The sequence below is a fragment of the Choloepus didactylus genome, chromosome 11, assembly GCF_015220235.1.
Source record: "Choloepus didactylus isolate mChoDid1 chromosome 11, mChoDid1.pri, whole genome shotgun sequence".
NCBI lineage: Eukaryota > Metazoa > Chordata > Mammalia > Pilosa > Megalonychidae > Choloepus > Choloepus didactylus.
The window spans coordinates 69,940,806-70,012,894 of NC_051317.1; the positions used below are offsets into that span (position 1 = coordinate 69,940,806).

The 72,089-nt window shown below is 38.5% G+C and overlaps 1 protein-coding gene across 2 annotated transcripts; it reads left to right on the plus strand.

The window, feature by feature from the left end:
• Positions 1-1,237: 1,237 nt before the first annotated feature.
• Positions 1,238-31,599, plus strand: FBXO4 (F-box protein 4). 2 transcript variants are annotated; one of them, XM_037798971.1, is made up of 7 exons: positions 1,238-1,454; positions 2,619-2,854; positions 5,543-5,763; positions 9,125-9,200; positions 9,312-9,487; positions 27,430-27,626; positions 28,553-31,599. In XM_037798971.1, exons 1-7 carry the CDS (start codon positions 1,266-1,268, stop codon positions 28,640-28,642), a joined length of 1,185 nt encoding a protein of 394 aa, XP_037654899.1. In that variant the 5' UTR covers positions 1,238-1,265; the 3' UTR covers positions 28,643-31,599. The 2 variants fall into 2 exon arrangements, with proteins under 2 accessions (XP_037654899.1, XP_037654900.1); XM_037798972.1 differs by having other exon boundaries at positions 27,451-27,626.
• The last annotated feature ends 40,490 nt before the right edge of the window (positions 31,600-72,089 follow it).

Consider the following 72,089-nt stretch of genomic DNA (forward strand, 5'->3'; position numbering starts at 1 on the left):
TTGACAACTGAGGTAATAAAACAATGGTGGGCAGAGGTTGTGAAATCTAGTATTTCCATATTTGACTGTCTTCACAGAAAGGATGGATGACTGCATGTCCTAGATATTGTAAGCAATTATTTGTTGAAAATGTGTTTAAATCAGGTATTGCAGAAATATATAACCATTCTTAAGAAAGGAATTTTAAAACCACTGGATTTTTTTATTAGGATGCATTTTTCCTACTGCCTGGAATAATAGATAATGCTGTCTTGCTCTTTATTGAGTCATTTTAGAGATTTTAAATTAAGATAGCATTAAATAGAAGTATTTCTTTAAGCATGCAGATTGAGTTTTGGAGGAGAGTGTTCTTTGGATTAGAATAAATGAAGTAATCTATTTGAAACTAACTGGCACATAGTACTAAATAAGTTATTTGTGTACATCCTCTTACAGAGGCCATACCTAGTTCTATATAATAAATTACCTTAATGTGACCTCTGATCTTCATAGTTTCTTGAAGCCCTTTTAAAAGTAAGTCCTAACAAAGTGAATAGAATGGACATCTGTTTTAATAGAAACTCATTGGTGGGATTTCAATAATACCATATCTGGTTTCTCTTCTTATTCTAGCTGCCTTTTGGTGCCCTTTTATGAGGTACATACGCTCAGCAATTTTTAAATATACATATGTTTTTATATAGTGGATGCAGGCTCATTTTGGCATAAGATCCTTTATGATGGGGCTCCTGACCCCTTCTCTAGTCCAGTTTTTGCTAATCCCCAAGAAAATAAATGGTAAATTGGGATTGGAAAAATTCCCCCAAAACTAGTACATACTATGGCAATGCTGAGAAGGAAGCAGGTGGTTAATTAAGCCCAAGATGGTGGAAGGGAACTATCAATAAAATGAGGAAGTGGAAAAGGGTTCCAGACAAATGGAATAACTTGAGTGAATTGAGGAAACTATAAAGCGGCAGGAAATTTTATAGCAATGGGTGAGGTTAGCGTGACTGAGGTTAAGGCCAGAAGAGAAAAGGACAGTGATTGTTGGGGTATTCAAGCTGGGTTCAGAACCACTTCAGTTGGGCCACATCCTTTCTCGCTTCTCGGCTTCGCTGGTCTAACCCCACGTCCGCGGCGAGAGGCAGATCCTCACGGAAAGCGTCGGGTGGCGAGAGGCGGAACCGCATGCCGGGCGGACCCAAGGCTGGAGGCGGACCCGAGGCAGGAAGGCGGACACGCGGCGTCACTCTGCGGTCGCGTCACGCGCGCGGCTGGCGGCCATGGCGGGAAGCGAGTTGCGCAGCGGAGGCAGCTCCCCGCCGCCGCCCCACAGTGACTGGGGCCGTCTGGAGGCGGCCATCCTCAGTGGCTGGAGGAACTTTTGGCAGTCCGTGGGCAAGGAAAGGGCGGCGCCGGCGACATCCCAGGAGGAGGTGGATGAGGAGGCCAGCACCCTAATGCGGCTGCCGGTGAGCGTCAGCCACCCGCCCGGGAGGGCCGCGGGGCGCGGCCGGGAGGGGACGGCCACCCTAAAGGCCTGGGAGCTCTGGGGACTCTCCCCGCGTCCCAGCCTGCGTCTGGCCCCGTCCCTGCTGCCATTATGGGCAATGTCATCACTTAGAAACAAGTGTTGACCAGAAACGCTGTGGCTTTGACCCCTAATGCTCCGGAGCCCGGGGCTGAAGGTTGCAGATAAACACACCTTCTGGGGCACTCTCGTGTGACTAGCCAGATCACCCTCCGGTTTTCTACCCCAAAAAAGCAGGCATATAGGACTAGAGGTTAAGGAAATAAGGGAGCCATTCCCAGACTTTCTGATCAGCTTGGGAAAGCATCCAGCATCTGTCTTCTCAGCGTCTTTCATTTTAGGCGCGGTGTATAAAAACACTGGACCAGGGGCGGGGCGTCACCCCAAACCCTCTCTGTGGATATCGTTCAGACATTCGACTATTATTGTTGTCACTTACCATATATTTGAAGTAACAAAACTGGTACTTAATTGAAAAGAAATGAATTACAAGTGCCTCAGGATTCAACAGGCCGCACGGATTATACATGTGCGAGAAGAAATTCTTATGAATTATTTGAATTCCGTATCTTATCTGGACTTACTGACACCTTTCTCTGACGTCCATGAGGAGTTGGAAATTTCAGGTTTAGAATGCATCCAAAGTCCTCCCCCTTACAGAGGTTGTTTGAAACAATTTAACTGATTATGTAGAAGAACACAGATGGCAAATTTCCACTCTTTGAATTGATATAGTGATAAAATCAGAAATTTGCCCACTTGAGACTGTTTATTCTTCCTTAAGTAATTAATTCAAATAAATGTGTGTGAAAATAAAAATTAAAGGAACTGGTTATTCTGCTTGAAAAAGTAGCAGGACAGTGGTTGAGTTTTCAGGAATGTTTGAGTGTGTCAGAAATTATGTTCCTTATCATTCTTTCCTAATGGCAGGAAAATAACTTCAGATTGATAGCTTTAATTATTTAAAAGCCCAACTGTTCGGCTGACCCTTGGTTATTTGGTGTAACAGTAATTCTTGGTAAATTTTATGATTTATCATTAAAAACAGTTTTCCAGGGTAAATTATTTATCCTGTCTCCCTACCTATTGCCTCTTTTTGTTTCAGATTGATGTACAGCTGTATATTTTGTCATTTCTTTCACCCCATGATCTTTGTCAGTTGGGAAGTACAAATCATTATTGGAATGAAACTGTACGAGATCCGATTCTGTGGAGATACTTCCTGTTGCGGGATCTTCCTTCTTGGAATTCTGTTGATTGGAAGTCTCTTCCGGATTTAGAAATCTTAAAAAAGCCTGTATCTGCGGTCACTGATGGTGCACTGTTTGACTATATGGCAGTGTAAGTATCTAGCTTTAAGAATTAAAAAGGAGACATTAAATTTTACTGTACTGTCAATAATCTAAGTTAGTCCCCATACTACTAACTTCCTGGATTTGGGGTCTGCCTGAGTCCTCTTATAAAAATAGTGAGTTGAGTTAAATGACTTCCTTTAGAGGATCCTTTCAGCTTGTAATGTATGGTAGCACAGATGGCAAGAAGTAAAAACTTCTTATAATTTTCATTATCTTTGAAACATTTGTCTTTTTATTAAACAGTAAACACTTTTTCTATATACAGAAAAGGAATGACCAGAAATCAGAGAGCAATTCTTTTGCAGGAAGAAAACAATTCTCCAGGCTCTAAGAAATGAGATTTTGTTATTACCCAAAAGCATTGACATTTTCAAACAACAAGTAGATGAGAGAGAGTTAATATTATTGAGTATCTGCAGTGTATTAGGTTTTATGAGGGATGCTTTGTATATATTTACTCATTTAATCCCTATGCAATAAGGAGGTATTCTTGTTTTATGGTGTGGAATTGAGATTCAGAGAGGGTACATGATGCTACCTCAGAGATATGTAGTATCACTGGACTTGCTTATAACCTGCTTTATTAAAAACCCCAAATTTGAGGCATTGCAAATAAAATTAAAAGAATATTTATGCTTTAGGTAAGAATTTTTTTGCTGTGCTACATTCAGTAGCTACATACAGGATTTTTTTTCCTATTTTATTTAAGTTATTCAGAACCTTTTCTTATTTTTATGTCATTCCTTATTGCCATTACATCAAGTCTTGGAACACTACTTGATTAAAATGTACACGATGTGTTTTATAAAATCTCAACAATGCCAGTGTACCCTTACTTTCTGGGTGTTACTTCTGTGACACCCCACAACCAAACATTTCATTAGGTATATCTGATGCTTTAGAAACAGATTTCCCCCAAGGAATAGTGATAATTATAAATACTACTATTTATAATCATATAAGCTATTTCTAATCCTTACAAGTCTGAATTGGTTGATATTGCTCTACTATTGCAGATGAAGAAACTAAAGTTCAGACTATATGTGACTTACACAACTAATTAAGGTGGTAAAGCTGGGCCAGGTCTACCTAGCTCCAAAGATGTTTTTTTCTCTTTCTAAATTACAAGTTTCCTAAATAAAAATGATTTTTTGTTAGGTTAGCCATTGTATTAACCAGCTTGGATTTAGCAAAAGGACTTTAGATTCTGTTTATTTATTTTTTAACAGTTTTATTCACATACCATGCAATCTATCCAAAGTGTGCAATCAGTGACTCTTGGTATAATCAGAGTTTTGCATTCATCACCACAATCAATTTGAAAACATTCTCATTGCTATGAAAAAAAAGAAAATCCCATACCCTTTATACCCTCCTATTACTGATGCTTAGCTTTGGTATAGTACCTTTGTTACAATTGATGAAAGAATATTGCAGTGTTACTGTTAAAATAGTCCTTAGTTCACATTAATTGTATTTTTTCCCATATACCATCCTATTATTAACAGCTTGTAATAGTGATGTACATTTGTTGTAGTTCATATAAAAACTTTCTTATATTTCTTACAATTAACCACAGTCATCGTCCACAACAGGTTTTGCTATTTTATACAGTCCCATGTTTTATCCTCTAGCTTTCCTTCTAATGACATACACAACCCTAGACTTACCCTTTCAGTCAGCACTGTTAGTTACATTTGCAGCTTGTGCTACCATCACCTCTATCCATTTCCTAACATTTACAATCAACTTTATTAAAAATTCTGTATACATTAAGCATCATCGGCCCATTCTCTAACCTCTTTCTGTCTCCTGGTAATTTACGTTTATTTTGATTTGAGTAACTTCCTTTTAACTTTTGATAAAACATAGACATAGCTAGTTTAAAGAGTTAGAGCTCTTTCACATGATTCTTAGTTTGTTAGGTTATTCTTAAGGAACATTAGAGTCTCCCTATATATTAAACAATCTCTGAACTTTTAAATTTTAGGCCATCAATAGGAGTACCTAAGAAATTTGATTATATTGATGGTCTTGGTAATTTTATATTTTTGTTTTTTATAGGGACTTGTATAATAACTCTCTGTACAGTTTATCTTTAATGTAGGGTTTCTCAATCTTGGCATTCCTGACATTTTGGACTGGCTAATTCTTTGTTGGGGAAGGCTTTCCTGTGCATTGTAAGATGTTTAGCAGCATCCCTGGCCTCTACCTACTAGATCAGTAGTACCACACCTCCTCCCCGATACAAAAACTAAAACTGTCTCCATACATTGCCACACATTTCCTGGGGAGCAAAATCACCCTAGGTTGAGAACCAGTGTTCTATGTAGGGAATTTTAACCATTGAAACAAGTGTTAGACCAAGTGTTCCATGAGAGAATCTAAATTTAAACGAAAGATGAGAAAGTAAGTTACCACTTTCTGGGGAAGACTTCTTTACCTTCTGGACCACTCCCACAGCACCTTGGGCTTTTTACTCTCTTGGCACTCAGTAAACAATTTATAGTGGTTTCTTTCTGTCCTCCACTGTGCTTCTTGAAGATTGGAGCTATATAATCATTGTATCTCTTGTGTCTAGCAGGTACTCAATTAATTATATATTGTTGAATGAATAACTGGATAAATGAGTTTTTTTCTATGTTAATTTTCTAATTATGACAATTTTGTACAGCTATAAAATGTGTTGTCCACATAGAAGAAGATCCTCAAAATCCAGCCGTCCTGTGTATGGCGCTGTCACCTCTTTTTTGCACTCACTGATCATTCAGAATGAACCACGATTTGCTATGTTTGGACCAGGTTTGGAAGAATTGAATACATCTTTGGTGTTGAGCTTGATGTCTTCTGAGGAACTTTGCCCAACAGCTGGTTTGCCTCAGAGGCAAATTGACGGTAATTTTCATGTTAGTCTACAGTACATGATAATTCAAACACTTTGAGCTTGTCACTAATGTTGAATAGAGAATAATTCATTTGTAAATTGATTAATTGATGTAATGAAATATAGTAATTTGGTGGATGGGAACCCCTAAGTCCCAATGGACTGAAAGAATTAATTTACTTATAGTTAATAAGCAAATAAGGTAATCTTATTCATTATTCCTCAAATTTGTATAATCTAGAATTTAAGATTACGTGAAAGTAAATTATGTTTTATTCGTACAGTGGATATCATATGTATTTTACAATATTTTCAAAAGAATGTTATCAGCAAAAATCATTCAGCATCTATTATGTGTAAAGTACTTTGATATATATTGGAATATCAATAAAGAGCTATATCATCACCCTCTTTCTTTGAAGAAAACCATATAGTTTGCAAGGCAGGATGTATAATAGAATGTAAATAACAATATAATCCAGTTTATTCTTTATTCACTTATTGAGAATAGCTAATAGATGCTAGGTGATTTAAAACAATAACAAAAAAACATCTGTGAGCCATAAAGATCCTTGGTTAAGGTGAGGAGATAGACAAGTATACAAGTAATTAGAAAATGATGTACTTAGTTACTGGGTAGAAAAGTAGAGGTGAAGAGGTGAAGAAGGCTCCAGAGTGAAGATGATGTCTCACAAGCCATTAGGATAAGTAGGAATAAGCCTTTAAAAAAGTATCCTAGGCAATGAGAACTATATTTGCAAAAGCACAAGGGTCAAGGTGTGCCTGACACATTTGGGGTAGTTCTCTGTGACAAGAAAGACAACTTATATGCCATGCTTAAGCATTTGAGAAGTGCTGAAGGATTTTAAGCAGGGAAATGGAATGATCAGGAGTACATTTTAGAAAGATTACTCTGGCTACCGAGTAAAGAATGAATTAGAAGGGATTAAAGGCACAGAGAAGCTACTATGATATCATGATAAAAATATGAGTAGAGCATCCAGGTTAGTGGTAAAGGAGAGGAGAGAATGAGTGCTATGGATATAGAATTGACTGAATGTGTATTAGTAATGAGGATGACTCTTGGTTTCTGGTTTGGGTTTCCTGTTGGATGATAGTGCCATCTATTGGGATAAGGAATCACATGAGGAGGAAGTGAACCTTTTTTTGAGGAGGGGAGGGATGTGGAGAAAAGGAAGAGAGTTGTGATCTGTATAGGGAGAGTGAAAACTGTTTGGAATTATGTTCTCTTTTATAAATCTGTGGGATATCAAAGAAGGGATGCCTACTAAAAAAAAAAAATCCACTTGAATGGAAGCTCCAGCAGGGCAGGAATCTTGTCAGCTTTATTCTTAGTTGTATTTGTGGTGCCAGGTACATATTAAACTCCCAATATATATTTGTGGAGTTAGTGAATGACTTTATATATTACTTTATGGATCCAGATGTCAAGAGCAAGATCTGGGTAAGAAATAGAGTCATATGGAGTCCACATGGACTTAGTGGTTCCCTAGGGTGGAGAGTAAGACTGTAGCCAGGTGCTGAAGTCTTCAAGTAATGTTTAGGGAAGAGATGGTCAAAAGGAGATTCATAAATAATGTCAAGGAAGGAGAGATGGTGTTATAGGTCAATGTTGTGTTTTTCAAAGAAATGGAGTTTTTAAAGAAGGTTGGGGAGTAAAGAAAACACTAACCCCACCTCATTAATCTGAAGTGTAAGAGAATAAGCAACTTTACTACTTGCAAGTTTGCTGCAAGAGAAGCAACATCCTAGGGGCAGGTCATTTTTTCAGGTAAGGTCATAGGAAAGAAGGAACACTTCATGAAGCGGTTGAGGATATGGGGAGATTTGCTGATTGTGAAATGGAAATTCCATCTCTAGACAGTAGCTGGAGTGACTGTTAAAAAATGTCCATCTAATTATGCCCCAGATCCTTCAGTGTCAGGGAAGAATGAAATGTTGGAGCAAGGAAGTGCCTGATAGTATGGGGACCTTGTTGGGCTGAGGATAGATATGTTAAGGGGGCAATCTCTGGGAATTAAGCTCATGAAAATAAGGATCAGAGACATAGTATATTTTGTTTTTATGATCTTTTGGGGGTGTTTGTGCACAAAATGTGGTGACCAGAGGACTAGGGTCACTTGGCCTGTGATGGTGACATTCCGAGCAACCAAGATCTCTATATGTTTGTTTCCTGAGCTGGTGATATGGGATGACATGTATGATGTATTTAAACAACTAGATTTTTTATAATGCAGGGCTTAGGGTGTGAAAGTCTGGAGTTGTTTCTAATGAGCTAATTAGGGACCAGATAATATTAAGTTTTTGTTTCTTTATATCAACAGCAGTGGGTTTGAAGGATTTTAAGAAGAGAAGAGACTTAAGTAGATAGGCATTTTTAAACATTCTCTCTAGCTACTGTCAGAAGAATGTATAATAGGGAGTGAGAGTGGATATAGGAGCCTTATTAGAAGTGGTTGCAGAAGTCTAGGTGAGAGGTGATGGTAATTTGGACTAAGAATGGAGAGAAGTAGACAGATATAAGAGGATATTTATGCAGCAAGAAGAAGAAATAGAACCATGAATGTCTGGAAGGGTCTTTCTAGGAGGCAAGAGGAGAACTACATCCCCCAAGTGTTAACAGAGCCAAAGGAGGGAAGAGATTAAGAAAGGACAAATAGTGTTGAAAGATTCAAATTTAAGTAGTAAGATGCTAATATTTAGCCCCTGTTATTTACCAGTCTTTGTACTAGGAGTTTTACATATATTATCTCATTTAATCCTTGCAGTAACCCTAAGAAGTATGCATTATTTCTTTTTTGGATGTTGAAACTGAGGCTTACAAATTCATGGCTAGTTAAGTAGCAAAGTCAAGATTCTAGTCCAAGTCTGTCTAATTCTAAATTTCCGTATCTGCTCTATTTCTTCAACTTTCTAAGGTACTATTGGTGACTATCAATTTAAAAACATCTTTTCAGAGGGAAAAAAGCTATTTTATTGAATGTATATTCATGATTGTAAGACTAATAAGAAACATAAAAATAAGAAAGTAAGCCTTAGTTTTGAGGATAAATACTAGTAGCTATTAGAATACAGTTGCTGCTGATACAGTGTTAGTGATGATGATATAAAAAATCTTAAAACTAGCAGTTCTTTGTTCTCTATTCATATTTTTAATTGCTATGTGAATTAAAATTGCATACAACATTTTTTCTTTATCACACACATTGCATTCTTTTCCAAAGCTATATATAATTTGTAATAGAAGGATTTTTTTTTCTTTGCTCTTTTTATTTTCACTGGGTTTTTGCAATCTGATCTTTTGTTGTCTGTATTAAGGACTTGTTTTGATATTGTACTTTTCTCCTTTAGGTATTGGATCAGGAGTCAGTTTTCAGTTCAGCAACCAACATAAATTCAACATCCTGATATTATATTCAACTACCAGGTAAGGCTACCTGCTTAGGGGCCTGCCTGAGACCATCAGAACTTGGAAATATTAAGGGGAATAGCGCCTGTTTAGTGTCTGTTATGTTTTATATTTACACTTTTCTTATAGAAAAGAAAGAGATAGAGCAAGGGAAGAGCATACAAGTGCAGTTAACAAGATATTCAGTCTACAGAATGAAGGGGATGATCAACAAGGAAGCCGGTATAGTGTGATTCCACAAATTCAGAAAGTATGTGAAGTTGTGGATGGATTCATCTACGTTGCAAATGGTGAAGCCCATAAAAGTAAGTATTCTCTTATTTTCTTTTTAAAAGCACTATTATGTCTTTGTTTTCAAAGCAAATGAGAAAATACAATTTTAATCTTTACTATGGTTTTGTTACTGATACAGAGAACAGATGGAACAAGGGTATATGGTGGGTTTAAACCCACCATGTTAATAATTACATTAAATGTTTATTAATTTTATAGTGATAAATTACACATTTACTATGTTCATGGATTGAGAGAATATTTTTAAATGTCAATTTTTAACAAATGTATCTATAGTTTCAACATCATTTCAGTCAAAATCACATCAGGCCTTTTTTGTAGAGTTTGGCAAGGTGATTCTAAAATTTAAATGGAAATCCAGGTTACAAAATAGCTAAAACCATTTTGGAAAAGGAAAAACAAAGTTGGAGGCACTCGTGCTGATTACAGAACTAACTACAAAGCTACACTAATGCAGTCAGTGTAGTGTTGGCATAATATGGATAGATATAAATATCAATCAAACAGAATGGTAAATCCAGAAACAGACACACACATATATGGTCAATTGATTTTCAACAAATGGTTCTAGAACAATTGGTAATATATACGCAAAAAAATGAACCTCAACCCTGATGTTACACCATATACAAAGTTAACTCAAAATTCATCATAGAAGTAATTGAGAGAGCTATAACATATAAAACTTCTAGAAGAAAACATCGGAAAAAGTCTCTTTTACTTTGGATTTTGCCAAGATTTCTTGGAATACAAAAACCTGAAGTCATAAAAGAATTGACAAATTGTACATCAAAATTAAAATCTGTTCAAGAAAACTGTTAAAATCACAAGATTGGCAACCTATTGGGAGCAAGTACTCACAAAACATAAATCTGATAAAGGACTTGTATTTAGAATACGTAAAGAACTATTACAATTCAATATTAAGAAGACAAAAGATTTGAACACTTCACTAAAGAAGATATATAGGTGGCAAATAATTATGTGAACATTTAATCACCATCATTAAATAGTAGGGAAATGCAAATTAAAGCCACTTATCTCAATTATTGTTATGTCGTTCAGACAAAACAAAACAAAACAAAATGAAAAAGATTTCAACTTCAGAATTAACAATTATGGTCTAAAAGATAAATACAGAGTTCTGGATCTTATAAACAGGACACAGTTCAAAATTGTTCATGTACAAAACCATAAGGCAATCTCAAAAATTTCAAATGGTATTATGTAGACTTTGATTTCTAACCTCCAAGCAAGTAAATTAGACATTAATACCAAAGAGAAAAATGAAAAGTATATTGGAAATTTAAAACATTCTTCAAAATGGCCAATGGATAAACATGGATATCATGAGTAACTAAAGAAAAAATTGTGGTAGTTCTAGAAGATGGTTCAGCATAATGGTTAAGACAATAAAAATAGTAATAGCTGATATTGATAACCCTTTCTATGTTAAGAACTGTTCCAGGTGATTTATGTATCATTTTGATTTCTCAGAACAACCTATGATATATTAAATATCCCTCATTTGTATGAAACTGGGACTTAGATTGTGTAACAAGTTTACCAAGAAAGGATGCTGAATTTTTTCAGATGCCTTTTCTGAGTTAATTAAGTTGATCATGTGGGTTTTTTTTCCCTTCATTTTGTTGATGTTGTGTATTATGTTAATTGATTTTCTTATTTGAACTACTCTTACATACCTAGGATAAAAGCCACTTGATCATGGTGTATAATTCTTTTGATGTGTTCTGGATTCAGTCTGCAAGTATTTTTGAGGATTTTTGCATCTTATATTTGTAAGAGAAATTGGTCCGTAATTTTCTTATATTATCTTTATCTGGCTTTGGTATTAGGGTGATGTGGGCCTCATAGAATGCAGGTGGTGTTTCCTCTTCAATTTTTTGGAAGAGTTTGAGCAGGATTGTATTAATTCTTCTTGGAATGATTGGTAGAATTAACCTGTAAAGCCATCTGGTCTTGGGTTTTTCTTTGTTGGGAGAGTTTGATGACTGATTCAATCTCTTCTAATTGGTCTGTTGAGATCTTCTGTTTCTTCTAGAGTCAGTGTAGGCTGTGTATTTCTAGGAATTGGTCCATTTCATCTAGGTTGTCTAATATGTTGGCATAAAGTTGTTCATAGTATCCTCTGATGAATCTTTTTATTTCTGTGGGGTCAATAGCAGTGTCCTCCTTCTCATTTCTGATTTTATTTATTTGCATCTTCTCTCTTTTTATCTTTGTAAGTCTAGCTAAGGGTTGGTCAATTGTATTGTTCTTTTCGAAACAAACTTTTGGTTTTGTTTAGTGTCTCTATTGCTTTTTTATTCTCAATTTCACTTATTTCTGCTCTAATCTTTGTTATTTCTTTCCTTCTGCTTTCTTTGGGGGTTAGTTGACTGTTCTTTTTCTACTTCTTCCACGTGTGCAGTTAGGTCTTAGATTTTAGCTCTTTCTCTTTTTTTTTAATGTAAGTGTTTAGGGCTACAAATTTCCCTTTCAACACTGCCTTCACTGCATCCTGTAAGTTTTGATATGTTGGGTTCTCATTTTCATTCATCTCAAGATATTTACTGTTTTCCCTTTCAATTTCTTCCTTGACCCACTGATTGTTTAAGAGAGTGAACTTCCATTTATTTGTGGATTTTCCAGTTCTCTGCTTATTATTGATTTCCAGCTTCATTCCATTATGGTCAAAGAATATGTTTTATATGATTTCAAACTTTCTAAGTTTACTGAGACTTGTGTTATGACCCAACATGTGGTCTATCCTGGAGAATGATCTACCTGCACTTGAGAAGAATGTATATGCTGCTGTTTTAGAGTGCAAGGTTCTTTATAAGTCTTTTAGCTCTGGTTCATTTATCTTACTATTCAAGGTCTTTGTTTCCTTATTGATCTTCTATCTAGATGTTCTGTCTATTGATGTGAGTTATATATTGAAGTCTCCACCTATTATTGTAGAGGTGTTTATTTCCCCCTTCAGTTTTGCCAGCGTTTGCCTCATGTATTTTGGAACACCATGGTTAGGTGTATAAATATTTATGGTGGTTATTTCTTCTTGGTAGATCACCCCTTTTATTAAAATATAGTGTCCTTCTTTGTCTCTTATAACTGCTTTGACTCATAATCTACTTTGTCCAATATTAGTATAGCTACCTCAGCTCTTTTTTGGTTACTATTTGCATGGAATCTTTTTTAATCCTTTCACTTTTAACCTATTTGTGTCTTTGGGTCTAAGGTAAGTCTCCTGTAAATAACATATAGTTGGATCATTTTTTTTTAATTTAATAAATTTTATTTTGAAATGAATTCAATCTTACAGGAAGAGTTGCAAAAACAGTACAAACCCCATACATAGAACTCTATCATATCCCGACCCCCCTCCCCCAATATCCTGATCCACCACCTTTAACATTCTGTCACACCACCATTTCTTTCTTTCCCTACCTCTCTCCCTCCCTCCCTCCCTCCCTATGAGCCATCATCTATTGCTCTGTTCTCTGAACATGTGAGAGCAAGCTACACATATCTTTGAACAAACAATATAATTCACATATACCTTTCCCATGGACAAGAACATTCTTTTATGCAATCTCATTAAGTGTAGTTAAGAAGTTCGAGAAATTCAACATTGATACAAAGCTTACATTCTGTATTTCCTTTTTTTTGTGTGTGTGTGTGTCCCATCTGTGTCCCTTTGAGCCTCCTCTCCTCCATCCTCAGATCCCATCCAGGATCATCTTTGGCATTTAATTGTCATCTATTTAGACTTTTTTTTTTTTTCAATTTTGGAAACATATATATAGCCTAAATCTTCCCATTCCACCCCCTCCCTAGCATTCCATTAGTGGGATTAATCACATTTAGAATGGTGCAATGCTATCACCTTCCCACCATCCATTTCTAGAATTTTCCCTTCACCCCAAACAGAAACCCTACTCTCATTTCTTAACTCCGCATTGCCCTTTCCCCCACTTCTCAGAACCCCTACTCTACTTTTCATCTCTATGGTCATATTCTCTGATACTTTCTTTGTGTTTACCGTGGGGCTTAAATTTAGCATCTTAAATCTATAGCAATCTTGTTTTTCTTTGATACTAACTTAACTTCCATATGACACATAAACTGTGTTCCTATACTCCATCATTCCCCCACCTTTATGTAGTTCTTGTCAAAAATTACGTATTTTACATTGAGTCCAAAACCACTGATTTGTCATTAGAGTTTATGTATTTTAGATCCTGTAGGAAGTAACTAGTGGAGTTATAAATCAAAAATACAGTAGTATTGGTATTTATATTTACCATGTGATCTTTACTGGAAATCTTTATTTCTTCATGTAGTTTCAGTCAATTGTTTAGTGTTCCTTCCTTTCAGCCTGCTCAACTCCCTTTAGCATTTCTTATAGGACTGATTACTGATGATGAAGTCCCTCAGCTTTTAATTATCCAGGAATGTTTTTATCTCCCCCTCATGTTTATCCTCCAGGTGTTTGTGAATTCTCCAAGTCTCTGATGGTTATTGACTTCTATTTGTATTCCATTGTGGTCAGAGAATGTGCTTTGAACAAATTCATTTTTTTTTTTAAATTTATTGCGGCTTGTTTTTATGTCCCAGCATATGGTCCATTCTGGAGAAGGATCTGTGATCACTAGAGAAGAATGTGTGTCCCAGTGACTTGGGATGTAATATTCTATATATGTCTGTTAAAATTTTCTATATCTCTCTCTCCTTTCTTTGTTTCTCTGTCGGTAGGGCTTCCTTTAGTATCTAAAGTAGGGCAGGTCTTTTATTAGCAAAATCTCTCAGCATTTGTTTGTCTGTGAAAAATTTAAGCCCTCCCTCAAATTTGAAGGAGAGTTTTGCTGGATAAAGTATTTTTGGTTGGAAATTTTTCTCTCATCATGGCCACTGAGTAGTCACTACTTAGTGTTATGTTGTTTCCTTTGTGTGTGGTGAATTGCTTTTCTCTTTCTGCTTTCAGAACTTGCTCCTTCTCTTCAGTACTTGACAGTCTGATCAGAATGTCTTGGAGTAGGTTTATTTGGATTTATTCTATTTGGAGTTCTCTGGGGATTTATGCTTTGTGTATTTATATTGTGTAGAAGGTTTCGGAAGTTTTCCCCAACAATTTCTTTGAATACTCTTTCTAGACCTTTACCCTTCTCTTCCCCTTCTGGGACACCAATGAGTCTTAAATTTGGACATTTTATTTTATCTATCATATCCCTAAGATCCATTTCAATTTTTTCGATTTTTTTCCCCATTCTTTCTTTTGTTCTTTCATTTTCTGTTCTGTGGTCCTCGAGGAGACTGAGTTGTTCAGCTTTCTCTAATCTTGTATTATGAGTATCCAGAGTCTTTTTAATTTGGCCTACAGTTCCTTTAATTTCCATAAGCTCTTCAATTTTTTTATTTACTCTTGCAATTTCTTCTTTATGCTCTTCTAGCTTCTTCTTTATGTCTTTTATATCCTGTGCCATGCTCTTCTTCATGTCCTTTATATCCTGTGCCATGCTCTCATTTGCCTGTCTGTAGTTCTTTGATTAATTGTGCCAAGTACTGTGTGTCTTCTGATCTTTTTATTTGGGTGTTTGGGTTTGGGTTCTCCATATCATCTGGTTTTATCATATGCTTTAAGATTTTCTGTTGTTTTTGGCCTCTTGGCATTTGCTTTATTTGATCTCTAATATGTCAGAACTGCAGCTTGGTGACGTACACTTTATCTAACCAGCAGATGGTGTCCATGAGTCACCTATTCCCCTCAAGTCAGTTCTCCCCAACTTTGTCTTTGTGGTGTGTGGGGATCTGACTCTGTGGGGTCCAACTGGTGCACTTAATTTGGGTGTGTTGTCAGTGCTGTCCACCCTGAATGAGGGGCATGTGTCTGAGAAGTTAGAGAGGAAGGGCAGCTTTAATAATCAAACCTCCCAGGTGTTCCTGGAAATTTAAGGCTGTTCTCTGCCACTGACCCACAAGTCCTTGGCATTGGCGTAGGTTCCCTGGGATTTCCTATTGGTTCCCCCTTCTCTGCTGTTCTCTTCCAGGACTTCTGCTGAGGGAGGGCCGTGTCACGTCACAAGTGTGCGCCGGCCTCCAGGGAAGCCCTGGGATGCCCGGCCATGCAGGGGCGTTCCCAGCCGGCTTCAAAGACGGTTGACTGGGGAGCGTTAATTTCCCCCTTTCCACACAGCACCACACTCCCAGCTCCAGGACAGTCAGCCATGGGTGTATTAAAGGCTACTGTCCACAGCCGACACTGTGGCGTGTGTGCGGTGCTGTGGGAAAGACTCCGCGTCACACTGGGCTTCCCAGCGCAACTCTGGGCTGCGGGCTGGGCCCCAGGCAGGAGCATCTTCCACCTGCGGGGAAGATGGCTGCAAGTCCTGCGGTCCTTTCTCCCTTTGGCTCCCCTTTGCTCCCCTGGGCCTGAGACAGTCAGCATCAGGTGTGGGAAGGGGTATCCTCTATGCCAGACACCTAGGTGTTAGCCCAACCCACTTCCACCATGCTTCACTGCGAGGCTCTCCCCGTCATATCTGCAGCTGCTCCCAGGCTTTTTTTTTTTTTTTTTTTTTTTTTTAAAGAACTAGTCTGTCTCCAAACACCAACCCACTGTTTCCCCACACCACAGCATGGCCGAGGGACTTTCAGCCGACTCACTCACTCGTTTCAGAATGCAGACTCCTGATTTCACCAAATGCACAGTCCCTATAGATTTAGCAGACCTTGTCTGGCTGGTGCTACTCTGGAACTGGTGTTCTGGGTCACTGTTTGGTTTTTATCTAGTATTTTTCACAGAGGTGTTTTTTTTGCCCTGTCTCACCTAGCTGCCATCTTAGGTTCTCCAGTTGGATCATTTTTAACCATTCTTCAAACCTGTGTCTTTTGCTTGGGGAGTTTAATCCATTAATATTCAGTGTTATTGCTGTAAAGGCAATACTTACTTCAGCCATTTTTCCTTTGTTTTAATATGTCTTGTCTTTTTTTTTTTTAATCTCTCTTTTCCTTTATTGTAACTTCCTTTTCTGTATATTTGCTCTTTTGTGATGTATCTTACTAATCCCTTTCTCATTTCTGTTTCTGTATATTTTGTAAATACTTTCATTGTGTTACCCTGGGGTTTATGTTACTACATCTATAACCTACTCATTTTATAAGATAACCAACTCAGCTTCAATAGCATATACATTCTCTGCTTCCATATTCCTCAGTTTCCCCTCTTTGTGTTATTTTTATCCCACTTTACCACTTTGTATTTTGCATGTCTTCTCTTAGGAAATATCCCGTTTTCTTGTTCAATTGTATTCTGATTCTTATATGAATTAAAGAGTAGAGTTGTATATTGAGTATACAGTACTATTGAGTTTTATATTTACTCTTTAGTTACCCTTACTGACAGTCTTTATTTCTTCACACTACTCTCCAAGTCATTCTCTCCTGTGTTTCCCTTTCAACCCGTAGAACTCCCTTTAGTAATTCTTATAGGGAAGGTCTTTTGTTGAAGAACTTTCTCAGTTTCTGTTTATCTGTGAATATTTTAAACTCTCCCTCATTTTTGAAGGACAGTTTTGCCAGATAAAGAATTTGGGCCTGGCTGTTTTTCTCTTTCAGTACCTTAAATATATCATACCACTGCCTTCTCCCCTCCATGGTTTCCAATGAGAAATTGGCACTTAGTCTCATTGAAATTCCCTTGAATGTGATGAATCGCTTTTCTCTTGCTGCATTCAGAGTTCTCTCTTTATCTTTGATATTTGACATTCTGTTTAGTATGTTTCTTGGAGTAGGTCTAAGTGATGGTTAGTTTCATGTGTCATTTTGGCCAGGTGACTGGCCAAGCAAGCACTGGCCTAACCATTACTGCAAGGACATTTGTGGCTGGTTATTAAACCAGAAGGATGGTTTATTAAGTCATCAGTCAATTGGCTGCAGCTGTAACTGAATACATCAACAAAGGGCATGTCTTCCACAATGAGAGAATTCAGTCAGGTGGATTTAATCCAATAAGTTGAAGACTTTTAAGCGAGACAGATAAAGGACCTTCACTTCTTCTTCAGCTAACCAGTGAAGCATTTCCTGAGGAGTTCATTGAACATCTTCACTGGAGTTGCCAGTTTGCTGCCTGCCCTATGGAATTTGGACTCGTGCATACTCACAGTTGTGTGAGACACTTTTATATAAAATCTTATATTTATAGATATCTCTGTTGATTCTGTTTCCTTAGAGAACCCTAACTAATATAACTTGGTACTGGGAGTGGTTCTTGAGAAACAGAATCTTAAAATGGACTTTTACAATTGATTTTCTACTCTGATTAGATTCAGAGGCACTAATGACTCCATTTCCAATAATCAACAGGGCACTGACAGTCTATGGTGTGAATTGGCAATGGAGATAGGCAAAATATCATCATTTGATTCTCCTAATCATACTCTTGTACGAAGCAAGGCTTTGGGTGACAGTGTTTTTGACACCTTAACAGAGTTTTGCAGAGTTAAGAGGTATAATGATGTTGGCTGGATAACCTTAGATATGCTGGATAAAGTTATAAGAGGAAAGGACGAGCTAAAGTCTTCAAATTTGAAACTGAAGTGCCATATGGGATGTAAAGGTTTCTTTGTGTGCCCTGAAAGAAAATCTTATTTCCAATGGCCACAGACTTGAGATTTCTGAAAACCAGACCCAGAGTTTCATTCTGTGAGTAGTAGATTTACAAGGTAAACTGAAATCTCAACCTCGCAGGGTATCTGCTTTTAAAGTAAAGGCATTGATTAGAAAAGAATGGGCTCCTGAAACTTGTGATGGTTACATATGGATTAGCAGTAATGGCAGTGAGGGCATTGGAACCCTGGATTCTGCTGAGTCTCTGTTAGATATACCTGTAGTGGTCTCCTGTCCTGAGGAAACAGCCCCCCACCTTCAGTCTGCCCTGAGGAGACAGCTACCCAACCTCCAGCCTGCTTTGAGGAAACAGCTTCCCAACCTCCATTCTGCCCTGAGGGACCTGCCATCCTGCCTCCACCTAAAGAAATTAACCCTTCAGTACCTGCTAAACCTGTATTCACGTACCCTGAGGAAGCAGCCCTCACTCCTCTGTCTGGAGAGATTAATCCTGTTTCATGAGACAAAACTGCAACAGAATGTCCTGAGGTTTACCTCAGGCTTGAGGGATACTTCTAATTCTTTTCATGACCCACCCCCACTACCAGTCTTTGCTTCAATACCTATAACTAGACTAAAGTCTCAACAGGTCCAGAAGGGTGAGGTGCAAAGTGTGACCCAGAGGAAGTACACTATACTCCAAAAGAACTGTATGAGTTTTCCAACTTATACAGACAGAAATCAGGGGAATAGCGGGAATGGATATTAAGGGTATGGGATAATGGTGGAAGGAATATAAAGTTGGATCAGGCTGAATTTACTGATATGGGCCCAGGAAGCAGAGATTCTGAATTCAGTGTTATAGCTCGAGGGGTTAGAAAGGGCGTTAACAGTTTGTTTGGGTGGTTGGCTGAAACATGGATCAAAAGGTGGCCGACATTACCTAAGGTCAAAATGCCAGAACTGCCCTGGTATAATGTAGAGGCGGGGATTCAAAGGATTAGAGAGAGTGGAATGTTAGAGTGGATTTATCATGGAAGACCTGCTCACACAACCCTGGAATGTCCAGAGGACACACCTTTTACCAGGACTGAGAGGAATAAATTTGTGAGACTGGCTCCATCATCCCTGAAGAGCTCTGTAGTCTCCCTTTTCTGTAGATCGGATATTACTGTGGGAACTGCTGTCACTGAGCTGGGATCCTTAAACACAATGGGGATAATCAGATCCCGAATCAGCAGAAGCCACGTGGCAGCAATTAATCGCCAAAGACAAGGTGGGTGTGGCTACCATAATGGAAAACAGGCTCAAAGCAGCAGTCAAAATAATCTGACCCACAGAGACTTATGGCATTGGTTAGTAGATCATGGAGTACCTATAAGTAAAATAGATGGGCAGTCTACCAAATTCTTGTTTGAACTGTATAAGCAGAAGAATTCTAGGTCAAGTGAACAAAAGTCTACCTTGAATAACAAAAACAGAGAGTCATACCCCTTAGTCAATTTCCAGACTTGAGAGTTTACAGATCTAGAGCCCACTGAATGAGGGAAAGGCCAGGTACCCTTGGGGAAAGACCCTGTTACACTGCCAAAAATTTATACTGTTAATCTTCCTCCAAGCCTTCCCCAAGAGAACCTACAGCCTTTTACCAGGTAACTGTGCATTGGGGAAAAGGAAATGATCAGATATTTTGGGGATTGTTAGACACTGGTTCAGAAGTGGCATTAATTCCAGGACATCCAAAGTGTCACTCTGGTCCACCAGTCAGAGTTGGGGCTTAAGGAGGTCAGGAGATTGATGGAGTTTTAGCTCAGGTCTGTCCCACAGTGGGTCCAGTGGGCCTCTGGACTTATTCTGTGGTAATTTCCCCAGTTCCCAAATGCGTCTTTGGAATAGACATACTCAGCAACTGCCAGAATTTTCTCATTGGTTCCCTGGCTCATGGAGTGAGGGCTATTATGGTGGGAAAGGCCAAGTGGAAGCCGCTAGAACTGCCCCTGCCTAGCAAAATAGTAAATCAGAAGCAATACCGGATTTCTGGAGGGATTGCAGAGATTAATGCCACTCGTAAGGACTTGAAGGATGCAGGGGTGGTGATTCTTACCACTTCTCCATTCAACTCTTCAGTTTTGCCTGTGCCGAAAACAGATGGGTCTTGGAAGATGACAGTGGATTATCATAAGCTTAACCAGGTGGTGACTCCAATTGCAGCTGCTGTTCCAGATGTGGTATCATTGCTTGAGCAAATCAACACCTGGTATGTAACTATTGATCTGGCAAATGCTTTTTTCTCAATAGCTGCAAGGCCAGCAGTATACATTCACTGTGCTACCTTAGGGGTGTATCAACTCTCCAGCCCTGTGTCATAATACTGTCCACAGTGATCTTGATCATTTTTCCCTCTCACAAGACATCACACTGGTCCATTATATTGATGGTATCATATTGATTGGACCTAGTGGGCAAGGAATAGCAACTACTCTAGACTTATTGGTATGGCATTTGCATGTCAGAGAATGGGAGACAATTCCAAAAAAAAAAAACAATACAGGGGTCTTCCACCTCAGTAAAATTTCTAGGTGTCCAGTGGTGTGGGTCCTGTCGAGATATCCCTTCTAAGGTGAAGGATAAGCTGTTGCATCTGCCCCCCCACCCATGACCAAAAAAGAGGCACAATGCTTAGTTGGTCTCTTTGGATTTTGGAGGCAACATGTTCCTCATTTGGGTGTGCTTCTCCAGCCCATTTACTGAGTGACCAGAAAAGCCAGTTTTGAGAGGGAACTGGAACAAAATGAAGCTCTGCGACAGGTCCAGGTTGCTGTGCAAGCTGCTCTGCCACTTGGACCATATGATCCAGCTGATCCAATGATGCTAGAAGTGTCAGTGGCAAATAGAGATGCTGTTTGGAGCCTTTGGCAGGCTCCTATAGGAGAATCACAACACAAGCCCTTAGGATTTTGGAGTAAAGCCTTAGCATACTCTGCAGATAACTACTTTTCACTTGAGAAATGGCTTTTGGCCTGCTATTGGGCCTTAGTAGAGACAGGACGCTTAACCATGGCCACCATGTTACCATGAGACCTGAGTTACCTATCATGAGCTGGGTGTTTTCTGACCCACCAAGCCATAAAGTTGGGTGTGAACAGAGCACTCCATCATAAAATGGAAATGGTGTATATGAGATAGAGCTCGAGTGGGTCCTGAAGGCACAAGTAAGTTACATGAGGAAGTGGCCCAAATGCCCATGGCTCCCACTCCTTCCACCTTACCTTCTCTTTCCCAGCCCACAGCTATAGCGTCTTGGGGAGTTCCTTAGAATCAGTTGACTGAGGAAGAGAAAACTTGGGTCTGGTTTACAGATGGTTCTGCATGATATACAGGCAACACCTGAAAGTGGACAGCTGTAGCACTGAAGCCCCTTTATGGGATGTCCTTGAAGGACAGTGGTTAGGGGAAATCCTCCCAGTGGGCAGAACTTTGAGCAATGCACCTGGTTATTCATTTTGCTTGGAAGGAGAGCTGGCCAGAGGTGCATTTGTATACTGATTCATGGGCAGTTGCTAATGGTTTGGCTGGATGGTCACAGACTTGGAATGAACATGATAGGAAAATTGGTGACAAAGAAGTCTGGGGAAGGGGCATGTGGATAGACATTTGTGAGTGGGCCGAGAACATGAAGATATTTGTGTCCCTTGTGAATGCTCACCAGAGGGTGACTTCAGCAGAGGAAGATTCTACTAATCAAGTGGGTAAGATGACCCGTTTGGTGGATACCAGTCAGCCTCTTTCCCCAGCCACTTCTGTTGCTGCCCAGTGGGCTCATGAACAAAGTGGTCATGGTGGTAGGGATGGAGGTTATGTATGGGCTCAGCAATATGGACTTCCATTCACCAAGGCTGACCTGGCCACAGCCACTGCTGAGTGCCCAATCTGCCAGCAGCAGAGACCCACACTCAGTCCCCTATATGGCACCATTCCCCAAGGTGGTCAGCCTGCTACCTGGTGGCAAGTTGATTACATTGGACCACTTCCATCCTGGAAGGGGCAGCAATTTGTTCTCACTGGAATAGACACATACTCTGGATATGGGTTTGCCTTCCCTGCACATAATGCTTCTGCCAAAACTACCATCTGTGGACTTAAGGAATGCCTTATGCACTGTCATGGTATTCCATACAGCATTGCTTCTGCCAAAGGAACCCACTTCACAGCAAAGGAAGTGAGGTAATGAGCACATGCTCATGGAATTCTCTGGTCTTACCATGTTCCCCATCATCCAGAGGCAGCTGTGTTGATAGAATGCTGGAATGGCCTGTTGAAGACTCAGCTAGGTGGCAATACCTTACAGGGCTGGGGCAGTGTTCTCCAGGAGGCTGTGTATGCTCTGAATCAGCATCCACTCTATGGTGCTGTTTCTCCCATACCCAGGATTCACGGGTCCAGGAATTAAGGGTTGGAAACAGGAGTGGCACCACTCACTAACACTCCTAGTGATCCACTAGGAAAATTTTTGCTTCCTGTCCCTGCAACCTTTAGCTCTGCTGGTCTACAAGTCTTAGTTCCAAAAGGAGGAGTGCTTCCACCAGGAAAACAACAATAATTCCATTGAACTGGAAGTTAAGACTGCTACCTGGCCACTTTGGGCTTCTTATACCTCTGAGTCAACAGGCAAAGAAGGGGATTACTGTACTGGCTGGGGTAATTGATTCTGATTATCAAGGGGAAATACCACTGCAACTACACAGTGGAGGTAAAGAAGAGTTTTCCTGGAATACAGGAGACCCCCTAGGGCTCTTAGTACTACCATGCCCTGTGATTAAAGTCAATGGAGAACTGCAACAACCCAATCCAGGCAGGACTATCAATGGCCAAGAAACTTCAGGAATGAAGGTTTGGGTCAACCCACCAGCCAAAGAACCATGGCCAGCTGAAGCACTTGCTGATGGTAAAGGGAGCATGGAATGGGTAGTAGAAGAAGGTAGTGATAAATATGAACTACAACCATATGATCAGTTACAGAAATGAGGACTATGACGGCATGAATATTTCCTCCTAGTTCTGTTATGAGTATGTTTGTATTTGTTTGTAAAGCAAATATCTTTGTTTTCTTCTCTGTCTTATCCCGTTATATGACCTAACAGTATTTAAGTTAAAGGAAATCAATTTTAAGAGAGTTAATGTCACCCAAGGACTTGCACCCTATTCTGGAGAGATTTCGTGCATTTCCAGTTGTATTCAGGACAGCAGAGTATTGTTAGGCAAAATATATGTCTGTTATTATTCTCTACTTAGAGATAAAGTATGGTTTAAGGTGACATGTCTGACTACCAGGTTGACAAGGGTTGGACTGTGATGGTTAGGTTTATGTGTCAACTTGGCCAGGTGACTGATCAAGCAAGCACTGGCCTAACCATTACTTCAAGGACATTTATGGCTGTTATTAAACCAGAAGGATGGTTTATTAAATCATTAGTCAGTTGGCTGCAGCTGTGACTGAATACATCAACAAAGGGCGTGTCTTCCACAATGAAAGAATTCAGTCAGCTGGATTTAATCCAATCAGTTGAATACTTTTAAGCAAGACAGATAGAAGACCTTCACTTCTTCAGCTAAACAGCAAAGCATTTCTTGAGGAGTTCATTGAACATCTTCATTGGAGTTGCCAGTTTGCTGCCTGCCCTACAGAATTTGGACTTGTGCATACTCACAGTTGTGTGAGACACTTTCATATAAAATCTTATATTTATAGATACCTCTTGTTGATTCTGTTTCCCTAGAGAGATCTAACTAATACAGTCTATTAGGATTTATTCTGTTTGTAGTAGTTGAACATCTTGGGCATGCATATTTATGTCTTTCATAAGAGTTGGGAAATTTGGGGCCATTATTTCCTTAAATATTCCTTCTGTCCCTTTTCCCTTCTCTTCTTCTTCTGGGATACCAGTGAAGCTTATGTCTTTGGATTTCATACAGTCACTCAAATCCCTGAGACACTGCTCAATTTTTTCTATTCTTTTATCTTCTGAGTGTATGATTTTGATTTTACTGCCTTCCAGTTTGCTGATTCTTTCTTCTGCCTGTTCAAATCTGCCATTGTATGCCTCTAGTATATTTTTAATCCCTACTTTTGTGCCTTTCATTCCCATAATTTCTCTGTTACTTTTTATACTTTCAAATTCTTCTTTATGCTCACACATTGTCTTCTTAATATCCTTTATATTTTTATGCATATTTTCCTTCATCTCCTTGAATTGATTTAGGAGATTTGTTTGGACATCTTTGATTAGTTGTTCCAACTTCTGAGTTTCCCCTGAAGTTTTAATTTGTTCCCTTAACTGAGCCATATCTTCCTGTTTCTTACATGGCTTGTAAATTTTTGTTGATGTCCAGGCATCTGATTATCTTGATGAGTTAACTCTGAAGATCCATTTCTTCCTCTTATCTAGAGTTTTATTGTTGATGGCCTTTTGTTGAGGTTCTTCTTTGACACTTGGTCCAACTTATTATAGACCTTTAGAATAGTCCATCTTTGTTGATTTTCTCAACTCTTCTTCATCTTATTCTTGCTCTGGATTGCAGTGCAGTTGTTAAGATTGCACTTCAGTGTTTCATCTCCAGGAGAGCACTTCCTTTTCTCTGTTCCTTTTCCAGGAATCTTGATCTGTTTTGTTTGTTTTTGTGCAGATTTTTCTCCCCAGTTCTTATGATTTGTTTAAATTCTCTCCCCTCACTCAGTGCCCCCCTCCCCCCTTTTTCTTATACTTTTCAGTCCTGGAACCCTTCCTGCCTTACAGCAGTTCAGTTTACCACCACCCCCCTCTTTTTTTCTGTGAGGCTTTTCCACCTCCAGTTCTTTCCCATTAGTGTATCCCACTCTAGAGAACCAGATAGGGTCAATCCAGAAAGATGGATCGCTTCAGAAAAGTCTGTTTTGCCTTTAGGTTGTCCAGCCAACTGAAACTGGATTGAGTGAGGACATAGCAGTTCTTGCCAGCATTTCTATCAAGGTCTCTCCCCCTGTCGCCAGGGAGTCCTTTTGTATGCAATACTCCTCAGTGGCTTGTATTCCTCCCTAGGTCTCTGCAGTCTTAGGTCCCTGTGTTTGGATGTGTGTGGAGTTCTAACTCACTGCTGTGAGTTGCTCTATAGTCTCTATCCATGGTGGGAGGGACCCAGGCCTTGCTGCCTCTGCATGACTCCCAAGCTGCATGGGACTGAGTTAGGGGGGAGGGGAACCAGAACAGACCTACAGGTCTGGGATGGAATTTTCCTATCTGATATTTTTCAGTTTCTTCAATTCAGTATTTGTGGAGTCCTTCTCCAGTCTCTACCCTCCTCCAGAGTCTTAAGCCAGTGATGTTTGTCCTTTTATTCTAAGGAGGCTTTTTTTGGGGGGGGTTCTTATGTAACCATGTTGATGACGTCACAGACAGTGTCTTTGAGGTGTCAAGATGACAATGAGAATATGCTTCAAAGTTCAACTCAAAATTCAATTCCCTGTGAAGTCTTCCCAAATATTCCTACCTCCAATTGGAATTCATTTTTCTTCAATAATAATATGCAAACAGTGAGTTTATCTATACTGATTAAAAGCATTAATTTTGAAGTCAAAAGACTTGGTTGCGGAGGCAAAGGAGTGGGTTTAGAAATCTGTCACTTTCAGGCTGAAAGATTTTAGGTAATGTTAACTTGTTAATATCTCAGTTTCTTCAAGTGACTGTGGTGATTAGCAAGTCTGAATTCCTTAGGGCAGGCCACAAGTTGGGAACTCCAATGAAAGTTTTGATGAATTCCCCAGGAGAAGCTGGTTGGCATGAGAAGATCTTGGAGGGAGGAAAGAAGGAGAAACACCCCAGAATCCTGGTAAAAAATCCTCTGGCCTCGAAGATGGGGGTTAACAAGAGAGGGGGCAATTCTGTGTGTGGTAACCCTTGTTGTGAACACACACTGTGACAGCTTGGCTCTTGTCGAGGCTTTAGGGAAATTAACTCTGGGGGCATTGCATGGTCCAGTTGCATAGTAGCCTTCCTTCACACCTCTGCTGGCTTCAGGTGCCCTCTGTTTTGTATAACTTACATGGTATGGTCACCATGTCTGTGTGACTCCAATGCCTATGAGTTTTGACCATACCATCTATTCTAGGCATATCAAAAGCACTTAATATATGCTTGTTTAATGAATCATGGAATTGGGCTTGTTACCTATAAGGTCAATGAAAAACTTCTTTTTGTATTGTTACTCATCATTAAGGATATGGAACGTAATACTGAAGAGAGAAAAGAAGAAAGTGAGAAAGTACAAAGGGAGAAAGAAAATTGGAGATTATAAATGGAAACAAATGTATGCTACATAACCCCAGTGCTGTCAAACTTTGTGGTGCTGAGATTTGTTACGTTTCTGAAAGGAAGGCCTTTGAAATAAGGGGTAGTAACAACTACATATTTGTAAGAGGAAAATAACTATGTCAAAGCAATTTTGCTTTTGAACTATAGAGACATCTGAATGGTACTGTGTTTTGTTGTTTTGTTGTTGTTTTTTTTTTCACTTTAGTTCCATTTAAAATACTAAGCACAAGTCAACAGTAGTCCTGAGAACCGTAAAGAATACCCGGATCCCTATCTGGGATTCTATAAAAAGTTTCACTCACTAAGTTTATTCTTCAGAAACTTAAATCCTCTGAGAGTTCCTACGCCAGCTAAGTCCCAAAACCCAGAGGCAATAGCCACTTCAAGAACATCAATCAGGTGTGCCCCCTTTTCCCATAATGTCAACACCCCTTTTCCCCATGAACAAGTTAGAGTGGTCACTCCCTAGACATCCCTGAAGATTGGGAAAGTAATTAAACTAGAGAAAGGGGTAGCAACAGACAAGATGGAATTTAACAAAGGATTATGGATACTGAATCTCTATATAATTTTCTTTTCCTTAGTTGCTGGTGTACTGGAATAGCTAGAAGGAAAGAATTGAAATGGTGGAACTGTAACCCATAGCATTCTTTGAAATTTGCTCTAGAGCTACTTGTTAAATTGTAATTTGAAAGTTATCACCTGTTTGTATATATGTTATATCTCACAATAAGGAAATAACGAACTATGGTACTGTTAACTCATAACATTTTTGGAAATTTCCTATATAACTACTTGTTAAGTTGTACTTTGAAAGTTTAAAAAAAAATTACCTAATCTGGTTTTAGGACAGATCAGTAATTGAACACAGCAATATAGGCAGTTTGATATGTGTGGATCCTGGTAATTTTTTTGTTTTCTTGTTTTCACAATTGTTTTATTTTTGTTGTTATTTTGTTTTGTTTTTATTTTTTAATCATTATAACTAATGCAAATCAAAGGTTTTGACTTACATTCCTTAGGACATGAATGGCAAGATGAATTTTCTCATATAATGGCAATGACAGATCCAGCTTTTGGCTCTTCAGGAAGACCAATGCTGGTTTTATCTTGTATTTCTCAAGCGGATGTAAAAAGAATGCCCTGTTTTTATTTGGCCCATGAACTGCGCTTGAATCTTCTAAACCACCCATGGATGGTAAGGTTCTGTCATCTCTGATGAGAAAAATCATACTTCATTCTATTTTCACTCTATTTTATATTTTTAAAATTCTTTCCTATTCATCCTTTTTAATGGAATAGCATTCTAAAGTCAGTTTTAATAGCTTAATTGGTGGGAGATATTTGATTGGTAATAGTAAATCTCAGGTGATCACTTGCTCCTACTTGCCCTCTTTCCATGGAAAAAGTGAGATAGCATTTATGGATTTTTTTTAGATGCCACTATCATGGATTTTCCACACTAATGTACTATGCTTTAAGGGCCATCAAAAATATAGATCCCATCTTATTTTTATTGCTTTTCAAACTTTGTTTATTCATGGAATCCTTTCTTCAAATGAAACCTTACATGAAAGTCCCTGGGTAAAAGAGATAAAGAAAAATTAAAATAGAAAATACCTTGGCTGAAAAAGTTAGAGGATATTCTGCCTTCTTTCCCCATCCTTCCCATGGCGCCCTAGAGGCTCTTTGGAATACAGTTTGAAAGCTTCATGAGTGGTGGGAAATTTTAGCTTTACTATTAGGAGTGGCAGACTACACATTTTTGCAACATGATGACTAGCTGGGTTCATTCAAAGATACTTTAGTTTTCAAAGTGTATCTTTGGAAGAATTTTTTCCCCTAATATATTTTAAGTAACTCATGGAATGGTAGCTTCTCCCATTTCCAAAGCTGAGCTCCATGATAAGTAACAAGCCTCATATTGGTAATAATCATAAGATATAAGAGAAGATCATATTTTTAATCTAATCTCTATGGAAGATAAAACTTCAGTGACTTGTCCAAAGTTTATTGAGGTTTTTTTTAGTTCTATTCTTGTTGTCTAGAAAAATCTCTCTCCTAATCTCATAAAGACTTGGACTCAGTTTCTTACTGACAACATTCTCTCTTATCTGTTCATAGGTCCAGGATACAGAAGCTGAAAGTCTAACTGGTTTTTTGAATGGCATTGAGTGGATTCTTGAAGAAGTAGAATTTAAGCATGCAAGATGATCCTTCTTTTGGGCCTTGAGAACGGAAACCATTTGAAATTTGTTACTAATGTCATGATGTGGTTATTTTCTCAGGTCAGCTTGCTTTGTCCTGCCTTTTTGTAGGTGGGCTGTACATTGGACAACTGTAGCTAATGCATTTTCCATATTATTTTTAATTTTTACCTTAAATCAATTATAAGAGTTTCAGCACTATCAATTAGCCTCTAAATGAAACTTAAAATTTTTTTTGATAACTTTTATATTTTCTGTCTTTTTTAAAATATTAAATTCTAGAAAAATCAAGTTTGTGCCTTTCTCATTCCTTGTGGCTGTTATTCTTTTTGGTTCAAAGATTGTCCTGGTAGAGAAGAGCAAATTTGCTAAGCTTTCCATAGCATCTTTCCAAAGGTCTAGAGCTGGTTATCAGGAAAGAAGTTTTTATCTATTTATAACAAATACACTGTTTAAAGACTGGAATAGTAACTGGAATTGCATTTAATATGACAATGCAACCTCTTTTTTTTCTGAAACAGTAGAAAGCAAGCTTATATCATATTGAATATTACTTAAGTAATATCATACATTTTCGACAGAAAGTTTGTAACATTATACATATATTTGTATGTAATCTCTTTTAGGTGAATGCCATTACCATCATTGCCTTTTTATCAGTGAGCTTGATTTTGCATGATGAGCTATTTGATTAGGAAGTCTTTGACGAACACCTAAGAGCATGCAGCTTCACATACGTTAGAATATTCACTTAGATACTTGTGATTTTACTATGGTAAGGCATTATTTCCAATAATGATTAATCCCAAGTTATGATGGAACAGTGGTTTTATTTATTGAGTACCTCATGAGAAAGGCATAATGCTTTCACATTAGCTCTTTCAACCTTCCAATGTTACAATTAATGTATTATCTCTGATACATGGAGAAAATGAAAAAAATCACATATTTTAATATTAAGTCCTAAATCACTTACCAGATTAGAATTAGTTCCTTGTGTCCTCTCTTACAGTACATTCCAGTATTTATAATCTAAATTTTTGCTAAATTATTTTCAGTTTTTAGTTAAATTTTCTACAGTGTCTCAAATCTTTTTTTCTTCCACTATATCCTATAAAACCTGGATCTCTTTTCTGTTAAGTGGTCTTTTTCTAGTCCTAATTACATTTGGATAGGAGGACTTGCTGCATGTCTTGGTTTCCCCCCATGACTCTTTGTAGTATGTTATATGATTTAATGGTTTCTGTACTTTCTTGCTGTCTTTGACAAGTCCATGGGCCCTTTCCATTTTAGGTTTTTTAAGCTGTAAAAAACAGGGAGTAAGAGGGCATTTTAAAAAATACAAATTATGGGGATGCTGCAAAATTTTTAAAATCTTTCATTATTGGAGCTTGGACTAAATTCAGGCAAAGGGCATGGTACTTTGTATTGCATAAATTTTAAATCTTAGAAAAACCCTGTAAGATTGGTGGTATTATCCCCATTTTGTACATGAAGAAAATAGGGCACGAGAAAATAAGTAATATTCTATAATAATCCAGGTCCATTTCATGGTGTGACTAGCGAAAGGACATTAGATATGGAGTCAGAAAACCCCACACCTAAGCCTACAAGCCCCTACAAGTTATTTCAGTGGCTAATTAAGAAATAAATATTCCTGACCTCTGTTGTGATTCACTAAATTCTCCTTGGTGCTGTATCAGCATTTACTAGGGAAGAAGTAAAGCAGTGGTTATGTGTGCAATGTCTGTAGCTGTGAATAACCTAATTCAAATTCTGACTGCCAACTTCTTAGCTGTATGACAGGGCAAGTCCCTTAACTTTTGAGTCTCAGTTTCTTTATGTAGAGAATGAGGATAATAATATCTACCTTGGATTTCAGTCTTGGCTTTATCAAGAACTGGATGTAAGTATCTGGGCAAGTAACTACTTCTGTGGGTAGGGCTCACCTTCAGCACTAACAGTGTAAGTTTTATGAGTTTTTCAGTGTCACTCTCTTCTTTGATTATTCTGACATCTGACAGCTATTTTACAGTTATGTTTAGCTGGTTTCATGAAAATTAAGGGTCAGGGTTCAGTCAGATTCTATCTCCACTATTGAAAAATAAATGTGCTTTTTTATGGTATGTGAAGAGCTACATGTGCTTATTAGTATAATGAATGCTATTCTGTAATGGTCTTAGGCTATCTGTAACTTTATAGAAATCATGGAAGCCCTTGTTTAATATATTGAGGCATTCAGTACTACAATTGCAATTAAAATAAGCATATGCTAAAGGAATATTTGTTTTACTTATGCTCAGAAAAAATATAATTCTCTATTTTACTGTCAGACTCATTTTCCTAAACCATGAGATTGATGCCATTCCTCTGTTGAGAAACCTTCGATTGCTTGTCATTATCCCTAGGATAAGGATTGAAATTTCTAGCCCCACACTTCCAGCATGGCCAATCTTTCATCTACTTTTCTGGTTATATTTCCACTTCTCTCTCACTTGAAGTTTCTATTCCAACAAGCCGCCCTTTAATTTACTAAGGTACATTTACACAGCATAAAATGATAAAATGTACAGACTTTATGTGAACAACTTGATGAATCTTGGCCAAAGTATGACAGAAATCATGATAAAAAAATTTTCATCACCCTCAGAAACCTTTTCCAATCCCTTTCTAATCAATCCCTGAGCCTCTCTCACCCTAGAACCACCATTCTCATTTTTTTCATTATAAATAAGTTTAGCCCGTTCTTAAATTTCATATAAATGAAATCATAAAGGATGTGTTATTTGGTGTGTCTGAGATTTACAGTGCCTATATTATAAGTTCATTTTTATTGCTGAATAGTATTCATTGTATGACTGACTATATCAGAATATGTTCATCATTCACCTCCCAATGGACATTTGAGTTGTTTCCATTTTTTGGTTGTGATGAATAAAGCTGCTATGAGCATTCTTGTACAAATCTTTTTGTGGACCTCTGCTTTCATTTATATTGGGTAAATACCTAAGAGCAGAATTGCTGGGTCAAGAAACCCTATACCCATTATGCATTAGTTCCCCGTTGCCCCTGCTTGATGCCCCTGGCAAACGGTACTCTAATTTCTATCTCTATGAGCTTCCATGTGGAAAGCCGCCTCCCGAATCGGGCCTAGCGTATGCGCTGCAGCCTGCTCTAGAGTTACCCCCGCCCATCGAGTGAGCCAAGATGGCGCCTGCATCCTGTTTCCGCATAGTGACGCATGTATCCGCCACCCGCTCCTACCAATCGAAATCCTGTATGCGCGATACTAGCCTAGAAGCTTATTGGTTGTTAATTGTGTATAAAAGGTCTTACCCGGACGGGGTAGGGTGAGACAGCCCACAAGGAGCCGTGCCTGACGGCCACATCGAGGCTGCTCTCCCACGAGGCGCCGTGCCCCGTGTGGGAACCAGTAACACAGAATGTTCATCTAGCTGTAGTAAAGGGCTTGCTTTCACAACTGCTGTGTGGTTCGAGTCGTGATTCATGACCAGGTTAGTTCGCGCAGTCTGCATCTCTCTCTCTCCTTCCCTGTTTCCCCTCGCCGGCCGGGAACCGGGGACCGAGCGGGGCAGCGCCGGACAAGTGGTGGCCCGTACGGGGAAGCTCCTCCTCCTGCCTCGCTCTCGACGGTCCCTCTGTGAGGAGAGCAGCGCTGCGCGTCGAGCTTACGGCGGACTTCCCGCGCCTGATCAACGCGAGAAGGTGAGTGCGTCTTATTACATGATAGTTAGGGCCCGTGGGTTTTCAGGTGACCCCGGGGGACTCGGAAGAGCTCTCCGAGTGATGAAGTATAGTGCCGACTGCAATCATGGGGCAGTCCGGAAGTTCACCTCTCTTAGCTCCCTTAAAGAACCTTTTGAAACAACGGGGTATCTCGGTCAGGAAAAGCTCCCTTCAGCGTTTTCTTGATGATGTTGATACTTTTGCCCCTTGGTTTGCCTGCACCGGCAGCCTTAGCCTACCCTCTTGGATGAAGCTCGGTCGCGACATAGACCGAGCGCGCCAGACGGGCGTGTGTATGGACGCGATTCTAGTACCCATATGGGAGACCGTCCGTGCGGTCCTTGAACTAGAATCGGCTACCGGCCTAAGCCCGTCCTCTGTCTTGCAAGAAGCACGGTGCGCGCTCCAAGAAACCCAGTCAGTTTCGTCAGCGGACGGCTCCTGTAAGGGCAAACCGCCGGAGTCCAGTGACTCTGACTCAGAGTCAGATAGCGATACTGACGAGAAGGCGGAAGCATCCCCGCTAATTGAGTGGGAGGAGCCTCCCGCCACACCCGTGCGGCCTTCCGCCCCGCCAATGTCTACCGCTGCACCCCCAGGGACACCCCAGCTCCCAACTGACGCCTTGGGCGGTCCCACCAAAGGACCTTGCCGAGAGCTCCCTCTAGTGGCCATACCCAGTAAATGTAATTATCCTTTGCTGCCAGACCCGGAAACCCCGATGGGTCGGTCAGGGGAGGGGCAACCTTTGCCGTACCCCCCGCCCGAGTATACAGGCCCTCAGGACCCTTTGCCATTAGGTAGTGGTGGGAGACATTTCTGGAGATGGAACCCTTTCACAACATTTAGACCTTTTGGCATGCTGGGTGGCTACCAGCCACTTGAGCCGCAGCCAGTCTCAGAAATGTACCCGGTTATTATCAATCCCCAAGGTGGCAATCGGCACGAATCATATGATTACAAACTATTGAGGGAATTGAGGCAGGCCGTCCATCAGTATGGCCCCAATGCCCCTTATACCTTGAACATGATCGAGAACCTCTCTGCTCTAAATCATACACCCGCAGATATTTTTCAGCTAGCCCGTGCTTGCTTGCCGTCAGGCCAATTCATAGATTGGAAAGCATGGTTTGAGGAGTTAGCTGAAGAGCAGGCCGCAAGGAATGCGGCGGGGAGACGTGGCGGGTGGAATGCTGACATGCTGTTGGGGAGAGGCGCCCATGCCCAGAACCAAACGGGTTTCCCACAAGAGGTCTATGCCCAGATCTTCCGCTGTTTTGTGGGTGCCTGGAAAAAGCTAACAGGTGAGGGAGAGGCTCAGGCCTCACTCAGCAATATACACCAAGGCCCCACAGAACCATTTGCGGATTTTGTAGCCAGGATGCAAACCGCAGCTGAGAGAATCTTCTCAGATCCAGGAGTAGCAGAGACTGTGGTTAAGCAAATGATTTTTGAGCAGTGCAACAAGGAGTGCAAAGTTATCCTGGCACAAAACAGAGCAAAAAATTTGACAGAGTGGGTCAGGCTCTGTAGAGATGCTGGCAGCCCTTTAACTAATGCAGGTCTAGCTGCCATGCTAGCCAGCTCCCTACAGGTGGCTACAAAAAGCCCGAGAACCTTAGGGGCAAAGTCTAACGGGTGCTATGGCTGTGGCCAATCAGGGCACTTTAAGAGAGATTGTCCCAATAGACGTCAACCCCCTGCCACTCAACGGTTTGGCGAACCAGGTGCAGCAACCAGGCCGTGTGGCCGTTGCCACAAAGGCCCCCACCGCGCAGAAGACTGTAAATCGGTTTTCGATGCACAGGGTAGACGCCTCTCTGGCCGCCCCGAGCAGATTCCAAAAAACGGGAAGAGGGGGTCCGCCCTTTCGACGGACCCCCTTGCATGCCATTCGACAACACAGGATCCGATCAAATTCGTGCGTCCCCCGGCTCAGCAGGACTGGACCTCTGTGCCACCTCCAGACTCGTACTAACCCCCTCCATGGGTGTCCAGTTAGTAGGGACCTCCTTCAAGGGGCCCTTACCGGCTGGTACTGTAGGGCTCATATTGGGAAGAGCATCCACGGCCCTGAAAGGATTAACAGTTATACCAGGACTTGTAGATTCAGATTTCACAGGCCGTGCCCAAGTTATGGTTCAATCTCAGCGGGGCACCTTAGTCATTGCAGAAGGTGATAAGCTGGCGCAGCTCCTGCTCTTACCCAGCTTACATGCAGTCTTTCCAAGCAGAATCAGACAGAGAGGGGAAAAAGGGTTCGGATCCAGTGGAGCGATTTTTGAGGGACTCCATATGTCCCTGGAGTCTCGACCTATGCTAACCATTAAGGTGCAAGGCAGATCTTTCTTGGGCCTGCTCGATACAGGGGCCGATCGGTCTATCATAAGACAACAAGAATGGCCCCCCACCTGGCCAACGAGCAGGGCGGAAGAGCCCATTAGAGGAATAGGCCAAATTTCAGCGCCCATGCTCAGTGCAGCTGCCCTTCATTGGGCCGATGAAGAAGGACACCAAGGCAGTTTCCAGCCTTATGTATTAGCCCTGCCTGTGTCTTTGTGGGGAAGAGACATTCTGACCCAAATGGATGTTACTTTAATTAGCGGCTACTCCCCAACCTCTAAGCGACTGCTAAAAGAAATGGGGTATACCCCCGGCAAGGGTTTAGGAGCTTCACTGCACGGACGTGCGGAGCCTATACAAGCTGCCCCCAAGTCTGACAGACGAGGCTTGGGTTTTTCATAGGGGCCACTGAGGAGAGATTCCCACCCACACCTATAAAACTAAAATGGAAAACCGAGGCTCCGGTGTGGGTGCCTCAGTGGCCCTTGCCACAGGAAAAACTTGCAGCGTTGCACGCCCTAGTATCAGAACAACTAGAAAAGGGCCATATCGCCCCTTCCACGTCACCGTGGAACACCCCTATATTCGTAATAAAAAAGAAATCTGGTAAATGGAGACTGCTACATGATCTAAGAGCTATTAACGATTGCATGGAGCCTTTAGGGCCCGTTCAGATGGGACTGCCCCTCCTCTCGGCATTACCGGAGCACTGGTCGATTTTCATCATAGATCTGAAAGATTGCTTCTTTTCTATTCCGCTCCACCCTGAAGACACCCCTAAGTTTGCCTTTACTGTGCCCTCTAGTAATCAAGAGGAGCCCTGTCAACGCTTTGAATGGACAGTCCTGCCCCAAGGCATGGCTAATAGTCCTACCATGTGCCAGCTGTATGTCGCTGCGAAGCTAGCTAGCACTCGGCAGCAGTTCCCTCAAGTGAAAATCATCCATTATATGGATGACATTCTCTTAGCCCATAGAGACACAGATCTTCTTAAAACAGTTTTGTCACATTTAGTCCTTAGTCTTAGAGAAGCTAACCTAGAGATTGCCCCTGAAAAAATCCAAATGACTAACATTACCACTTTCCTGGGGGCGAAAGTCGCACCCACTCATGTTTCCCCCCAAAAGGTGTCTCTCAGGCTAGACAATATACACACTCTCAATGATCTACAAAAACTCATGGGAGATATCAATTGGATCCGTCCATACCTAAAAATACCCAATGTCAAACTAACACCTTTGTTCGACCTGTTGAAGGGGGATTCTAATATAAACTCACCTCGAAGCTTCACTCCAGAAGCAAGGCGAGCACTATGCCAGGTGGAACAGGCGCTCAGTGGCGCTGCATTGAAGAGAATAGACCCTGATGAGCCTTTTGAAGCCTGCGTGCTGCCGACAGAATTACAGCCCACTGCGGTACTGTGGCAGCGGGGGCCGCTGCTCTGGGTCCACCCTGGAGTTTCCCCCAAAAAAGTCCTAGAGCACTATCCTACAGCGGTTGCAGACTTGGCCCTAGAATGCATTAAAAGGGCTGTGCAGCATTTCGGTCAGCAGCCCAAAAATCTCAGGGTGCCTTATTCTTCCCAGCAGCTTGAGATACTCACCGGATGCATAGATCAATGGGCCATTCTCCGGTGTACATTTCTTGGTCCCATTAACAATCAGTTCCCTAAGGCTCCTCTCTTGCAGTTTGTCACCCGGCACCCAGTGATTTTTCCCAAAGTAACCTCTCCTAGGCCACTAGCAGGCGCCCCCACCGTATACACGGACGGCTCCAGCTCTGGAACAGGGGCGTATTGTGTGGAGGGGGACACTCCTAAAACAGTGCTCTTCCAACCACAAAAGCCTCAATGGGTAGAACTGCAGGTTATCATTGCAGTCCTGGAAAGCCTTTCCGAGCCCTTAAATGTCGTCTCGGATTCTGCTTATGTTGTGAACTCTGTACAAATTTTAGAAACGGTGGGCATTGTTAAACATTCCTCTACAGTAAGGACGTTCTTTGCCAAACTACAGGAGGTTATATGGACCAGGCAACACCCTTTTTACATAACCCATATTAGAGCCCACACAGGTTTGCCTGGCCCTATGGCCCAGGGGAACCATAGCGCAGATGTAGCCACTCGACAGCTGCACATCTTTCCGACGCTGGTACCGTATCAACAAGCCCGAGAATTCCATGCCAAGTTTCACATCAACGCAGGTACCCTAGCTAAGTGGTTCAGCATACCACGTGCAGCTGCTCGAGATATTGTCCGAGCCTGCAACAATTGTGCAGAGCAGAGAGCAGTCCCCTCGGTTGGGGTCAACCCTAGGGGTCTCACCCCAGGGGATACTTGGCAGATGGATGTCACTCATCATTCAGAGTATGGTAAGATCAAGTACTTACATGTGTCGGTGGACACATGCTCCCAAGTTTTATTTGCCTCTACTGAACCAGGAGAAAGAGTCTCCCACGTCATTGCACACTGCCTTGCTGCATGGGCAGCTTGGGGTAAGCCAAAGACGTTAAAGACGGATAACGGGCCTGCCTACACTAGTAAATCCTTCCAAAAATTTTGTGACAACATGGATGTCCAATTAAAACATGGCATCCCCTATAACCCTCAGGGGCAAGGAATCATTGAAAGAGCGCACAGATCTCTCAAAGACTTGCTTAAAAAACAGAAAGAGGGTATAGGCCACGGCCTGTCCCCAAAAGCTCGACTGTCTGTAGCCTTGCTCACATATAATTTTTTAAACGAAAATTCACAAGGAATGACACCTGCCCTGCAACACACCACCCCGAGTCCTCCGCATAGAGGTCTAGTCCGTTGGAAGGATGTCCTGTCGGGGCAGTGGAAAGGCCCTGACCCGGTGCTCAGCTGGGCCAGAGGCTCTGTTTGTGTTTTTCCCCAGGAACCAGGACGTCAACCAGTGTGGGTTCCGGAAAGACTGGTGAGAACCGTGACATCACCTGAAGAAGCCAAGGAACAGCTGTCAGAAACGCCAACGAATATACAACCTGAACCATTAGACCAAGCCTCCGACCCTGCTGATGATGGCGACGACCGACAAGACGATAATAGTAGGACTGACCACCCCGCGGTTGCCCAAAAAGAGGATCGGTAACTCTGTTCTTTGCTCTCCTATAGCAATCCTTCTAATCTGCCTTTTTCTTTTTAGTGGAACTGTGGTAGCGCAGGAGAGTGGTCTTTGGGGCCTGTGGCATCATCCCCCGACCCTGGCCCCATTCTCTGCTGGGTCTCCCGCCTCTCCTGTGTTTTTCACTCGTACCCTGTCTCTAGGTCTCCACCACCTGCCTTCTGACCCTCCACAAGCTTCAACGAGTCCTTCCCCCTCACCAATGACACACTGATCCTCTCTTTTGCTAACCTCTCTGTCAAGGTTGTCAACACCACAGTTGCGGCGAATGCTACTTGTGAAACTGGTAATGGCGAGTTAAGTAAGGGAGTCTTGCTTGAATTTCTTAACGTTACAGGGAAGAGCTGCCAGTCTTGTGAAGGGATCTTGAGTAAAAAGGAGACTCAAAGGTGCCTTTTCCTTCCAGGGCTTGCTCCTACAGTCTGCAACCGTTCCAAAGACCCGGATGCCTCGCCGCCCCGCTATCCTAGTGTATCGCCCAAGTTATGTCTGGCTCCCCGTCAAGGCAACCGACTGGGTTGGCCCTGTTTCTCAAGTTGTTTCACTTAACAATATCCCCTTCTCTAAGTCTAGGCGTCCAAGAGGCATAAAAGAATGGCTATCGAATGCTGCCAGTGTAGCTTCCTCTTTGTTTGTCCCAACGATCGGGCAGGCTGTGCTACAAGCATGGACAGATCGGCGGCTCGCCATAACGATGGAAACGGTAAATGGCTTGGTCAACCTTACCCGAGACGTGCTACGCCGCCACAATCAGATGCTGAACTTAAATTTCCAGGCCATTCAGAAACTCCAAGCGGAGATAGATGAACTTGGACTGGAAACAGATGGACTCTGGAGAGTGCTTCAGCAAACATGTGACACCCGGTGGCTTACGGTTAAACTCTGTGTCACTCCTGTCAGGGCCAACGTGACCGGAAGCATTTCCAGAGTCTCTGATTGGCTGAAAAGGTCATATTTTCCTGAATTTGTTAATCTCTCCCAACAGGTGGAATCTAGTTTAGACACAATTGGGGGGATCAAGTTAAAACCCGTTAAAGTCGATCTCTCCGGGTTAGGCGAGGTTCTACAGAAACTATTGCACAGTGTTTCTTCCTGGTTCTCTTGGCCCAATTTAACTAATTGGATCCTCATTGCAGTGGGATTATTGGTGGGATTAGTCGTTGTTAAATGTTTGCTAGAACGCCTGTTTCAAGCGCAGCAGCAATTGCGTGTTACCACTATGATGGCTATGACTCCCACCTCTGTTACCCCCGATAGTGACCGATTTATTAACCATACCCCTTCCTGGTCGCCTCAGGTGGGGCGCTTTGGAGCAAAATTTGTAGCGAATCGCATGGCTGTTTCTCGGGTGTAAAAGGCGACACCAGTAGTCATAATTTTGTCTCAGGTGGGTCTCTAGGGCAGAGTCCTAGTTGTGGCCAGACTGGACCCTAGCCATTGCACAGAGACACCTAGTGACACCCCCGACTCTGGTTACTGCTGTTCCTGCCCCCGTCGTTGTTCCCCAGTTGCCAGGCAAAGCACTGCAGGGAGAGTCACGTTGCTTCCAGCTTACGGACTCTCCGGTCTCCATATGACGTGAGCATTCTGGTTGGTGCTAGAGGCTCCGCCGCTGGATGGCTGAGGCCTAGTCCAGACTCCCCAAAGCACCAAAGAGGTTGTGAACCATTTGGGTTCACGGGAGCACGCTCATCACTGGAGACACTGGGTCAAAAATAAATAAGAAAGGGGGAGATGTGGAAAGCCGCCTCCCGAATCGGGCCTAGCGTATGCGCTGCAGCCTGCTCTAGAGTTACCCCCGCCCATCGAGTGAGCCAAGATGGCGCCTGCATCCTGTTTCCGCATAGTGACGCATGTATCCGCCACCCGCTCCTACCAATCGAAATCCTGTATGCGCGATACTAGCCTAGAAGCTTATTGGTTGTTAATTGTGTATAAAAGGTCTTACCCGGACGGGGTAGGGTGAGACAGCCCACAAGGAGCCGTGCCTGACGGCCACATCGAGGCTGCTCTCCCACGAGGCGCCGTGCCCCGTGTGGGAACCAGTAACACAGAATGTTCATCTAGCTGTAGTAAAGGGCTTGCTTTCACAACTGCCGTGTGGTTCGAGTCGTGATTCATGACCAGGTTAGTTCGCGCAGTCTGCATCTCTCTCTCTCCTTCCCTGTTTCCCCTCGCCGGCCGGGAACCGGGGACCGAGCGGGGCAGCGCCGGACACTTCCATATTCTCTATTTTTTTTGTGGTTACCATGGCTTTATATTTAATATCCTGTTTTAGTTTCCTGCCTGCCAAAACAAATACCATGCAATGGGTTGGCTTAAACAATGGGAACTTTTGACTTACGGTTTTCAGGCTATGAGAAGTCCAAAATCAAGGTGTTATTAAGGTAATGCTTTCTATCATAAGACTGTTTTATTCTGAGGCTGGCTGATAGTGATCCCTTGTCCTTGGCTTTTCTGTCAAATGGCAATGCATAGGGCAGCCTTTCCTGGCTTCACCTTTCTTTTCCATGTCCCATTGATCTCCAGCTTCTGGCTTCTCCATGTGTCCTTCTCTCTCTCTCTCTCTCTCTCTCTCTCTGTGGCTTCCCTAAAAGCCTTCAGTAATAGGAATAAGATCCATCCTGATTCAGTTGGCCCAGTTACTTAACTGGGGTAACCATCAAAATGTCCTACTTAAAATGGGTTCACATCTACAGGAATGTGTTAAGTTTAAGAACATATTTTCAGGGGTACCTGGCTCTAAGCCAACACACATCCTAAATCTATAACAATTCCTTTGCTTCGATACTGACTTAACTTCAATATTATACTACTATTTTCCTATGCCCTCCATATTTATGTAGTGATTGTCACAAAATCCATAATTATGCATTATGACTCCCAAACCACTTATTTCTCATTACATTTTACTCATTTTCCTTATAGATCCTGTAGGGAATAAAAAGTGGATTTACAAATCAAAAATAAACACCACTGACATTTTTATGTATCCTTGTTGTTACCCTCACCAGAGATCTTTATTTCTTCATGCAGCTTTGATCTATTGTCTATTATCCTTTCCTTTCAACATGCAGAACTCTCATTAGTATCTCCTGTAGGGCCAGTCTAGAGTTGATGAACTCCCTCAGTTTGTTTATCTGGGAATGTCTTAGGCTCTCTCATTTCTGAAAGATAGTTTTGGTGGATATAGAATTCATAGTTTGCAGTTTTTGTTTTCATCCTTTAAATATGTCATCTCATTGCCTTCTTGCCTCCATGTTTTCTGATGATAAATTGACACACTCTTATTGAGGGTCACTTGTACATGACATAACATGTTGCCTCTCTCTTGTGACTTTCAGAATTCTCCCTTATCTTTGGCATTTGATAGTTTCATTATGATATGCTGCATTGTGGGTTTATTTAGGCTTATCCTGTTTGGAGTTTGTTGATCATCTTGAATGTGTATTCATGTCTTTCTTTAAATTTGGGAAGTTTTCAGCCATTATTTCTTTGAATATTCCCTGACCCTTTCTCTCTTTCTTCTCCTGGGACCCCCACAACACATATATTGGTTTCCTTGCTGGTATCCCACAGGTTCCTCGGGCTCTGTTCACTTTTATTCATTCTTTATGCCTCTGCTTCTCAGACTGGATGATTTTAATTTTTATCTTCAAGTTCACTGATTCTTCTGCTTTCTCCAAACTGTGGGTGAACTTTCTCCAAACTTTAGGGAATTTTTAATTTCTGATACTGTGGACGTTAGCTCTGTTTTGTTCTATTTCATGATTTCCAATTCTTTTGATATTCTCTGTGTTCATCTGTCATTTCCCTGATTTCCTTTAGTTCTTTGTCCATGTTTTCCTTGACCTCTTAGGGCATATATTGGACCATTTTTTATAAGTTGTTCTGTAGTATGTCCGCAATCTGGTCCTCCTCATTGATGGTTTCTAACGCCTGGGGCATCCATTCCTGTTTCTTAGTAAGTTTTGTTACTTTCTGTTGAAACCTGAACATTTGATATTTTAGTGTGTTATTGATGGAATTTAATCTCTGAAGCATCTGTTTCTTAGACTTGTATGTTATGCTTATAGTAGAGCTTTCCTTGAATGCCAGGAGCTAAAAATAAAAAGAAACAAAAAAGAAAACTCCCTTTCCAGTCTTTTCAGACTGGGCTCTCCTTCAGGGCTTATCCATACATTGAATTTAGGAAATAGTTTGAGGCCTCCCTGGTCCTTTCTGCACTTGCATCTTGCACATGCACATGTGGCATGTGGAGTTATTCTGTTTGCACAGTTCCAAATGTCCCCTCTTCCCTAGGAACACTTTCCTCATGGTCCTGGGTACTTCACTCTATATCTTACAGCCTGTTATCCTTTGATCCAGACAGCACAATTTGACTGCTCTCCCATAGCATTCTATAGGAGAGTTCTGTGTGCTGCCTTCTACATACAGGTTAAGTTCTGGGATGGCAAGTCCCTCAGGCCACAACCAGACAGATTGGACTAGACATGAATGAGAGTTATTCTGCTCCCTCCAGAATAGAGATTAGAGATCTGCAGTAGAAGCATGGGCTGGCTCTGCACCAAAACAGTGAATGGTAGTGGAGAGGCCAGTCCAGGGCTGCAGGAGATCCTACCACTTTTAAGTAGGTTTTTTTTTTTTTTTAATTGATTCAGCATTCATCCTTTTACTACAGTCCTTTAATTATTTTCTGGAGCTTTGAGAAAGGTGTTTCTTCCAGTTCTTGTTCATTGTTCAAAGTTCCTGTGGGAGACCAGAGCTCTGAAGTGTCTTAGTCCACCATCCTGAACACATATCTTTCTTTTTCAATTTAGCCATTGGTAGCTATAAATTTCCCTCTGAGCACTTCCTTTGCTGCATTCCATAAAGTTTGGAATTTTCTGTTTTTATTTTAATTCATCTCTTAAGAATTTTCTGATTTCCCTTAAGATTTCCTCTTTGGCCCATTGATTGTTTAAGAGTGTGTTGTTGAATTTCCAAATATCTGTGGAATTTTCAGTTTTCCTTCTGTTATATGGTCAGAGAAGATGCTTTATGTGATTTCTACCTTTTTAACTTTATTAAGACTTGTTTTGTGACCTAACATATAGTCTATCCTGGAGAATGATCTCTGTACACTTGAGAAGAATGTGTATTCTGCTTTTGTTGGATGGAGTGTTCTGTATATGTCTGCTAGGTCTAGTTGGTTCATCATATTGTTCAAGTCTCTGTTCCCTTATTGATTTTATGTCTAGATGTCCTAACCATTATTGCAAGTGGTATATTAAAATGTCCAACTATTGTAGACTTTCTATTTCTCCCTTTAATTCAATCAGTTTGTTTCATGTATCATAGGGCTCTGTTATTAGAAGCATAAATATTTATAACTGTTGATGGATTGACATTTTTACTAATATATAGTATCCTTGTTTGTCTCTTGTAACAGTTTTGAACTTAAAGTTTATTTTGTCTGATATCAATATAGACACTCAGGCTTTCTTTTGGTTAATATTTGTATGGAATATCTTATACATCCATTCACTTTCAGCCTGTTTTGTCTTTGGGTCTAAGGTGAGTCTTTTGTAAACAGTGTATAGCTGGGTCATGCTTTTTTACTCATTTTGCTCATTTCTGCCTTTTGTTTTAAGAGCTTAATTCATTTACATTCAAAGTAATTACTGATAAGGTAGGACTTACCTCAGCCATTTTGCCATTGGTTTTTTGTAAGTTATATACAATTTTGTCCCTCATTTCTTCCATTGCTGCCTTCTTTTGTGTGTATTGATATTATGTAGTGAAACGGTTTGATTCCCTTCTCATTTCCTTTTCTATGTATTTTAAAATATATTTCTTTGTGGTTACCATAGAGATTACATTTAATGTCCTAAATCTATTACAATCTAGTTTGAATTGATACCGACCTAACCTCATGTTCAGGCCCAGACCAAGCTCGTGCATAGCCTGGGACGGTGTGACTGCTAGACTAAAAACATACCAGGGACAGAAGCAGACATGGGTTTATTGGGATTTAGAAATAGAAGTTTCCTGGTGATGGCTGGCCAGATGTTAGCACGCTGCAAATGGAACAAAAATGCACGAGGCAATATATGATTTCAGAACAAAGACATTCCATATAGTATGAGGACATCAGGTCTCAAGTATAATCATTAAAGGGGCTTAAGACCTGATGTTTTACTAAGATTAATGTTGTTTTTACATCCTTCTGTCTCTGGGGAGATTGCCTACTTTCTTGACCTTTGTCCTTGGCTAAAGCAGGTCTGTTACGGGCTTTTAGGAGGGGGCCCAGGCATTGGGCCACTACACCTCCATAGCATGCACAATCTCTGCCTGCATACCCCTCCATCTTCTGCCTTTATGTTTTTCTTGTCACAAATTGCAGTTTTATACTTTGTGTGCCCATTATCATAGAATTATGATTTTTTTTGCATTTGTAGTTTACATCATGTAAAATAAAAATCAGTTACAAAACAAGAATACAATAATATTGACATTTACATTTATACATTAGTTACCTTTAACATGGATATTTAGTCTTCATATGTCTCAAGTTACTGTCTAGTGTCCTTTCCTTTCCTCCTGTAGGACTCCCTTTACTATTTTTTGTAGGGCATGTCTAATGGTAACAAACTCCCTCAGCTTTTGTTTATCTGTTAATGCCTTGATTTCTCCTTCATTTTTTAAGGTCAGTTTTGCTGGCTATAGTTTTCTTGGTTGACAATTTTTTTTTCTTTCAGCACTTTAAATATGTCAATCCACTGCTTTTTGTTTCTAAGGTTTCTGATGAGAAATCAGTAATTAATCTTAATGTTGATCCATTGAAAATGATGAATTGCTTCTCTCTTTCTGCTTTTAGGATTCTCTTTGTCTTTGGCCTTCAACAATCTGACTATCATGTGTTTTAGTTTGGAGGTCTTGGAGTTTATCCTATTTGGACTTTGTTGAACTTCTTGCTTGTGTATATCATGCCTTTTATTGAATTTGGGAAATTTCAGCCCTTATATATTTAAATATTTTTTTTGTCCCTTTTCCTTTCTCTTGACTCCCAGAATGTACACATTGGTATGCTTGATGGTAGCCTACAGGTTCTTTAGGCTCTGTTCACTCTTTTTTATTCTTTTTCTTTCTGCTCTTCACATTGAATTATTCAGATATCCTAACTTCAAGTTCACTGATTCTTTCTTTTGCCTTTTCATGTTCCTGTTGAACTTCTCCAGTGATTTTTTTTATTTCAGTTACTGTATTCTTCTTCTCTAGAATTTCTGTTTTGTTTCTTTTTAACATTTTAAATTCCTCTTTATTTTCACATATCATTTTTCTGATCTCTTTTAATTCTTTGTTCATGTTTTCCTTTAGTGCCTTGAATTTATTTAGGATAATTGACTTAATATCTTTCATTAGTAATTCCATTATCTGAGCTTCCACATGGATAATTTCTGTCACTTTATTTTGTTCTTTTGAATGAGCCATCACTTGGTATTTCTTTGTTTGCCTTGTGATTTTCTTTGAGGTCTGAATATTTGATTATTTTAATGTAATAACTCTGGATGTCAGATATTACCCACTTCCCCAGGGTTTTCTGGGTTTTAAAAAATTACAATTTTAAGCTATAGTATAGATTTGCTCTGTGTTGAGTTTCTTCTTCAATGCTTAGATTAATTTATACTGAGCCCATAGAACAGTCTGCAGTGAACAGTTAGGTTCTTCTGTTTTATTTTCTGAGCATGCATCTTGCTCTGGGCATGCATGGAAACTTTCATAAATTTCCTGGTAGACACATATTCTCTTTAGTGTTCTAATTTCCCCTTCAGAAAATAATCTCTCTCCTAAGCTTCTATTCTTGGGTCCTTGGTATTTTATTTTTTGTGTCAGCTATAATGTTTTTGTTCCCACTGGCTTTGATTTGCTCTGATTCATGTCACTTGTCGGCCCTGCTTCTCCACCCTGCTTAATTTCTGGGTTAGACAACATTAATGATCACCTTGAGTCAGTCTTTTAGTGAGTGTATTTGGGCAGACATATGAGTGCGTTAAGGGCACCCATACTAGGAATGCAAAGTACTGTACTGGGATAATGGGCTGCTACACTGGGACCACAGACCACTATTAATGCCATGACTTGCTGGAAGAAGGGGAGAGACCAGGACAAGGGAAAGCATCCTGCAGTGTTCCTACTACTTTTAGGTTTTCTTTATCCTGATTCTGCATTTGCTTGGCTGCTGTTTATTCTTGAGTGCCTTAGGAAGTTCTTACATAATTCCACTGTCCTTTGTATAGCCAGAAATGTGCTAATGTTTTCCCCAGAAGAGGATGCAATTCCTTGGGTTATATTCATTCTTAAACTTGATATCCTGTAACTTAAATATTAGTGTATAAAGTTAATGCAACTTATGTTATAAGAGGATAAGATAGGGAAAAGACAAAAATATTTGCTTTATGTATATATAAAAACATATTCATAATTTTTCTATACATATTGTGGATATACATATATGAATATAATTCATATATATACAAATATATTAAAATATATACGTAATATGTTGGGTCTAAAAATTGTAATAGACATCTGGAAATAGAATTTTGGATGGACTTTTTTTATTCAGCATTTTAAAGATATGATTTCATTACCTTTGGTTTCTATTGGTTCTGATAAGAAGTCAGCCTTAATTTTTAATGCTGTTACCCTGGATTTTATGTGTCCTTTTTCTCTGGGCTGTTTTAAATTTTTTCCTTTTTCTTTAATTTTCTGCAATTTTACTTTGGTGTTTCTAGGTAAGATTTTCTTCATTTTAAAATTAACTGCACTTGGTTTTGAGGGTAACTATCCTTCATTATTTTTTGGTAAATATTTAGCAAATACCTTCAAATATGTATTCTTTCCTATTCTCTCCCCTCAGCTTCTGAAACACCAATTGTTCTATGTTAAATCATTTGATATTGTCCTACAGGTCTCTGATGCTCTGTAATTTTGAATTCAATTTTCCCTTCCTGTTTCTGTTTAGATATCTTCTATTGACCTAATTTTTAGCTTACTGTTCTTTCTTCTCCTTCTAGTCTCCTATTATAGTCATCAATTGTTTCAAAATTTTAGTTCTAGAATTTTTATGTTTTTTTTTTAAATTTCTTTTATCTGCTAAATTCCCCATCTCTTCAGCCATTCTATCTTTCTTTTCCCCTAAATTATTTAACATATTTAAAGTAGTTATTTTAAAATTCTTATCTACTTATTCCAACATCTATGTCATCTGTGAGTATACCTCTATTGACTCTTTTTTCTCTTGATTTGGGGCTATATTTTTCCTGCTCCTTTATATGTCCTCTTTTTTTCCAAGTGCAGAGTTTTTACATAAAGAATAGTATATTTTGAACTAGATACTACTTGGTTTTTGTTTTGTTTTTTTAGGCAGGGTAATCTCCCATTCCTATTTTATCAGTCAGCTCAGATAAATGGCTCATCACTCAAATCTATCATGCATCCATCTCACTTGGAATTGGGTCACAGCTCTACATTTATCTCCAGTTCATATAAGATTATGTTTATTTTTCCCTTTATACCAATCTCAATATCCTATGCCACTACCAAGTAGCTGATTTCTTCGATCTTATTAGCTAGAAAGGGGTTTGGTTGCCTATACAGTCAGTTTCAGTTCACCTCAAGTTTAATTCCAGTTGGGCCCAGAAAGCTTAGAAAATTTTCTGCTCTCCAGGTTCACTCTTTCTTTTTCTTACCAAATTTCCTCTGATGAAGAATTATTGGGCTGAGGAATTTACTTGGCATTTGGAGTTCTTCAATTTGCAACCCTTTATGCCAGATACATTGTTATTAAAATGTAGGAGATATTTTTTTCTTCCCAGAAAATCTGCCAATGATAGGTCTGCTATTCCACACACCAGAACTCAAAGTAGTCATTTGGCCCCATGAAAGCAGCATAAAACTTTGTTCACCTATGAAGAACTTGTTCCTCTTTGGAATTTAGTTAATTTAATCTCCTTTGCATCTACTGTTCAATGGTGGCTTAAAGTCAAGTATGAATTTAAGTTTATTGTATGTTTTATCTACTGTTCTTGGTGGCATAAAGAAAAATGTAGTTTTTAGTTTATCCTGTATCTTTTTGTTGCAGCAATAATCTTTTGTGACCTATAACCTATATGAAAACAAATCTCTTGGTGGTTTTAACCCGTGTGTCTTAAATACATTATGCTATCCTAGGTTCATTTAATTATTAAATCATTTCCTAGTATTATGTCAGTATACAGTAGCTGTATAATACTTACTAACTGTTGTATCTTCATTAAGTATTGTGAAAAGTTCTACTGTAATCTCTTTTTTTTCCATGTGCAGAAAGTTTTTACATAAAGAATAGTAGATTGTGAACTAGATACAACTTGGTTTTTGTTTTGTTTTTCAGGCAGGGTAATCTCCCATTCCTATTTTATCAGTCAGCTCAGTTGAATGGCTCATCACTCAGCTCTACCATGTATCCAGCTCCCTTGGAATTGGGTCACAGCTCTAAGTTCATCTCCAGTTCATACAAGATTATGTTTATTTTTCCCTTTTTAACAATCCCAATATCATTTAATTTAATAATTTAGTATCATTAAGTTCATTTAATTTTTATCATATAGTATGATGATTTTTTCCTTTTGTGAATTGAATTCATGGTTGCCTTCGTATTCTTTGACACTTGGAAAAAGTCCTTACAAATTTGCATTACACATAATGTTTGAACCTTGCTACAGTCTCAATAAAATCAATTTCTTGTATTTTAGTTTTCACACTATAGTAGTCACTTTTTTTCAAAACCTCTGTATTAGGAAATTGTCAGATGCAGTATAGCTTAGTCACTAAGTTCATGGACCCTGAAACCAGGCTGTTCCATGTTTGTATCTTAACTTTATCACTGGGTGATGTTGGGAAAGTTTCTTATACCCTATGTGCCTGCGTTTCCTGAATTGTAAAATTAATATAAGCAAGAATAATACCTGCCACATAGGGTTTTTATGGGTTTTAAATCAATTAATATTTTAAAGGACTTAGGATAGTGATTGACACAAAAATGTTCTCTCAAATTTTGTTCTATTAATAAGTTTTTGATGCTTAGAATGATACCATTGTCAAAATCAGTTTTTATTTTTAGTCTGATAAGAAAAATCTGATGTGAAAGCCCTACAAAAGCAAATAAAAACTTATGAATAGGTAGGTTTAATAAACCATTTGTGCCAGTTTGGATGTCTTGTGTCCCCCAAAACGCCATGTTCTTTGATGCAATTTTGTGGGGGCAGATGTATTAGTGTTGATTAGATTGGAATTCTTTGATTTAGTGTTTCTGTGGAGATGTGACTCAATGAACTCTGAGTGAAACATTTGATTGGATATTTCCATGGAGGTGTTACCCTGCCCATTCAGGGTGGGTGTTAATTGTATCAGTGGAGCTGTATAAAGGAGTTCACAGACAGAGGGACATCAGAACAACTGAGAGTGACATTTTGAAGAGGAGCTGCAGCTAACAGAGGACAAAATGCCCCAAGAGCAACATTTTGGAGAATGCCATTTTGAAACGCAACCTGGAAGCAAGCGGACACCAGCCATGTGCCTTCTGAGCTAACAGAGGTTTTCCAGACACCAATGGCCATCCTCCAGTGAAGGTACCCTTCCCTTGGGCACTTCACGGCCTTAAGACTGTAACTTTGTAACCAAATAAACCCCATTTATCAAAGCCAGTCCATTTCTGGTGTTTTGCAAAACAGCAGCATTAGCAAACAAACACCATTCAAAGGGACTAAAGGGGCTCTGTTTTGTTTTTTTTCAAAATAGAAATAAAGGAAATTTTAGTTAAAACAGAAATTTGATGAGAGAATAATTTTTTTCTTTTTGCCATCAACACAATAGCAATTATATACACCAGGATGTGTTGCAGATCATCTTCTATTGTCTACCTTCTTTGGTCTTTGACGCTATACTTACTGTTTTTCTGCATTCTATTTAGGAAAATGCAAGAGTCATAGATTAAAAATTTGTCTCTTACTGACTCACTTATCAAAGGCAATCCCATAATTTCAGTCTCTGAAATATTTTCAAGAATACAAAAAATTCTCATAACAATAATTTTAGTAGTTATTTCGTTCCTATTTGATTATAGGAAATACATATCAATTATATCATAAGGTCAAAGTTTTTCTTTATTCATTTGTTTGTTTTGTTTTGTTTTGATGTAAGGGATTGTAAAAGAACCAAGTCTTGTCTCAATTGCCAAATGAACTCATAATTAAGATAAAATTTTTCTTAAATTTTGAAAATCATGGCAGGGTTATCCTTTGTTTCCAGAAGGTGGCTTTATTGCTATATTCAGAAAGAAGAAATTTATGACCAAAAAACAGCTATTTCAGATTATCTTAACTTTTACACTTTTGATCAGATTGGATTTTCAGTAGGATTTCTGAAGTGACTTATAAAGATATATTGATTTCCTTGCTATCTGAGTCAACAGAACATTAGTGCTTAGTGGAGTAAACAAAGTTAAGCAGGTTACTTCAGGACTTCTCAGAACCTTTAAGTACTGACATAAAATTAGAATCAAAGGAGACTTCTGGGGAGGATGGCAGAGTAGGAAGCTCCAGGACTCATCCTTCCATCAAAACAACTATTAAACAGACAGGAACTCTCTGAAACATTGTTTTGAAACCACAGAGGCCAGAAGAACAGTGTATAGTATCCAGGGAAGAGGGGGAGGAAGAGACTGATAAATTAGGGTAAAAAGCTGTAAATTTCTCTCTCCACATGGTGCCTATTTACACCCACCCCCACCCTCATGACAGGCCACCATGGGGTCCTGTCTCTGGCTAGCTCCTGGTGTCACAAAAGGATGGAAAATTCCTTTTCCCCAATAGCAAGGGTGGACACAGCAAATTTCTGATCTTTTTTGATTACTAAATTTGGATCACTGGGACCCAGTTCTGATGGTAGGTATTGTTTCAACCTGCCCCAACAAAGGTGGTGGGAGTTATTGTTTCAATACGCCCTGGCAGGGGAAGAGGGTGGGGAGATTGAAAGATGCAACACTTCCTCAGGGCTGCGGGACACAGTTAGATGAAGGACTGCATTTGCCAGACAGGCCAGGAAAGCTCAGATTTGGGGAAGCATTGAAGAAGATTTTGATGCCCATCCTAATCCCATCCATTGGGCACTTTGGAGCCAGTCTGCATCCCCTTCATGGGTCCCTGGCCTGTATTGTCCAGGAAAGATTGACTTGGGAAGTCTTCTCTGTGGTGACCCTCCTCCCAGAATTGCCCTCCAGGCAAAAGCAGCATGAGATATAAAAAGGAGTATAAAGTTTATAAAAGCAGACAGTCCAGCACAGGGGCCTCCAGCTTCAAATACCTGGGAGAGGGAGGTCTGTCCCCTGGGAAGCAGGGGGAACAACCAAACTCCTGTAAATGGGGGAACTCCAAAATAATTATGAAGCAAAAACCCAAGATAAGACAAAAAAAAAAGCCCAGAAAGACAGGGAAAACCCTGCATACTGCATTTGCTTGGGCAGCCCTTCCTGATAGGAGGGCTGAAGCTCAAGAGAATCTCTGTCTTATCATCAGCTGGTTATAAAACTAGGAAACAGTCATCCCAGGGAGTAAATACTGGAGTTAACATATAAAAATATTAAAATGAACAGCATGCAACAGAGTACAAGACAAAGAAACAGGAAATGATGGCTCATCCAAAGGAAGAGGGTAAAAATACAGAAAGCACCAATTAAGAAGATGAGAGTGTGGACAAACCAAACAAAGGCTTTAAAACAAAAATGATTTTAAAAATGCTCAAGGAGGTGAAGGAAAATATTAAGAAATAACTGATGGATATCAGGAAAACAATGAATAAATAGTGTGAGAAGCTTAGCAAAGTGATAGAAATTTTAAAAAGGAAATCAGACAGAACCATTGGACTTGAAAACCACAATAACTGAAATTTAAAAAATGCCTAGGAGGGATTCAAAAGCAGATTGGAGCTGAAACTATCAGTGAACTTGAAGACAAGACACTAGAAATCAGTCAGGCTGAGAAGCAGAAAGAAAAAAGAAATATTAAAAATGCAAATAGTTGGATATAGAATTCTTGGCTGGCAGTTTTTCTCCTTCAGTATCTTAAATATATCATACCACTGCCTTCTAGCCTCCATGGTTTTTACTGAGAAATCCACACAGTTTTATCAAGCATCCCTTGTATGTGATGGATCGCTTTTCTCTTGCTGCTTTCAGAATTCTCTCTTTGCCTTTAACATTTGATAATCTGATTATTAAGTGTCTTGGCACAGGTGTATTTGGATCCATTCTGTTTGGGGTATGTTGTACTTCTTGGATCTGTAATTTTATGTCTTTCATAAGAGATGGGAAATTTTCAGTGATTATTTCCTCCATTATTTTTTCCACCCCTTTTCCCTTCCCTTCTCCTTCTGGGACACCTATGACATGTATATTCACGTGTTGCCATTTGCACAGTGGGGTTATGGTTTCAGTATTCATGATTTGCAGTGGATGAAGGTGGCCTAAGGGTACACTGACTGATGAATGGAATGGCAAACTGTAGTCTATACATACAATGGAATATTGAGCTGCTACAAGGAATGAAGTTGTGAGGTGAATGGACATTGAGGACAGTATGTTGAGTGAAATAAACCAGAAATGAAAAGAAAAACATTATAATGCCTCATTAATATGGACTAACTATAATGTGTAAGCTCTGAAAATTGAGTCTGAGAGCACAGGTTATCAGGGGAAGGCTTATTGTAAAGGTTACTAGATTGTAAGCTCTTACAGCGGTTATATCTATTTCTGAGCTCTAATGATTATTTCTAAATTCTGAGATGTTGAGCTCTTTGTATATAATCTGGTCAGTCCCTGGAAATTTGGGTACCTGTGATTCAAAGCCAGAGTCCAGAAGCCATGAATGTCAGCATTACCCCACACAGTAAATGTTAAGGCATCTGAAAAAAGAGATATGAATGAAATGGACTTGGTTAGGACTAAGGTAAATAAGACTAAAGGGTAAAAGATGATATTGACTGTGTTTTAAAACTTCAACTTCTGTGTGAGACCAAAGGAAGAGGTTTTATTAGGTGCAAAATCTATATTTTTTTTATAAAACACTATATGATTTAACTTGTATGGTCAGTTTATTCAAACAACATAATTACATGGAACGTTTAATAGGGAGTGAAATCTGGTTGGTTTGTACAGGTTAGCATGAAGCCCCAATACATCCCAGAGTAATTTGGACAGAGAATAAAGATGTATTTGCAGAGCCCCCTTGAGAGGGACTGGGGGAATATGTGGGAATACTAAATTTCTCCACCTGAGGAATTAATGATACTCTCACAAGCATTGGAGACAAGCAATTTGGAAAGCCAAGCCCTTGATCTTGGGGCTTGTCCTTATGAAGCTTGTTACTGCAAAGGAGAAGCTAAACCTACCTAAAATTGTGCCTAAGAGTCACCCCCAGAGAACCTCTTTTGTTGCTAAGATATGGCCACTCTCTATGAGCCAACTCTGTAGGTAAACTCACTGCCTTACCCCCCTACATGGGACATGACTTCAAGGGGTGTAAATCTCCCTGGCAATGCAGAATTTGACTCCTGAGGATGAGCGTGGCCCTGGCATCATGGGATTGAGAAAGCCTTCTGGACCAAAAGGGGAAAGAGAAACTAAACAAAATAAAGTTTTAGTTGCTGAGAGATTTCAAAGAGAGTCAAGAGGTCTTTCTAGTGGTTATTCTTATACATTATATAGATATACCTTTTTAGTTTTTAATGTATTGGAATAGCTAGAAGGAAATACCTGAAACTGTCAAACTGCAACCCAGTAGCCTTTGTTCTTGAAGATGATTGTATAACTATATATCTTACACTGTGTGACCATGTGATTGTTAAAAATTTGTGGCTCCCACTCCCTTTACACAGTGTATGTACAGACGAATAGAAAAATGAGGACAAAAAATAAATGGATAATAGGGAGAAATGGGGGTTATGGGATGTTTTGGGTGTTCTTTTTTACTTCAACTTTTATTATTCTTTTTTGTGTGTGGTAATGAAATTGTTCAAAAATTGTGATGAATGCAAAACTATATAATGATATGTGAACAATGATTGTACACTGTTTTTTACATCATGAATGATTGTATGGTATGTGAATGTATCTCAATAAAATTGAACTTTGAAAAAATGGAAATAGCTTAAGAGAGCTATAGGACACTCTCAAGTGAAAAAAATATACGTATTATGGTAGTCCAGGAGAAGAAGAAAGAAAGGGGCAGAGGGAATAGTCAAAGTACTAATGACATGCAATTTCCAAAACTTAGCAAAAAATGTGAATATGTATGTCCTACTTTGCTAATGCTGCTGGAGTGCAAAACACCAGAGACGGATTGGCTTTTATAAAAGGGGGTATATTTGGTTACACAGTTACAGTCTTAAGGCCATAAAGTGTCCAAGGTAACACATCAGCAATCAGGTACCTTCACTGGAGGATGGTCAATGGTGTCCGGAAAACCTCTGTTAGCTGGGAAGGCATGTGGCTGGTGTCTGCTCCAAAGTTCTGGTTTCAAAATGACTTTCTCCCAGGATGTTCCTCTCTAGGCTGCAGTTCCTCAAAAATGTCATTCTTAGTTGCTATTGGGATGTTTGTCCTCTCTTAGCTTCTCCAGAGCAAAAGTCTGCTTTCAATGGCCATCTTCAAACTGTCTCTCATCTGCAGCCACTCTCTCAGCTTCTGTGCATTCTTCAGAGTGTCCCTCTTGGCTGTAGCTCCTCTTCAAAATGTCACTCTCAGCTGCACTGAGTTCCTTCTGTTAGCTTATTTCTATGTCTCCAGTGATTTAATTTAGACCCACCCTGAATGGGTGGGGTAACACCTCCATGGAAATTATCCAGTCAGAGTCATCATTCACAGTTGGGTGGGGTGCATCTCCATGGAAACACTCAAAGAATTACAATCTAATCAACACTGATACATCTTCCCACACAAGATTACATCGAAGATAATGGCATTTGGGGACATAATATATTCAAACTGGCACAGTGTACATCCAAGAAGCTCAGAGAACAAATCAAGATAAACATGGAGAAAATATACACCACATCATATATTATAGCACTATCAATTGTGAAGGACAAGGAGAAAGTTCTGAAAAATATGAGAGGAAAGCAGTGTGTTACATAAAAGAGAGTCCTAATTAGATTGAGTCTGATTTCCCATCAGAAACCATGGAGGCAAGAAGAAAGTGGGTCAAAATACTTAAAGTGCAGAAGAGAATCAACTGCCAGCCAAGAATTTTCTATCTGGTGAGCCACTTTTTCAAAAATGAGGGAGAGATTAAGACATTCTCATATAAACAAAAGTTGAGGGAGTTCATCACCACTAGATCTGCCCAACAAGCAATGCTAAAAGAAGTTCTTCAGACTAAAAGGAAAAGACACTAAAGAGTGTTTCAAAGTAGCATAAAGAAATAAAGACCTGTGGTAAAGGTAACTAGTTATTTGGGTAATGATAAATGCCAGTATTGTTATATTGTAGTATGTAACTCCACTTCTTATTTCCTACAGGTACTAAAATGCAAATACATCAAAAGTAATGATAAATCTATGATTTTAGATATAAAATGTAGTAATAAAAATGGTGGGGGGACAGAGGCATACAGGAAAAGTATATTTGTGTGCTGTGGAAGTTAAGTTGGTATTAAACCAAATATGATTGTTATATATTTAATATGTTAAATTTTAGCCCCATGGTAACCACAAAGAAAACACATGAAAAATATATCCAGATAGAAATAAGAAGGCACTCAATATGGTACTCTCTGACCACAATGAAATGAAGCTAGAAATCACAGAGGGAGAAATGGAAAATTCACAAATGTGTGGAAATTAACATACTGTTAAACCACCAATGAGTTGAAGAGGAAATCAGAAGCAAAATTATGAAATATCTTGAGACAGGTGAAAATGAAAATACAGCATATCAAAACTTCTGGGATTTAGTGAAGGCAGTACTGAAAGGGAAATTTATAGCTCTAAATGCTTACATTAAAAAGGAAGAAAGACTTCATATCAGAGACCCAACCTCAAAACTGGAAGAACTAGGAAAAAAGAGTAAACTATAACCAAAGGGAGCAGAAGGAAGGAAATAACAATGATAAGAGCAGAGAAAAACAAAATAGAAAACAAAAAACCAATAGAAACAATAAAACCAAAATTTAGTTCTTTGAAAAGATCAAAAAAATTGACAAACCTTTAGCTAGACTGACATAGAAAAAAATAGAGAGAATACAAATGATGAAAACCAGAAAAAAAGGGGGCCATTTCTACTGATATCACCAAAATACAAAGGACTATAAGAGGATACTATGAACAGCTGTATGCCAATAAATTAGATGACCTAGATAAAATGGACAAATTCTACCTACATTGACTCAAGAAGAAATAGATCTCATCAAATGAATTTCTAGTAAAAAGACTGAATGAGTAATCAAAAGCTTCCCACCCACCCCCCCAAAAGTTCAGGACCAGATGGCTTCACAGAGGAATTCTACTAAACATTCCAAGAAGATTCAACCCCAATTTGGCTCAAACTCTTCCAAAAAATTGTAGAGGAGTGTGCTGGTTTGGATGTATTGTGTCCCCCAAAATGACATGTTTTTTTTTGTTTTTTGTTTTTTTTTTAATCTTCATTTTATTGAGATATATTCACATACCACGCAGTCATACAAAACAAATCGTACTTTCGATTGTTTACAGTACCATTACATAGTTGTACATTCATCACCTAAATCAATCCCTGACACCTTCATTAGCACACACACAAAAATAACAAGAATAATAATTAAAGTGAAAAAGAGCAATTGAAGTAAAAAAAGAACACTGGGTACCTTTGTCTGTTTGTTTCCTTCCCCTATTTTTCTACTCATCCATCCATAAACTAGACAAAGTGGAGTGTGGTCCTTATGGCTTTCCCAATCCCATTGTCACCCCTCATAAGCTACATTTTTATACAACTGTCTTCGAGATTCATGGGTTCTGGGTTGTAGTTTGATAGTTTCAGGTATCCACCACCAGCTACCCCAATTCTTTAGAACCTAAAAAGGGTTGAAAATGACATGTTTTTTAATGTAAGCTCATGGGGGTAGAGGTATTAGTGTTGATTAGCTTGGAATCCTTTGAGGTTTGAGCTATAACTCAAACAACTATGGGTGAAACCCTTGATCAGATTATTTCCACGGAGGTGTGGCCCTACCCATTCAGTGTGGGTCTTGATTTAATCACTGAAGTGATTTAAAAGAGAACCCCACAGGCCCAGATGTTTGCTGATGATGATGCTTAGACATGCTTGGAGTCACGGACCCCTGATGTTAGCTGCAGCCAAGAGAGACACTTTGAAGAACACACAGGAGCTGAGAGTTGAGCTGGAACACAACTTGGGATCAGCAGATGCCAGCCACATACCTTTGCAGCCAACAGAGGTTTTCTGGATGCCATTGGCCTTCCTTCGGTGAAAGTATACTTGTGTTGATGCCCTCATTTGGACACTTGCCTGGCCTCAGACTGTAACCTTGTACCCTAATAAATCCCCTTTATAAAAGCCAGTCCATTTCTGGTATTTTGCATAATGGCAACATTAGCAAACTGGAACAAGGAGGGAGCACTCTCTAACTCATTCTTAGAAGCCAACATCACCCTCATTCCAAAGCCAGATAAAGATACCACAAGAAAATTAAACTACAGATCAATATCTCCTATGAATCTAGGTGCAAAAATCCTCAACACAATACTAGCAAGTCAAATCCAACAGCATATTCAAATAATTATACACCACAATCAAGTAGGATTTATTCCTGGTATGCAAGGTTGATTCAACATAAGAAAATAAATTAATTTAATACACCACATTAACAGAATGAAGGGAAAAAAAAACTACATAATCAACTCAATTGATGCATAAAATGCACTTGGCAAAATACAGCAACATTTCTTGATAAAAACATTTACAACACTAGGAATAGAAGGAAACTTCCTCAACATGATTAAGGGCATGTAGGAAAACTCCACTGCTAATATCCTACTTAATGGTGAAATGCCCACTGTCACCACTGTTATTCAACATTGTACTGGAAGTTCTTGCTAGAGCAATTAGGCAATAAAAAGAAATAAAAGGCCTCCAAGTCAGAAAGGAAGAAGTAAAACTGTCCCTATTTGCAGATGATATGATTCTATACAGAAAAAAACCCTGAAAATCCACAGCAAAGCTCCTAGAACTAATAAATGTATTGAGCAAAGTGGTGGGGTACAAGATCAACATCCATAAATAATTATTGTTTCTATACACAAGCAATTAACAGTCAGAGTAGAAATCAAGAAAAAAATTCCATTCACAATAGCAACTAAATGAATCAAATATCTAGGATTAAATCTAACCAAGAATGTAAAGGATCTGTACACAGAAAATGAGAAAGCATTGCTCAAAGAAATCAAAGAAGACCTAAATTAATGGAAGGATATTCTGTGTTCATGGATTGGAAGAATATCGTTAAAATGCCAATAATACCCAAAGCAATTTATAGATTAAATGTAATCCCAAACAAAATTCCAACACTTTTCTTTGAAGAAATGGAAAAGCCAGTCATCAAATCTATTTGGAAGGTTAAAGGGCACCAAGTAGTTAAAGCCATCTTGGAAAACAGAATGAAGTTGGAGAACACAACCTTAAAACCTATTAGCAAGCCATGGCAATCAAAACAGCATGGTACTTGTATAAGGGCAGTCATATAGACCAATAAAATAGAATTGAGAGCTTAGAAATCAACCCTCACATTTACAGCCAACTGATTTTTCACAAAGTGGCAAAGACCACTCAACTAAGAAAGAATAGTCTCTTCAACATAGTGTTGAGAAAACTGGATCACCATTCCTCCCCAATCAAAAAAAAAGAGGACCCCTACCTCACACCATTTACAAAAGTCAACTCGAAATGGATCAAAGACCTTAATATAAGAGCTAGAACTAGAAAACTCCTATAAGAATACATAGGGACTCTTCTTCAAGACCTGTGTTAGGCAATGCTTTCTTAGACTTTACAAATAAAGCATAAGCAACAAAAGAAAAAAAAAGATAAATGAGTCCTCATTGAAATTAAAAAACTTTTTTATCTCAAAGGAGTTTATCATGAAAGTAAAATGTCTATACAATGGGAGAAAATATTTGGAAACTACATATCCAAAAAAGGATTAATATCCAGAATACATACAGAAATCCTTCAACTTAACCTAAAGACAAACAACCCAATTAAAAAATGGGCAAAAGACTTGTACAGACATCTCTCCAAAGAAGATATACAAATAGCCAAATGCACATAAGAAGCTGCTGAACATCATTAGTCATCAGGGAAATGCAAGTCAAAACCACAATGAGGTGCTATTTCATACCCATTAGAGTGACTGCTATTTAAAAAAATGGAAAATAAATGCTGGAGAGGATTTGGAGAAATAAGTACACTCATTTGTTGTCAAACTGCAGTTTGGCAGTTCCTCAGAAATCTAAGTGTAGAACTACCTATGACCTGACAATGTTAATAGCTGCATTATTCACAGTTCCCAAAAGACGGAAGCAACCTGAGTGGCCAGCAACCAATGAATGGATAAATAAGATGTGGTATATACAAACAATGGAATATTATTTAGCTGAAGCATGTGACAGCATGGATGAACCTTGAAGACATCAAATTGAGTTAAAAAAAGCCAGACACAAAAGGACAAATATTGTATGATCTCACTGATTCAAAACAATTAGAATAAGCAAATTCATACAGTCAGAATCTAGAATATAGTTTATCAGGGGATGGGGTGGGGATGGGGAATGGGGAATTAAAGTTTAAATTGTATAGGGTTCCTATTTGGAATGATAGAAATGTTTTGGTAATGGATGGTGGTGATAGTAGGACAACATTGTGTATGCAATTAAAAGCCCTAAAATATATGTCTGAATGTGATTAAAAGGGGAGATGTTAGATTGTATATATGGAAACAGAATGAAAAATTTTGAAAAATCCATGGAACTACCTACATAAACATTGAACCCTAAGTTAAACCATGGACTTTAGTTAGTGTTACAATTGTAAAAATGTGCTATCATCAATTGTAATAATGATAGCACATTCCACACTAATGGCAGAGTGTTGGTGGTGGGTTGGTGTATGGGAGGTCTGTATTTTATCCATGATTGTTCTCTAAATTCACAAATTCTCCGATAAAAAATGTGAATCAAAGAATATGAAATAGTATGAAGCATTTCCCAAACATATTTCATTACAAAATTCCCTTTTGAGTTATGTATGCATATGTGTATGTATATATGTGTGTGTGTGTGTGTGTGTGTGTGTGTGTGTGTGTGTGTATTGCATGGAACAAACTTAGGGAAAACAGTTTTAGAGGAATTCAAATTCAATAGAATGGTTTTGAAAAATGTTGTCATAACAACCCACAGTATGGGAGAAAATTGTTGGTAGTCGTATATATGATAAAGAACTTGTATTCAAATATATAATGAACTATTACAAACCAATAATTAAAAAGACAAATACCCAATTAAAAATGACCAAAGGATCTGACTAGGCATTTCTCCATGGACAATATGTAAGTGGCCAACAAGCACATGATAAAATGCTCAATATCATTAGCCATCAAAGAAATCCAAATCAAAACCACGTGATATTACTGCACACACACTAGGATGGTTATAATACAAGATATATAATGTGTTAGTGAAGACTGTGGCAGTTCCTTAAATGATTATACACTGACTTACCATATGCTTCATCAATTCCACTCTAGATACATTACCCAAGAAAAATAAAAATGTGTCCACACAAAACTTGTACACATATATTCATAACAGAATTATTCTTAGTAGCTCAAAACTGGACACAATCCAAATATTCATCACCTGATAAATGGATAAAGAAAACAGAGTCTATCCATACAATGGATTAATATAAGAAAATGAAAAGAAGTACTGATACATGCTACAATATGGATGAACATTTAAAACATTGTGCAAAGTGAAAGAATCCAGACAAAAAAATCACATATTGTATGACTTCATTTAGCTGTAATGTCCAGAATAGGCAAGCTTACAGAGACAGAAAGTAGATTAGTGATTACTTAGGGTGGGGAAGATGGGCTGTATATGGGGTTGGGGGGATGTCAGTTAAGTCAAGCATGAATTCCTTTTGAGATAATGAAAACCTTCTAAAATTGATTGTGATTGTGATGAATCTGTATACTAATGTACTAAAACTATTAATTTAGGTTTTATATTTAAAAGCTGTTTTAAAATGAGCAAAAGAGAGGAATATGAGGTTCACAAAAAGGATATAGTAGCTGTCCTTAAACATATGAAAATAGACTTAACTTCACTTATAACAAGAGAAAAGCACATTAAAACTACCCTGAGAATTGTGACAACTGTACCATACTTAATGTAAGATGTTAAGAACTGGGGAAATTGGGTATTGGGTACATGGGAACACTGTGCAATTTTATGTAAATCTAAAACTATTCTAATATAAATAGATTATTTAAAAGATATTGTCATGTTAAGTAGGAAAATGGGAAGTCCAAACAGCTCTTAAAGAAATATTATCCAAAGTATGACAATTATACATGAGATGTTTAAATAGAACCACAAAATGGCCCTCTTGTCATCCTTTACAATGAGATTTGAAACATTTATCTAGACATTTGGATTTCTTCTTGAAGAGTTAAAATATGTATTGTTGAGTTTATCAACTAATCCTGGAGCATGTGTATTTTTCCTTTCATGTGACAACAATATATTATTAAGTCAGAAATCCAGACTAATAGTTTACTAAGTGAAATAGAAAGTAGTAATTAATAGTAAATTGTTTGATAAATTATGTTACATTCATTCACCTGAAAAAATTATTTCACCATTCTTTCACCCTGATTTTTCTAGATTATGATTATTATAAATAAAATTGAGTATTTTTATTATGTTCCAGACCACTTAAATATTTTTTTTCTGTGAGCTTTCTCTTCGTGCTTTTTTGCCCATTTTCTATTGGATTGTTCTTTTTTCTCCCTCAAATATTAAAGGACCTTTTATATATCAGGGAGACTAGTTCTTTATCTATGATGTATGTTGTATATTTTCCAGTTTACCGCTTGTCTTCTGATTTTATTTATTTATTTTTGCTGTGCAAAATTTTTTTAAGTAGTTTAATTTATCAGTATTTTCTTTTGTTGTGTTATTTTGAGTCACAATTTGAAATGACTTACCCACACCTAGGTTCTAAAGGAATTTACCCATGTTTCTTCCTTATTTAATTTAATCTGGGATTTCTGTTCTATTCCTTTGGTCTGCTTCTCCGTTCATGCTCTAATCCCACACTCTTTCAATTAGAGGATTTTTAACATGTCTTAATCCTTGATAGAGCTAGTCATCCCATGTTCTTCATTTTTAGGGGCTTCCAAGGTATTCTTATTTATTCATTTTTCAACATTACCTTTAAAATCATATGTAAAAGAACATGGATATATTTTCTTATTGGGACTGCATTAAATATAAATGAATATAGTAAATATAATAACTTGGAGAGAATTACATATGTAGGATGTTCAGTCATCTTAACCAAGACAATAGGTGTATTTCCATTTGTTTGAGATTCTCGTATGTCTTTTAGGACTGCTTTAAAGTTTTCCTTGTATATGTTTTGCACATTTCTTAAGTTTATTTTCTAAGAATTTTTTCTCTTACATTTTGTTTTGTAGCTTATTATTATTTATGTAAAGTTGTGACAGTTATGTATGTTAATTTTTCATCCCTCTACTCACTGAATTCTTTTATTGTTTGATTTAGTTTATTCATCATTCCTTGGATTTTTCCAGGTCTATGGTCATACATCTGCAAATAGAGATATCGTTGCCTCTTCTTATACAATTCTTAATCCTCTATTTGTTTTTGCTTGGCTAATACCTCCAATATAATTGCCAAATAGTAATGCAGCAGTGGGCCTCCTTGCCTTGTTCCTTATCTTGGTGGAAATGCCTCTTGTTCTGGTTTGCTAAAGCTGCCTTTATGCCAAATACCAGAAATGTGTTGGCTTTTATAAAGGGGGTTTATTAGGTTACAAATTTACAGTTATTTGGCCATAAAAGTTTCTGAATTAAGGCATTAACAAGGGGATACCTTCACTTAAGGAAGGCCAATGATGTCTGGAACACCTGTCAGCGGGTGTCTGTTGGTCCTTTGCTCCTGGGTTCTGTTTCAAAATGGCTTTCTCCAAAATGTCTCTGGGCTTCTGTGTCTCTTAGCTTTAAACAATCTGCTTGGTTCTCCTGGGACATTTCTCTTTAATTGTCTGGGAGTCTTCTCTTAGCTTCTCTGGAGCAAATTCTGGACTTCATCTCTTTGCTTAGCATCTCCCAACATCCTTTTGGCTGCATCTCCTGGCATCTTCAAGTGTCTGCATCTGTGTGGGCTCTCAGCTCTCTTAAGGACTCCAGTGATCTAATTAAGACCCACCCAGAATCAGTGGGGACACACCTCCATGGAAATGATCTAATCAAAAAGTCTCACCTACAGTTAGGTGGGTCACATCTCCATGGAAACATTAAACCAAAATGTTCCACTCTAATCAAAAGACAAATAAGTCTGCCCCCACAAGATTGCATTAAAGACATGGCTTTTGTGGGTGACATAATAGATTCAAACCAGCACACATCTAGTCATACCTCAGGAGTTCTGATTATTAATCATGTTAAGGAAATAAGCATCAAATGCTATTTTATTGTGGGTGTCAAATTTTGTCAAAGGCCTTTTTAGCATCCATGATGATAATCATATGATTTTTTTTCCTGAAATTTATTACTATGGTGAGATATAATACAAGACTAAATAATAATGAACCATCCTTATATCCCTGGGATATATCTCTCTTTCCTCATGCTCTATTATTTTCCTGTAGTGTTGAAATCTTTTGCTAATATTTGCTTAGAAATTTTTGTATTATGTATAAGTGAATTTATAAGATATTTAAAAATTTGTGGTATCTTTATCAAGTTTGATGTATTAGTGTCACAATGGCTTCATTAAAATAATCAGAAAGCTTTTCTTATTTTTTCCATGCTCTAGCAAAGTTTACTGGGAACACACAATTTTTGAAATTTTGGTAGAATTTGTTTTATTAAATTGTCTGGTTCTGGTTCCTTTTTTGTGGGGTTTATTCTTTGATAACTTTCTGTATTTGTGCTTTGGAAAGTAATCTGTTTAATCTCTGTCTACAAAGATCAATTTTTCTTAAGAAATTATTCATTTCATCTAGGTTTTCTTATTTATTTGCATAGATTTTTGCAAGATAGTATCTTAGGATTTTTAAAATTTCCAGATTCAATGATAATTTTCCCCACCTCATTTCTTATTTGAACTTGATGCTTTCTCTTTTTTTCTCTGTCAATTAGGTTAGCTAGTGTTTTGTCTATATAATTTATTTTTTTGAAAACCAGTGTTCAATTTATTTATTAAATTTCTTTCCTGTTCTGTATGTCATCAATTTCTGCATTAATTTCTGATTTTCCTTCAATTTTAAGGTTTATTTTATTGTACTTTCTCTAAATTTCTTTGTTGAAAATTGATAATTTATATTTATTCTTTCATTTTTATTGATATCTGTATTTAAGGCTATGAAATTTCCTCTGATCACTGCTTTAATTGTATTTCATATATTCTTTAACATAGTGTTTTTATTGTCATGATTCTTTAGAAATTGTGAAATATGATTATTTGTATTTCCTCTTTTCCAAAGAGTTGTTTAGTAGAGAGTTAAAAAATTTTCCTTTGATGGGTTTTATGTTTACTGTTGTTAATTAATTTCCAGTTATTGTTTTTTAATTAGAGAATGTTTTATTAATTTTACTTTATGACGTTTACAGCGGTTTTTGGTGATCTAACATGGTAAAATTTACTGAGTGTTTTACATGTACTTGAGAAGATAGTATATTCTTTTTGATATGTATAAATAAAATCTACTCCATTGATTACATTATTTAGTTTGTCTATATCTTTACTTCTTTTTTCTTGGCCCCTTATCCTGTCTTTCACTGAGAGTGAAAATACTAAAGTCATCCATTATTACTGATTTCTATCTATTTCTCCTTGTGTTTTCTTTTATGCTTTATTAATGTGGTTACTATGTTATTTGGTAAATATATATTCATAACTATTATTTCTTTACTGTGAATTGGGTCCTTGAGCATAATGAAGTAAATTCATTATCTTTGTTTAATACTTTGAAACCTCTGGAATTTCATTCTACTTTATGGAATATCAGGGTTGTAATTTGCATTTACCTGATCTAACCTTTCTGAATTAGTTTGTTTTAGGTGGGTCTCTTAAAAATAGAGGAGATTTGAGTTTTGCTGTTTCTGTCTTTTACTTAATAGGTCAGTTAGCCTTTCTTTATTAATATAATATTACATATTAATTTATATTTACTATGTTATAATTTATTGTATTTCTTTCTCTATGTTGTCTGTTTTCTTTACTCTTTTTAATTTCTTTTAGTATTTAGGAATTTTATATTTTTATTATGGTTACCTTTGTATTTATACCTTTTATAATGTCCATTTCCTTATTTAGGCCTCTTTTTTTTTTTTTTTTTTTTTTTTTTTTTTTGCCTGTCTTCTATATCTACAATTTTCTTGTTTTTTTTTTTTCTTCATTTTCATTATTTTCGCTGTTTTAATTTTTTCATGACACATATCTTTAGTCTAAGTTATTCTTCCTTGGAGATATTCTAATTTAGTTTCTATTTCTAAGGTGATTTTTTCTTTATCTTCAATTTGTTCCTGATTTCAGTAAACTGGTATCTTCCTGTTTTTTGTTTGCTTTTTTTTGAACTTTAAAATATTTTCTTTGAGATTTTTTCCATATCAGTAAATGCTTGTTTAATGATATTTAATTTAGATTATGGTATTCTGTTACAATTTTTCTCAGCTTTTGGGTTTTTTTTTGGAATATTTTCAACATCTGAAATATTTTGTTTCCATTTTCTTTTTTCTCTTACAGTACCTCTGTGTGGATATTGTCTTCTATTTTCTGTTAGTTTTGGAATGTTTTATAATTTCCTGGGTCAGCAGTAATAGTTATATGTAGAAAGGGGTGAGGAGTTTGGTGGCTTGCTAAAATTCCTAGTTTAAGAATGTCCTCTTTTTCAGGTATGATAAAGGTCAGGTTCTTTCATTAATGTCAACATTCTCTTGGGTGCAGAAGTTGAAGGATAATGATTACCTGTCTCCTTATGTTTTAATTTTCTTTAGTTTTTGTAGAACCTTTAATTTTGACCATATGTTTCCTTCTTACTCTTCACCCCTAAAATTCAAGGGAATCCTTCCTGTTCAAAGTCATTCCCCCTTGTACATTTTTCCCACTCTCAGAGAAGGGGTGCAGCTGTCAACTCTGGTTGCATGCCCTTTCATGACCTTCCTTTCTATCCCCAGAAATCTGATCAGGAAGGTCTCAAACTTATTCTCAGCATTTCTGATATCATGAATGGACTATAATTTTGGGGGGATGATTGCATCTGAATTCTACTACCTCTAGTGACCACTGCACTCTCCTCTTATATAGGCACTCTCCATCTGATTTGCTGCCTAAAGGAGGTTCCAGAGATGGCTTGACTGGTTTCTGAATGTTTATTTTCCTACTTACATGTAAATTAAAGTTTGTATTACTTTCTGTTTCATGGTTAATGCTGTAGGCATGGGTCATGGGTGGTTTTATTCATTTTCCTTGATCTGAATGGTATGTGGAAGATGTATGGAGAGTCAAATTTAGATGACATCCTTATCTTATAGGATTTCAAAGTCAGATTGTTTTATTTTTGAACAAAAACAATTGCTAAGCAGTTCTTCCTTTCTTGAGCTGAAAGTTCCTATTTATAATTCCTACATATTAATCCTAGTTGTTTCTTCTGAAACCACGTAAAGTAAACCAAATTTCTCTCCTATGCTCTAACAAAAGCTGTTTCCCAGCTCATAAAATCTTTTCTGTTGGATAAACATTGATAGGTCTTTCAACCATTACTTATATGATATAGCTTCAAGTCATCATTCCTTCCATCTGATTTCTCTCTTTATCACTGATGCTAATTCATCAGGTACATGGGCTTGTATAGTGTATTTACCAGTATAATTTGAGTTTATTATTACCATTGGAAGGAAATAACACAAGCAATTCAAATATTCATTCTTAGAACAATTGCTTTCCTTTCTCCAAACTAAAGGCTTAAGTAAGGAATTAAAGGAAAATTGAAAGTGGAAACAAAAGATGTTTTATATTTTGCTTTCAACTAAGGACAAACATCAATTGGCTTATTCGCTAACACTGAAAGTATTTGTATTGTCTAGGGGAACAGCTAATGTGTTTAAATGTCCCTAACCAAACATAGCAACTAAAATGTAGAATGCAGAATGTGAATTTCTTAATTTGGAGTCTGGTGTTGCAAAGTGAAGGTATTGAAAGAAAAAGAGTACTGCTCTGCTTGTTCTTATTTATTTGGCACCGACAGTGTCATGCCTCTTTTTTTAATGGTGGAGGCAAAAGCTTAGGGTTGCAAAATATTTCGCCATAGGGTATTGTGTACTTAAGGGGTTCAAATAGGAAGATGATAGGAGAATGTGGAAAAATTGGATGAGGCATTGGAAATTGAGCAGGTAGAGTGAGCATAAGGTTGGGAAAAATCTTTCTTATCAACTTTGGTGGTGGCTATTTTGAAAACAAAAAATAGGACTGAATGAAGTTAAATGATGTATTTACTCATGTGACTTCCTCACTCCCATTTCCATATCTAATGAAGAGGGAAGAAGCCAACTTGTAGCTTTGGGTACAGAAAAATATATAAACTTAAGCCTAGAGGAGAAAGTATATGCAACAAAAAGTTACTAGTTTGGGAGCCAAAGGAACATTTAATGACAAAACAATAGAAATATTACTACCACTTTCTTCACAAATAGGGGTAATAATATGAAAACTTCTTTATATTCGTGCTTAATTTTCCAGTTTATCCACTGCATTACTCATATTACCACATTAAATCCTTATAGAAACTCTATATATAACATGTGACTCATCAAGATTAAGTGACTTGTCCACAGACCCATAGATAGCAAATGGCAGAGCCAGTACACAAAGCCCATGTATACTGTCATCACTGGAACACAACATGTTAGGAAAGAATAATGTAGTTCATCGTTATCCTTAATACTCAAATATGTCTAGATATTAGACTTTGTAATAACAGCACTATGCTAATAAAAATGTAAATGTGTACAACATGACACACTTCCATGTATAGCCATTCCCATGTACACAAAAGTGTGTTCAGATATGCATACCAGTACCCATGCACATATGAACTGAAGCAGTGGTTCTTAACCATGCTGCTCACACTAAGATATAAGCTCTGAAAGGGTAAGGATTTCAGTCTCTTCTGTTCTTTCTGGTATCTGTAAGACCCAGAAAGAGTCACTGGTATATGACAAATGGCGAATTAATGTTTTTGAACTAAAAGAATGATCCACTGGGGTGTTAATAATTATAATTGTTTCAAATAATGATTATGTGTGTTTTCTGTATTAAGAATAGGCATTCTTAGACAAAGTTAAGTAGACAGTAAATAAGTATGTACTTCTGAGGCATGTTAGGCATAGATAAAACAGTGCATATGTGTTCTGAGCAAAGATAGGGAGGGATGAAAGAAACAAGTAAGCACTCAACATTCATGTTATGTGAAATATTCAAAACAGTTAATGGTATCCTTAAATTAGCCACCCACTTTTGACACCTATTTTGACTTCAAAGTCAACACCTTTGAAGGTGTTGCTCAGCAGATTATTGACAAACTATAGCCATTGGCCAGGAATACTTGCTCCTGCAACTCTCAGGTGGGGCAATTATGTGTTGGCTCCTCATACTTTGCATCTATCTGCTGAGTTTCCTTTCTCACCTTCAACTTGGGTCATTAGTACCAAACTGTAAGCAGGATAGCCTGATGTGGGAAAGAGAGAGGGTAAGGGAAAGGAAAAGAGAGAGAAACAGGGAGAGAGAGAAGGAGAGAGAGAAGAGAGAGGGGAAGAGGAGAAGCTCTGTGAATATTATGTAACACAGGATTCAAATAGCATGGTCCCTTCACCTTGTGGGAACCCTATTCTGGGTGTATTAACCTACCACATTTCCTTCCTCTTGCTTTTTGCTGTATGTTTGAAGTTGGTTCAACTAACTGTGAAATTCAATTATCTAAATTTGATCTGAGATCCTTCTGTTCTGTTACCTCTGGGAGAGCCTTCCTGGTAGAGTACTTGGAGGCAACCACCGCATTAAGGTGTTTCCCACCACAGTGATGATGTACTTTAACATAAAGTAAATTAGAGAAGAGCCACATTTAATCCTATAATAAAGTCATTTTCTTTCACTCACCTCCCAATATTTCCTTAGGGGAAAAACAAGTGGAATTACAACTGGCAAGCCTAGATAATGCAAGTGCCTTGTATGGCAACCCGTGGCCTGAGCAAAATAGGCCTGCAGATCTTTGGTGCACAGCAGTCTGCATGACCTAGGCAGCTAAATGTTTAACCTATTGTCTTTGTAAGTCAGTAAGGAGAAAAGGGTAAACTGACCTTAAAATGTAACTTTATGGGAAGCAAGCAGGAAGTGAGAGGCTCTTAGTCTCACAAAAAGAGCAAAATGTAATTGTTCAAGTGTTATTCTAGCCCTTCCTGCACCACCCCCCAGGTCAGAGTGACCTGTTCCTGCATCTATGCTCCCCCCACCGTTAGGAATGTCTTTGTCTAAAACCCTTATAAAAGGGCTTGCTGTTCTCTGAATTGAATGTCACAGCCGATTTTCCCTGTGAAAGTGGTACCTGCCTGGCGAGAGAAAAACCATTTGATTTCTGCCTCCCTGTGAGTAAGCCCCAAATAAAGTTCATGTTTCATCAAATGCTGGGTGTTCTCTTTGGTCTTTTGACTGGTAAAGGCCCCTTGGGCTGTGACACCTTGTATTATACATGAGAATATAACTCTTCATATGTCAACACTGAACAAAATTTTTTAAAGAACTTTAAATTAGAAAATTAGCATTTTGGACCCAAGGCTCCTAAATTCTAAGCTGACATTTTACCAACAGGCCAGGCTGCCCTTCCAAATGCAGAGATTATTTATAGAATATAGCTTAAAAAGGAATGTGAAATGAAGAATTCCAGAGTTAGAGTATTCAATAAAGTTCTTTGATATAGAAGTCCAAGATCATCCAGTTCCACAAATAATTTTTTATTCATGCAGCAGAGGAAAGTGTTGTCTGAATTATCCAAATAATCTTCTCATTTTAAAGCTTTTTTTTACTCAAACCGATTTGAAAGATGAAAAATTAAAGTGCTTGATTTTTTTTTAAATATTCATGGGGATATTAAAAATGTGTGTTATTTATTCTTCCTTCTTAAACTAAATTTTAAAATATTTTGAAGAATAAAATCTTCATGAGATGCTGTTTTTAACGTTTTTTTTTTTTAAAGATGAGAGACTGAAGCAATAAAAGCAATTACTATGGATGTTGTTCAGTCCACTTTTTCTTTCTATTTTATTGGCTGAAACATGTAATATGAATTTATAATTAAAGATGATTAGCTACTGGAGCTGTATAACCATTGTCTTCAAATCAGCAATGTCTGAATATAGCACAGAATCATATAATTACAATGTATCATCCACATCTAGTCAATCCCTCTATTCTGAATTTGCAGTTATTTGAACACCTGCTGGTGCCCTGTTCTCAAAACTGCAAATAATAAAAAAATTTATAAACTAACCATGTTGCTTTCCTTCTTGCCTTTATTTCTTCTGGGCAATTTATTATATGAACTGAGTGTGCACACTCTTTTCAGTATTCTTAGGAAGGCAGGGTGCTGCTTTTTATTTAAATTACTTCATGATCATTGATTGCAATGGATATGTTTGTCTGTAGTGAAGACGGATGTCAAAAAGAGGGACAGCAGAGATTACATTCAGTTGTTAATTAAATTCTTAAACTACATTTCCAGATGAAAGCTAGAACATAGACACCAACCAGTATAATTTGAAATTGAAAGGTGTGTGTGTGTGTGTGTGTGTGTGTGTGTGTGTGTGGTGTTTGTACGTGTTTCATCATTTATAGAGGAATTCTAGAGAAAAGTGGGCAACTCTGTTGACACAGTCAACAAATTTACAAACGTAGCATTTTTCAGAGTTTTTAGACATTATATGCTACTCCCTTTCTAGAGTAGAAGGTGGTCATAGGGAATGTAGGGACATCTGTCCCAAAGGTAAGTAGAGCCAGAGAAGAATTTTGAAAAGGAAAAGAACAGTAGGTAAACAGGGGTTGTTTTAGTTTCCCAGCTGTTAAAGCAAAGGACATATGGTGGAGTGACTTAACAACAGGACATTATTGGCTCATGGTTTCAGAGGCCAGGAAGTCTTGCTTCCTCTTGGGGTCGATAGCACTTTGGAGGGCTGGCAATGTTTGGGGTGCCTTGGCTTTTTCATCCTCTGGTGGCATCCTCTCCTTTCTCTTCTGGGTTGTGTTGACTTCCAACTTCTACTCCTCCTTGGTGGCTTTCTCCTTGTGGCCTTCTCTGTAAGGCCTCTAGTAACAGGATTAAGACCCATACTAATACAGTTGGCCACACTAAAATAAACAGCTTTGAGAGGTCCTATTTAGAATGGGTTCACACTCACAAGAATGGATTAAGATTAAGAACATGTTTTTTTGGAGTATATAATTCAACATACAACAGTGGTGAACATCATAGGATAAATGTCCTTTCATATGCCTTTCTTTTTTTGTGTTTTCTTCTGCTTGTGGATAGTTTTGCACACTCACAAAGTCCATACTTACTTTTTACTATAGTATTCTACATTTGGTGTCATGCAGGACCTGGAATGATACTATCTGCATGGAATCATATCTATCTACTCAAATTTGTCTCAGAAAAAATATCACTATTTCAGTCATGATTTACAGACTATATAAATTTAGAACATTAAAAAAAAACCTGATTTAAAGATTTCTGTTTCCAGGCAAAATGAAGGATAAATCTAAAGGGCTAAGATTTATCCTCCTATCTAAACAACAAAAAAG

What these genes read in the sequence shown, in the direction of transcription:
- FBXO4 (XM_037798971.1), top strand. Translation starts at nt 1,266, where the DNA reads ATGGCGGGAAGCGAGTTGCGCAGCGGAGGCAGCTCCCCGCCGCCGCCC. An exon ending in AAATGGTGAAGCCCATAAAA is followed by an intron (nt 9,488 to 27,429) that starts GTAAGTATTCTC and finishes TGCAAATCAAAG; the next exon opens with GTTTTGACTTACATTCCTTA. An exon ending in TTCTAAACCACCCATGGATG is followed by an intron (nt 27,627 to 28,552) that starts GTAAGGTTCTGT and finishes ATCTGTTCATAG; the next exon opens with GTCCAGGATACAGAAGCTGA.